The sequence below is a fragment of the Lutra lutra genome, chromosome 4 (assembly GCF_902655055.1).
Source record: "Lutra lutra chromosome 4, mLutLut1.2, whole genome shotgun sequence".
NCBI classification, from domain to species: domain Eukaryota; kingdom Metazoa; phylum Chordata; class Mammalia; order Carnivora; family Mustelidae; genus Lutra; species Lutra lutra.
The window spans coordinates 70,457,907-70,529,995 of record NC_062281.1 but is presented as its reverse complement, the minus strand read 5'-3'; the positions used below and the strand labels follow the sequence as shown (position 1 = coordinate 70,529,995).

At 38.1% G+C, this 72,089-nt stretch overlaps 1 long non-coding RNA gene across 1 annotated transcript; it reads left to right on the top strand.

Annotated features, from left to right (window-relative positions):
• Positions 1 to 19,402: 19,402 nt before the first annotated feature.
• LOC125099005 (uncharacterized) lies at positions 19,403 to 50,631 on the top strand. The gene is made up of 3 exons (XR_007127003.1): positions 19,403 to 19,823; positions 49,771 to 49,907; positions 50,513 to 50,631. It is a non-coding gene; the product is annotated as an uncharacterized LOC125099005 (long non-coding RNA).
• The last annotated feature ends 21,458 nt before the right edge of the window (positions 50,632 to 72,089 follow it).

The window sequence follows — 72,089 nt, the reverse complement described above, 5'->3', positions numbered from 1 at the left end:
CTGAATCCTACACCCTGAATGTTATACGTTAATTATACTTCAATTTTAAAGAGATTTTAAATAGTACCTCCTTTCAGCAGCATAAATATCTCTTTGGCTGGTAAATGATATGGTCATTCCAGACAGAATAAATAACTAAGTAGAGCAAGGGGAAGAGGAAATGCTGGTACAGGTCTGGGGGGTTGGTTACCATTTTTTTAATGGTTGGTCAGGGAGGTTCTCACAATTATGGTGTTCTTTGATCAGGGATCCGAAGGGAAGAAGTGCAGCATGTGCAAAGGGCAGCATATGAAATTTCCAGGAAGGCACAAAGACTCCGAGATGAAAGCATGCTTGGCAGGATTGAGGACTAGTAAGGAGGCTGACAAGGCTGAAGGTGAGTGAGGTCATTGAGGCCCAAACCACTATGTCCTTCGGGGCCACAGCAAATATAAAAAAGACTTTGGCTTTCATCTGAATGAATTGAAAGCCGATGCAAAATTTGACCAGAAGAATCACATGACCTAACACATCATTCAAGGGTCACCTGTGCTGCGTAGGATGGCAAAAGTGGAAGCAGAAACCTGAATTGGGACAATGTGGCGATACCTGAGGGAAGAGATGATGGTTGCTGGAAGCATGATGGTAGCAGTGGAAAGGGTTAAATATGCACATCTTTTGAGAATATACCTGGCAGAATTTGCTGTGGGTTGGTTGTAGGTGGAGAAGGGAGAAGACATAAACAAGATTCCATGATCTTGGGCCTGAACATCTGGAAGAATGGGGAGTTGCCATTTAAATGAAAGAAAGGCTACAAAAATACTGCTTCAAAGGGATACATGCACCCAGATGTTTATAGCAGTATTATCAACCATAGCCAAACTATGGAGAGAGCCCAAACCTCCATCTGCTGATGAATGGATAAAGAAGATGTGGACTATTACTCAGCCATCAAAAAGAATGAAATCTTGCCACTTGCAACAATCTGGATGGAGCTAGAGTGTACAATGCTAACAAAGTCAGTCAGTCAGGGAAAGACAAATAACACATGATTTCAGTCATATGAATTTAAGGGGAAAAAAAACCCAGATGAACATATGGGAAGGAAGAGAAATTAAAAAAAAAAAAAAAAAAAAAAGGAGAGGGAAGCAAACCATAAGAGACTTTTAACAATAGAAAACAAACTGAGGGTTGATGGAGGCAGGTGGGTGGAGGGTGCCCTGGATAGGTGATGGTGATTAAAGAGGGCACGTGTTGTGATGAGCACAGGGTATTGTATGTAAGTGATGTATCACTGAATTCTACTCCTGAAACCAATATTGCACTCTATGTTCACTATCTAGAATTTAAATAAAAACTTGAAAAAGAAAGAAACAAAAACAACAACCATAAAGGATGGCCAAGAACCAGGAGGGTAAAATTTAGTGATAGGAATGGAAACTGGGAGCTTGATTTTTTTTTTTTTTTAAGATTTTATTTATTTATTTGACAGAGAGAAATCACAAGTAAGCAGAGAGGCAGGCAGAGAGAGAGGAGGAAGCAGGCTCCCTGCTGAGCAGAAAGCCCGATGTGGGGCTCGAACCCAGGACCTGGGATCATGACCTGAGCCAAAGGCAGCGGCTTAACCCACTGAGCCACCCAGGCGCCCCATGGGAGCTTGATTTTATTAGATCTCTATTACAGGTCCAAGGGGAAGTAGAGAGTAGGCAGTTGGATTATAGGAGTTAGGAGTTCAGGAGAAGTCCAGCTGGAGATATAAATTTGGCAGTCTTCAAAATGGAAGTGGTATTTAAAGACACAGAGCTGGCTGAGAGCAGCTATGGGGTGGATAGTCAGAGAGGAGAAAGGGTCCAAGAACTGAGTCTGAGTCTATCCGCCTAAGAGGCTGGGCTGAAAAGGTGGAACCAGTAAGAAGAAGGACCAAGATGGCGGTATTCCGGGGCCAAGAGAGGGACACACACAGTGAAAAGCTGTATCCAATGTAGCGGATAAGGCAGGCGGGTGACAGAGTGGAGCTCACTCCCAGGATTGGTTTTGCTGTCATGAAATGAGTACCAAATATATGCTAAATGCCACATGCCTTCCGATATAATTTCTCATAGTATTTAATTTCCACAGCCCATTCTCATCTCCTAACCATTCCCCTAGAATTAGTGATCGGGGTCACTGGGCAGGTTCTTTCAGGCAGGTGTAATTTTAGACACCGGGAAGATAACGGCTTCTTTTTTTCTGAAGAGCTCCAGGAACACACTCTCTACACCCGCTGCCAGCCATTCCTGCGTTTGATCAATGTGAAGTTGAACACGTTTTTTTCTTTACGTTTAACTGGGCTCTATCTTTAGGCGTATTTTGCCCTGCCAGGTCCTCTGCCAATATGGAGAGCAATCAATCACCATCACTTTCATAAGAATGCCCTTTGTGTCCTTGGGATGAGTAATCAGGTCACCTCTTAACCTGCTCTTTTTTAACATGAGCAGGGCTGCTGCCTTTCATCTTTACTTAAAGGCCCTACTTTTACCCTCTTCACGTCTATGAAGATAGCATATGAAGTCACTAGGGGCTTCTCTAGGCCTTCTTGCCTCCTCGTCTTGCAGACATATATATATATATATGTATATATATATATATTTTTTTTTTTTGGATGTTTATCATCCACGGGCATACGTTGACCTCGAAGAAGCAAAAGAATGAGTTTCTCTGGATCTTAGATTCTATCATAGACCTGACCGTAGTGGTGTGTACACCCGAGAGAGAGAGAGAGAGAGAGAGTATGTGTGTGTGTGTGCGGGGTGCTAGCAGTGAAGAGAGAGGAAGGGAGGGGGTGGAAAAAGAAAAGGAGAGAGAGAGAGAGAGAGAGAGGATGAGAAAGCAAGAGAGCACCTGAATCACAGTTCAGCTCAAAGAGAATCACTTCACTTCTGGGGGCTGCTCGCCACTCAGTGTGGTTGGCTGGTTGCTGTCACTTATTAGCAAGATTTCGTATTTCAGTAGACCTGAATGCCCTTGAGATGTCTGAGGGATTTGTCTTGCTTCTAAAACAGATAACAAACTGGAGCTTTATCGGAGGAGCTCGGCTTCCTATAACTTCTATTCCATTTGTCCTACTTCCAAAACACCCTGTGTCCATTCCCCCCCCCCCCGCCCCCCCGTCTGAACCTTTGGGCCATCAGAATAGGGACAAGTGGGCAGAAACACTTAGAAACACTTAGAAGGAAAGTGCTCCAGATCTTCGGTGTTTCAGAAATCCAGGGGTCCTCAGTGGGGATATTACAACATCATGGCAGAACAGGGGTCTCTAGCTCCTCAACCTTCTGTTAGTCGCAGAGGGCTGTCCACTCAGTTGATATTTCACCAATTTTACATCTTTCGACATCAATTATACCCCATACATTTAACTCCATTTTGGCCACTCATCTTGGCTAGCCTGCTGATAGGTTAATCAACATCCAGGGTTTATAAACTATCTGACTTTAGTTTTTCCATATGTAACATGGAGCATCCCGTAACTGGGAACTGCAAATGCCCTTTGGTGAACGTTAAGAAAAATTAGGTCTGTATGACGAGATGCTTGATTTGTGAAGAGAATCCACACAGGATAGGAAACTAAGGCACCTTACAAAGAAGATTTATAATTGTTTGGCTGCACCCTAATTGTATGCCTTAATTGTATCTGTGTCTGCAATCACCAATGCACTGATCCAACTCGATATTCTGAAGCCTTGATTTTCTCAAAGGTTAAGGCTGAAAATAAAAGCAACACCGCTTTGTAATGTTTATTGATCCCGAGTTTATAATAATGTCTTTGGCATTGTGGGGGAATCATTGCTTATCCTGACAACCACAGTTTGCTTTCAGTTTTAGCTACTGAGGCTCTTAAGTGGGCAGGTGAATGTTCTCTGGAATGTTCTTCTTCCAAGTGATTCACATTTAACTACACAAAATATGTTAAAATGCTAGCGTTCCCTGTCAGAAATTCACAAAAGCAAGAGGGAGAGAATCCAACTCCTCTGTTCCTATCTCACTTAGGCCGACTGAAGAGGCCTCTGAGCAGTGGGGAGGCAGAAATGAAATTTATCACTAGATAAGCCTTCCGAGATAAGGGTGATGGTATATCTCGTAGATGGTATTTTCCAGAGGGCAGGGTGAGGCTCCCAGACCCTAGAATAACCACATTTCTCCCTTGCTGAGGTTGGAGCTGAAAAAATAGCAAAGCATGCAATGGTGCACAAATGTGCACTGAAATTTTTAAAAAATGTGCACTGACCTTTAGGGAGCTTTCATGCTTTTTAAGAATCTACTGACCTACAGGCAATTACTGTGCATAAATGCCTAACTTCTGCTGGGAATTCAACTTTGGGCTTTCGCCTGATGCTTCTTTCCTTTCCTGCTTTCGGCAAGCAACCCTGTTCTGCAGCAAGACCCCAAGGGTTTCAGCCGACAGGGAGAGAGCATGGGACTAGCCTCTCTGCCCGGGCTGGCTCCGTACTGCTGTTTGCTTGCAAACATTCAGTTACCAGCAAATGTGGAGTCAGCTCTGCTTCTGTTCCATTTAATTTTCTTCACCCCATGCAGTGGGCTTTTCTCTTCTGCTGCCCCAGCTGTTCTGGCTTTTCCCAGGATGGCAGAGTCCGCCCCAGCTGCAATCTGTGCTTCCTACAATGTTCCTTAGTCGCCTCCTTGACCTCAGCTTCCCTGCTTAGATTTTTCATTTCCTGAGCCTTCCAAACCAGCGCTGCAAACATAGTGCTGGCAGCTGGAGCAGCAGCAGCAAATGACAACAGCATCAGCGGAAACAATGGTGTGGTGTTGACTCAGGAGGCAGACCTGGGTTCAAATTCTACCTCTTACCGTTGCCTGAGGCAGGACGCTTAACCCCTGTGCTAGCCTTGGTTTCTTCAAAGGGAAGGTGATACCAGTCTGTCGTAAGGATGAATTATGATAACATGTGCAACTTCAGTCCATAATAAGCCCCTCCTAGCCTCAGTGTTCACCCCTGTTTCCCTTTCTCAAATCATACTCTGCTCAAGGTAACGTTCCGGGGTCAGTATGCAAATATACAAGAGAAACAGCTGCCCTGCTTCATGGAGCTTCTGAACTATTTGGGCGTTTGAGCCTAAGCGTGAGAAAAGTTAAGACCTAATCTAGGGTTTAAGTGAAGTTTGAAATGTAACAATGGGAGAAAAACCACAAGGTAGGGAGAACTGCTGAATTAAAGGGAAAGACAGTGCATTGTAAGAATTCACTCTTGAATAATCAAGTCAGATTTTGTGGGAATGATACAGTCTGATCTGGGTCTTCAAGATGAGTTGAGATCTAATAGGACGGAGGAGGGCATGATGGGCAGAAACAACACTGAACAAACAGCAGGGGGAAGTGCAGGTGTGTGGGGAACAGAGAGTTCCTATTTTGGTTGGAGCTTAGAGTTAGTTCGGCAACGGTGGGAAAATCAGCTGAGAAGAAGTGTTGGGATCATGGTCTGTGCCAGATTTAGCACATACAAATTTAGGATGCCCAGTTAAATGTGAATTTCAGATAGACAACAAATATTTTTTTTTAGTCTATGTCCCAAATACCACACACTTAAAAAAAATGTTTGTGGTTTATCTGAAATTCAAATTTATCTAGGCATCCCACATTTTATCTGGCAATCCAGTGTTAAACGCCAAACCAAGGATCCTGCCCTTGACCTCACGTCACTGAAGGTTTTAAAGAGAGAAGTGAATGGATACATAAAGCATTTTCACAGAGATAAAGCTGATAAAATGCCAGAATGGCTTGGGGAGAGAGGCAGGAAGATTGAACCTTGTGTATTCTTTCCCACCTTAAACCCTTGCTTTCGTGTACATACATTTAGTTCTCCTAATAGCTTAACAGCCAAAGGTGTCTTTGGTTTTTTCCTGAAATTTAGAAAATGACGGAATGTGAGGATGCTGGATCAAAGTTTAGTGCTTAACATGGAGATATTTCTAATTAACATCAATCCAGGCTCCAAGGACTATTAAATACAACCCACAGAGAGCTGGCATCAAGAGCCCCTCATATATCATCAGTGAAGGGGATCATCCCCAGCTCTTTCTAGAATTCTCTGTGACTGTTAGTGATGAGAATGTTTCCTGGAACACTACTGCTTTGTTTTGTTTTAGAGTCCACGAAGACAAGAAGGTAGTTTAAATTGTAATGCTCTCTTGGATATTTCTATAGACCAACTTAGAAAATACTAGCACATATTTTTTATTCATTTTTAGAGATTTATCTGGTTGCCATGTAAAATTAGTTTTCCATATTGAATGCCTTTTCACTCTCTCAGTAGAAGAAAACAAATTTTTAGGTGTTTTTTGTTTGTTTGTTTTGCTTTATTTTTGTTTTTGGATAAAGAAAATTCTAAAGTTATGATTTTAAGACAACTTTCAAAATTGGTTTTTGCTTTTGATCAAATTTATTAAATTTGATCTAATTTGCTGAAATTTAGCCTGTTGAAAATAATAGTATTATACATCTTGTTGATGGTTTGGTTATATGCTCAAGCAATTTTACTAAATTTTTTTACTAAATATTTTAGCAAATATTTTACTAAATATTTCAGCAATTTTACTGAAGAGAAGGGACTCAGGGAACTCTTCTAATCCTGAAACTGATTTTAGAAGATTCTGAAAATACATATGTGGACGAAAGTCTTTCTTTTTCCATTGACTAAGTAAGAAATTAAAATATGTATTTGCAGAATTCTATTAAGTATATAATCATCCAAGTTCTCACCTTTATCCCCTGGTGCAAAGACAGGTAAATATTCACATCAGATGTTCTGACCCTACGGCCAATTGAGATTTTATTCTCAAAACATTTTTTTTTTAAGATTTTACTTATTTATTTGACAGATATCACAAGTAGGCAGAGAAGCAGGCAGAGAGAGAAGAGGAAGCAGGCAACCTCTGAGCAGAAAGCCCAATGTGGGGCTCGATCCCAGGACTCGATCCCAGGACTCTGGGATCATGACCTGAGCTGAAGGCAGAGGCTTTAACCCACTGAGCCACCCAGGCACCCCTTCTCAAAACATTTTAACAAGCACACTAGGTACGCAGGCCTGGCAATCACTTTTTTTTTTTTTTTTAAGAAGTCCTGGTGACTCTTATTTTAGCCATCAATAAGCAGTCTTTGCTCCTCAGTATCAGAATTTTGGGGTGGTGTTAGGCAAATTAATTTTTAGCATGTGATGCTTTCTCACATAGAAACACTTAATGTGTGTCCCCCAAGAGATGAGACGTTATTCTTTAACTGCTTACTTTATCTTCCAAAGACAGTGTTGTTCCTTGAGGACATTCAGGTGCAAAGATGCAAATGACAGAAATGCGTGTCTGTTTGATTCTTAAGCTAAAAGTCAACCAAGGAAACCTAATCAGTCAAAAATGCATGCGGATCTTGTAGAGACTCATCCTACAGGAATAATCTAGGTCCATCAGTTCAGAATATGAGCTCTAGATCACGGTGATGGCCAAGTGTGGGAAGATGCTGATGCCGGTCTCATTGCTGCAGGGGCTTGCCTGTGCTGAATGCTGGCCATGGACATGCGCTTCTCTTCACCCAGGAGACAGCAGGGGTGAATCTGCTCACCAGGGAAACACACCTTTCCCAGTTGCTGTGCTCGGAGCTCAGGAATTTGAGACCAGGTGGCCAGAAGCATCTGATGGATGTAAACAAATCTTTGACTTTCATTTTGGTTGAAGATTTTGCTCCTTCATTTGGTTAGAAATTGTGAGTACCGTTCTCTGCCTAGCTGGAATCCTTATCTCGCAGTCACTAAAGACCATTCTTGAGAACCATGCAAATGAATTCGAGTTTGGAAAACTGGCCTTCCCTCCAAATCCCATTTCTAATTCTGTAGATTAGTTTTGGAAGTATTTTTGAAATGCTGTTCAACACTTTTGACCTTCTTCACCCCAATTTAATTGTCTCAAAACCGTGGATTGGTTTTACCCGTATTTACTGATGTTGAATCCTCTTATTCTCTTTCCCTCTACAGAATGAGATAATGTACATAAGTGCCTGTAGCAAATGCTCACGAGAGTTACTCCATGTAGATTCCCATGAAAGCTAAAGCAAGAAGGATAAGCAGAGCAGTGGTCTTGATTTTTTCCTAGCTCATTCCCGAATTCTTCCCAAATTTCAACTTACGGGCCATTGCTTACTTTCATGACCACCTAGGTTTTGTGCCCCTGGCTTGTGTTTCTTTTTTTACACCCTAAAATATATATATATAAAACAGATATGTATTATATAAACTTCCAACTTAGTTTTATTGCAGACTAGGTATGCTCAGAGAAGTATTAAAGAAAAGCTTCCGTTTGGCTTAGGGGTAAGAAGATCAGCATTTCCTTTCATGTAGAGAAGGTTTTTAAAGCCTACTTTCTGATACCTTCTTAAATAATTTGGGATAATTGAGTCTTTCAAAAAATAGACCTAGTGCCCTTTGCCTGGAGCTAGCAAAAAGCCTTTTTTGGAGATGAAGTAGTTTGCCTTTTTTTTTTTTTTTAAATCTATATTATATAAGCTAAGAGTCTTTGGGAGAAGACAGGCTGCTGTGCATGTAATTTTTTTTTTCCCCTTAAGATGGATGACTCACCAAAATTTGCCAAAAATATAATTAACATATGCATTTTCATAATATTGAGAATTCTATAAATTGTTGGGTAACCTTTTAGGTTCTTAGGTTCTTCAACTCTGGCCGTCTGCCACATGCACTGAGGGAAATTTCACAAAGACAATGCATTAAAAAATTAGTTACTCGATACCAACTGGGATGCTTCTTGACCCAGGCAAGAAGTCAGCCACGTTATCCATGAAAATCATTCCATTAACATGTAAAGCAACACTGATTTTTATAAGAGATGAAGTTAAATGTGTCATGCTCCCAATAGAGGAAGCAGGGCTGTCTTGGATTAGCAAGGATAGTTCTCAGGAGATGAGGATGATGTTCAGGGTAGCAATCAGAAGGATGGTGGAAAGTGATAAGAGACTGGCCACTATTGAAACCAAACGGGAGTCTGGATAAGTTGAAGAAACCTACAAGAGACCCAGAGGGAGGTTTGCCACACAGAGGATACCAGAGCTGTCCAGGACAGGTGGTGCCTGGTATGCCAACACCCTTCCTCAATTTAATAATCAAAATGTGCTGAACAAAAAGCCTCCTATTTAAAAAAATAATAATAATCCCTAAAAGTTCAGGAATCTTCTCTCTAGATTGCCTCCTTTTTAAATATAGGAAAATGTTGTTAAAAATGAATGCATAAATATTTCAATACTTTAAAAGCTCCTAGAACCTATTTAAATGATTACTTGTCAAATGGGTGTATCTTTTGTCTCTACATCAGTCTTACAGGCTAAACCAAAGGATGCCTGTATTAATTCCTTTTGATGAAAACAGCATCCAAGTGTTTTACTGGGTGATGACCGTAGTGCTATAGAATCCGCTAGTTTAACATCATTCCCCGAACTAATGCAGCCCAGATTGGAGTTTCCGGAGTAAAGGTATCTTGTGTTTATGTATTTTACTATTTTGGCAGAAAATCACTTTTGTTGTGATGGGAAGCCACACGTAAACTTGTGTCCTATGTCTTCTTAAAAAAAAATTGTTAGCATAAAATAAAAAAGGTTAGCATTCGAAACGTTTCCTGGGCTCCAAAGCAAAGCAACACCATGCAATCTGAAATCCTTCCAATAGAGGGCTCTATGGGTTTGATTTAGAGCAAGAAAGAAAGTGAGAGAAAACTACTTGGGTTTAGGTTGCTATAGTAAATTCTGTATTATCCTTAAAAATAGAACTGATAAAAATGGAGTCAGTTGAGTTGAAATGGAAGAATCATCCAAAGATTAAATGTAAGGTCTACTCTTACAAGGCAGAATTTCATAATTCTTCGAATCGATGTTCTTTTCAAAAGGCAAAATACATTTTACCATCTCTAAATAAGAAAGTAGGCAAATTAGAGATATTCCATGCTTGAAATACTATTAATATTACCTCATTCGGTTACATTTTAAAAGAAAAAAGGAGTTATTGCGTTCATTCTCTCTTTGGAGACATTTTATCTTTGCTGTTGTCAAATAATTTAGTGTTGGTGTAAGGAGATGTATTATGTACGTAAAATGCACTGTAAATATTTAATACACAAAATATGTGTTTGTATGCGCACAAAATGCAAAATGTTACTAAAATGTTTTATAAAAACAAGTGATACTGTTTGGAAAGGTGAAGAACAAAGGCATAAAAAAAGCTCTCGGGAAATATATTTCTTTACTTAGGCATACTAAGCAATCTACTTTTTCATGTTAGGCCTAGCTTTTTATTCTATTTTCAGGCCGGAGAAGCTTACAAGATATGCGTTAAAGTAAAGCAAAGAATAAACTAAAACAAATTACTTTTGGACGGCAGATCTTTGTCTTCTGATTTTATAGAATTTTTTATTTTTGTCTGATCTCCTTCAGTGTTCTTCAAAATTCATAGGCTCATTATGTTCTATGAGCAGACAGCTTTTAAAAATTTTAACTCATCCTATTATGTGTCTTTGATAATGTTCATTTCATTCGGTGTAGGGGTGCTTTGATGGTGAACTAATATTCAATTTAAATAAATAATTTTGAAGTTTGGATACATTTTTAAAAATATATTTACCTCAAATTCCCAAATTGCTGTTTTAAAATATTCTCTAAATGTCATTTAGAAATACTAGAATCTTAAGAAATGCCTATATTTACTACCAAAATATTTCTTTCTAAGAGTTGAATATACATGCAGATTATAATTTAATATTCTGGGTAAACCATTAGTATATTAACTATGTATAATGAATTTATTTTATATATATGTTCTTATATAATACTCTATTAATACATTCTTTGTGTATAAGCTACATTTCTTCAAAAGGCATATAGTTATTTTTACTATAATGGCTTTGACCTGCTAAGATTTTGTTATGTATGATACTTTGATCGGTTAACATTAATTTAAAAAAACCTTATTTATTTTGAATAACAGTCTGTTGTCAAGCAAATAAAATTTGGTTTGATTGTCTATAAAAACATTTCTCATGTTTTTTATTTATAAAACATTCATTAAATCAGAATAAATACAATTGCAACCTAATTGTTCATATAGAAGAGTTTGGTTAGCAATTATATTTCCATTTTTTTCCCCCTATGAATTGGGGAAGAGAGACTTCTAGTAAGATCCAAAGAAGACTCAACCCCAATTACTTATTGTTATTTCAAGCACTTTAAAAGTAATGATTATTTTTTTATATAGTTTTCACGATGGATAAATATGTTTTCTAATTTTTGCTTTGTTTTGTTTAAAATGAGTCTATCAGGAGCATGAGTGATCACTTTCAAGAGATTTCCTAATAAAGATTCGGTAGCAGCAAACAAGTTTGGCTTCATAAGGGTGCTATTTTAATATTGTAAGATTTTACCTGTATTTTCAGATTTCTTTCTAACATAAAAATTCTTCCAGAATATTTTCCTGTTCACATGTAAGGAAATTATTTGGTTTGGTTTATTTTTACTTGTAAAGAATCAACTTAACATCGTAGGCACTCTGCCCTGAAAGTGTAGAGGACTGGGTGAGCATGGAGTGAGCACATCTAGAATTTTTGCTAAAATAATTGTCCTTTTTTGTCATGGGGTCTCGGTATTTACATAACTTTTCCAAGTGGTGAGTAACTTTCACTATAATTTCAGTCTCTTGATTTAAAAGATGATCATCTCAAAATAGTTTTGAAATGCTGAGTAAGGGTAAGGTGGCCACATTTTAAGTTCAGTTTCAACTAAAGGTAACAACCACCTATATTTAAGCATATTTTATATGATGTCAGTAACATGTACATACAGGTAAAACTAAATAAGGAAGTAGTAAAGCTGTGTACCCCATCGTGTTTACAGCAAGGCATAAATCCGCATTATTTGCATCTGCGAGTATGGCTTTGTATGGTTACGTGAAGAAAAAATAACAAAAAACAATAATATTTTCTAAAACCTGAACGCACAACTAATGGTTTGCTTTGAGCACCTGCCGGTTTGGGTTGCTATGAAAGCCACCCTGGAAATTCTCCTTTCTTTGTGCAATATTTTATGCTTTTCTTTTCTTCAGGGCAGATTGGTTCTGCCTGCACTTTATTCCTGAACCCACGTTCATTCAGAATGGATTGGCAGACTTAAATGGTCTATCTAGTGCGGCTGCTGCTGACTAATAATGGCCCTCCCCCAACCCGGCTCCCACCCCATCATCCTCGGATGATTCTCTCTCCCTTCCCCTCATTCTCCCTCTCTCCCCCTTTCTCTCCCCCCTCCCCCGCTCTCTCTCCCTCTCTCTCTCTTCCTCTCTCTCTCACACAAGCACACACACACACTCACAGGCACCAGTGGCCCTATTGTCAACAAAGAATGCATAATGGTGAAGTACTCAGCAGTAATTTTGGTGATGTTTTGCCTTGCTTGTTTTGAAAGTATTTCTGAAGAGTATAAATAAATGTGCCCCAAACTCTCCCCCTTTCTCCTGTCGAGATTTGGAGCAAAGCACTCCTCCAAAGGGGCAGCCTCAGAACCACATTGGCCCGAATGCTTTCAGGGAACAAATGTGTGGCTCGATGGTTTCCTCCGTTTTCAATGATATTAGCGCCGTCTAGATTTAATAACGGGGTGATTGAAAACATTTCGATGATGGGGCAGTTTCTCTGATCTGCAGAGGAGAGCATCTGATTTGTTCGTGTACCAATTAATTATTGAAGCAACAGAAAGTACGGGCTACTATGTATGTTTCCCTCTTGCAAAGAGGCGGTAGCGTGTGTGCGTGTGTGTGAGCCCGCGCGCGTGCCTTCTTGGTCTCATGTTTATACATATGTATATATTACTTAGAAGAGAAACTTGGCCAGAAATTTCTGCATTTTGACCTTGAAAATTATTGGGAGATTTTTCTCTCTGTGCGTCTGATAGGGTAGTATTTTGATATAACAGGACACAGTCCTTTTTTTTTTTTTTTTTTCTTTTTTAATTTGTTCTTCTTCCACACCACATAAATGGGCCACAGCCAAACATCACCTTTAATTTTAATTTCTATTTCTAGCTTGTATTTTATTAGCACCTTTTCTGTTTTACAGTCTACTCACTGATATGGCACCAGATCTGTTGTGAGCAAACAATACGGTTTTGTTTCTTGTTCCAATAAATATTATTCTACTGTGTAGTGCACTCCTTGTACTTTGTACTTGTTTAGTTTGGGTAGGCCGGGGGTGGGGGTTGAATATTTCATAATACTCAGACTTGGTTCCTTTTTTTTTTCGAAGTCTAGGACTCCCTAAAGTTTTAAGGTAAAAGGAGAACATATTCTTGGGTTATTGTAAAATTTGTTGCTTTGTATTGTGACAATAGTATTCATATGCCTGACATCCTCATAATAATATTAAGCTCTATTTTTTAGTGTGATGTACTTTATACATTTGTATAAATGTCACAGCCTGTAATCACTTCCTTTGTCATCGACGATTAATCTAAAAAAATCGAATAATTCACTGCCCCTTGCCATTTACATATCGTCTGCTGCCATCTGCTCTTCTCAGCAGCAGTAAATGATGGGTAATTAACTCAGTGCCTTTGTCTTTCCCTTGCTGAATGTCTGACACATATAGATTTTCCTCTGTGTGCGTATGCATGCGCGTGTATGTGCAAGTTAGGGGAAGAGGGAGGGAATGAGAGAAGAAAAAGCAAAAAAAAAAAAAAAAGAAAGAATGAATGATAGTGCAAATATGGACGTCAGCACAAGATCATTTCAAGAGAAAAAACCAAACAAAGATATTGGGTCAAAGAAGGGGCCATATCTCATGACCTTAAGGCTTCTCAGGCTGAAAGGAAGAACTGCTGGAACAATGGCTGCCTTCCACAAACAAGAAGCATTTTTCTAAAACCTCAGTGGTCAAGGTCAATATGCAAAATCAAGTAAAGGCTCCATAAGCCATTCCCACCTCACAGAGTGCAAAGAGATCATGTAAATGAGACTAAGTGTAGGGTACCCACAACCCACATAAATGTTCTAATTGACTTCTGAACCAGGAACCAGAATCTGTGTTTTGAGAAATAGTTATAGAAAGAAAATCTGTTGACCTTGACTCACATATATATATGTATATGTGTATATATATATATATATATATATATATATACACACACACACACACACCTATATATACATATATAGGTGTATATATATACATATATATTTTTTAAAACTGAAAGTAAAACTTACAAGGGCTTATAAGACTGGGTGGGGGGTGGGGATACCGATATGCTTATTTTAAAGGGAAACAATATCTCTATCTTGGATTTACCCAAACTTCCTCTTAAATTATTCAGTTCCTTCTGGTACAGCCCAAGAACACTTTAGAAAGGAAGCCCATGCTACTCTGAAGACTTTATATATAATATTATTCTAATAATTCTTGTTGGGAACATAATATCTTTTTTTTTTAATATATTTTTTTTATTTATTTGACAGAGGGAAAGAGATCACAAGTAGGCAGAGAGGCAGGCAGAGAGAGGGGGAAACAGGTTCCCCACTGAGCAGAGAGCCCAATGTGGGGCTCCATCCCAGGACCCTGAGATCATGACCTGAGCTGAAGGCAGAGGCTTAACCCACTGAGCCTCCCAGGCGTTCCGGAAACATAATCTCTTATACTATGTGAAAATTATTGGAAAGGGGGCTAATTTTGATAATAAGGCAAAATAAATTAAACAAAAATAATTACAAGATAAAATCTAAGGGAAGTCAGACTCTTTCTTGCTCAACATAGTTTTCATGTTAAGTAAAGTCAGCCTGAGTACCTGTAAGTTTGCCAACATCATTTTCACATGGAGTTAGTAAAGCTTGCTCAATTAGAGATGATATATTTTTTGCTATCTGTAATTTAAAGGAAGATAAATACAGTTCTTGTTTTCAAGGAATTTGTCATTTATATGTTTGTGTGTGTGTGTGTGTACACATATATACTTGGATTATTCAAATCAATCAAAAGAATAGGTTGTAAAAGCTAATAAAATCCCAATAGTATATTCTTCAAGATTTTTGTCACTATGTGTTTCTCAAAGTTTGAGTAATCTTTAACCTTCTCACTGAAAGGGTGTGATCAAGACAGAGTCTAAAGAAATTCTTGGGGCCCATTTCAGTCTGTGTGAAACTGTCTGTGTGATATTTCCATCATGCCATCCTAGCTCTGTGCCTCTACCTTTCTGTCTGTACAACGGCTTTGGAAACGTTCTCCTTTTTTCCTAAAATAATAATTTAATGAAAAACAATTCTGTTACACATTTAGGCAAACTGTGTTCTTAATGAGACTGTAATGCATATGGTAGTGTTTATTTCTAATATCTCAATAAGACTATTTTTATTTCCATGAGTTGTGAATGTTTAAAAGCATCTATCTTTGGCCTAATTTTGGTATTTGTGATTAATCTTTGCTTCGGTATGTATCAGCACTGGACCGCTAAAGGTTAAGTGACTTGTTCGTAACCATAAAACAGTTGGACATCAATGGAAGACCATTGAATCCTCTAAATACATTTTCTATATTAGTTTCAAATGACTTGCAGAGACAACTTAATATATACATTATGTGATAAAATGGCTAAAAAATACATAATTACTCAGTCACTTAAATGTAAGAAAGGAACATTATAAATATATAAAAATGGACTCCATATCTCAGAGCTATTGTGTTAACTGTGTGAAGTACATGCACTTTATGAAACTACTTAAATTTCATAAAATTTTTATGACTTACAGGTAAATTTGTCAGCATCTAATTGAGTAAGAGATTCTTGAAAGCTTTCACTGTAATTGTTAATTCAGCATCATTGTTCTCTCAGGCTGTTACGTGACCCAACAGACTGGGAGAACAATATTGCTGAATATAATTGGCATATGTCAGCAAAATATAATTAGTAACAAGCCTCCTTCTGAAATGCTCTTTTTGTTGGTTTAAAAAAGTCGAATACTTCCACTTGGATTAAATTATAGCTTGGGTTTCTCTCTTATTTGATTTTGGTAGACCTTTAAAAAAAGGTGAATTAATTTAAATTTTGGTATGAAAAATATGTACTGATTTCCTGTGCTACGCAAACACTGTTAGATTTATCTTTCCTTCAGTGGGTTTTTACTTTAATTCTGGGTGAGAGCTTTGAATAGGAAATATGGGACAGTATATTATCAAGGGTTATTGTGAATCCCCTCCCCCCCCCGATTCTCTATTGACTCCTTTCCCACCCCCTGGAGATGACAGGTTATTTCTCTGGGATTATGGTTGGGTAGTTACTAACACTGAAGGCACAGAACTAAAAAAATTGTGAATTGGTTTTTTTGTGGGTTTTTTTATTTTGCACTTTTAATTTATTTTTTTTTTGTTTTCTGAATTGTTTATCTCAGCACCTCTTTATTGTTTAACTTTAGGGGTATTACCGCTAATATGGGTAATGGAGGAAAATCTATTATAATAATTGTCTATTACCTCATGGTATGAAAAGAAGATGGGTATTATTCACCATGGGTGATTTTTGGAAGGAAAAAATAATAAAGTCATATAACTTTTTTGATGGGAACAAAAATATTTCCCAAACTGTTCTTTTTGGATCAGGAAAAGAGGCTTGCAAAAGATCTTTAGAACCCAGGATGGGAATGAAGCATCATTTTAAAGAGAGGCTGCTTTAGTGTAATATCTAGAAATGTGATCATTTCACCTAAGAATATTGTGACCATAATCATAGCCAAGTCTGCGGGAATCGTCCTACCTGATTCAGCCCAGAGCTTCTTCAGGATGGCCCAGGAGAAGTAAGGGAGATGAGGACACAAATGCTTAGCCATTCATACTGAGCAAAACCTGCGCAGTTGACCCAGGGAATACTACGACATGGCAGAGATAGCTGGCAGTCACACCCTCATTGCCAAGGTCCTTCTCCCCATCATTAGCCTAATCTGGCCCCACACTTTGTAGTCTTCCTCTCTGCTCCTGGATCGAAGTTTCCTGGGCACCTTCCCTGCCTCCCAGGCAGTCTGCTCCTAACCTCCCTGGCCTTACCCCTGAGTCCTGTGTTTCTGAGAGCTAGTTTTCCATTCTTCAGTCCTCCAAATAAGCCGTGACTATCTGGCATTTGTGTTCTATATCTTTACAGTGCAAGAATCATTTTAAACATAGAAGAGCTCTGCATATGGGACACTTCGGTGGCTCAGCCGGTTAAGCATCTGCCTTCGGCTCAGGTCATATTCCCAGAGTCTGGGATCAAGTACAACATCCAGCTCCCTGCTCGGTAGGGAAGTCTGCTTCTCCCTTTGTGTGATGCTCTCCTGCTTGTGTGCTCTCTCTCTCTAACAAATAAATAAAATCTTAGGAAAAAAAAAAGAGCTCTGCATATTAAATGGATTGGGGGACAGAGGGAACAAGGCAGGAAATACATCTATCTTTCTACACAAACATAATCCACTCAAGGCTTATCAACAACTATATTTGAGTCAGACTTTTGGTCTAAAAGACATATACAATGGAATACAACCTATCAGGCAGAATTAGTTAATTTTACTTAAGGGTCTGGAAAGCTCTGAGAATAATCATAATTATAGATTTATCATGGTGACTATTTTGTAATATATACAAGTATTGTATCGTTATGTTGTACACCTGAAACTAATGTGATGTTATATGTCAGTTCCTCCTCAACAACAACAAAAATATCACAATTATTCAGAGGAGACTTAGAGGTAAAGGCCAATAACAAACTCTGCTTTTTCAGAGATACTTATCCATAAGAAATAATATAGACAGAGGCCAAATAAGCTCATTGCAAATAAGCAGGCTTTCACAGAGAGATATAATATATCAGCAAGCTCTAGGTAGATCAAGTGCTAATGAAATCTAGGACATGGGAAAATTTGATAAGTGCCAACCAAACTTCTCAAACAGATGAATCAAAAGGATGACTGGCTATTTGGCATTACTAAAGAATGATGCACTTTATTAAAGAGCTTTCAGCAGTTTCAACAGAAAAATTAGTGCCCCCTGCTTATGAACATATGATATGAGTTCTTCAAAATAAGAGTTTATATGTTATCTTTGAAAGAGGCTTGGGTTTTCTTGGGAAAAGAAAGTGGGAAGAGAGTGGGAAGTAGAGTGAGAAGAGAGAAGGACTTAGTTTCCTCATCTATAAAATGGGTCAGTGATTTGCAAGAAACATTCTGGCAATGTAGGGATGTCATGAAGAGACTGAGTGGCATGGCTGCTAGGTATTTACTCCCCTCCTTTAACTGGAATAAATTTGTGTTTTCTGATTTGTGACTTGCATGTGATACATTTTTTATTTCATCTTTTTAAAATTTTTTTTGTGTTATTTATTCTGTAAAACAAAGGCACAACAGCTGAAACAGCAAACAAACAAGCAAAGAACCCCTTGTTCTGATGAACTTCAGAAGTATAGTATGACTGATAAGGAAGATAAGCTTCAGAACAGGTAAACTTGGTTCGAATCCTAACTCTGGCTCTGAGAGAGTAAGGCGAGATAAGAAATGTACATACAGAGTAATATTTTAGAAACATGGTCTTTTTGAGCTATGAAGGATGGGTTTAAAGGAATAAAGTCTGGAAGCAAGGAAAACTTTAGGAGACTTTTGAAATGATCTGGATATGAAATAAGGAACCCAATTCAGGCAATGACAGTGGAAATTAAATTGGGAGTACATATTAAAAAAAAAACATTTGGAGAGTCAGAATCTATAGGAAAAGTATTGTTGAGGTTTGTGGGATGAAGAAGTAGTCAAGAATGACTGCCCATTTTCTGATGACATTGACTGAAGAGAAAATCCAGGGAGAGGAGCCCTTCTGGGGAAAGGTCTGATGACTTCCCACTGCACATATAGGATCTGAAAGCCAACTGCACATATTTACAGGGGTTCTACATTATAGAAACAAGATCTGGGTAATACAGGGAAAAACGAACATTTTCTTATGTCTGAAAACATAGAAGTCATTAGAAAGCATAGCAAAAAATTAAGACCTTTTTAAGGGGGAAGGGTCTGTGAGGTAATTAAGCCTGAATGCCCTTAAGGCATTCATTGTATGTAATGAATTAATTTTATTCCTCTTCATCTTGAATGGTATTAGTTATATAAAACCTGTATTAGTCAGGGTTCTTCAGAGAAACAGAACCAATAGGATATATCTACAGGAAGATATCTATTATAAGGAATTGGCTCACATCATTATGGAGTCAAAGAAGTCCCTGATCGGTCATCTGCCAGCGTACACCCAAGAAAGCCAGTGATGTAACTTAAACTGAGTCCCAGGACCTGAGAACTAGAAGTGTTCTCAGGAGAAGACTGATGTTCCAATGCAAGCAATCATACCGGAAGGGATGAATTTTCTTTGCCTTGTTGTTCCCTTCCGTCCCTCAACGGGTTGGATGATACCCACCCACACTGGGAAGAGAAAACTGCTTCACTTCATCCACCAATTCAAATGCTAATTTCATTCAAAAGCATCTTCACAGATAACACTCAGAAATGACGTTTAGCCAAATGTCTGAGCATCCCATAATCCAGTCGAGTTGACGTATAAAATTAACCATCACGCCAACTTTCAGTGAACTGAAAAAAGAGTCAACTCATTTTGTGTGTGGGTTTTGTGATTCATATAAAAAACCCTAGTTAAGAAGGGTGTGGAAGGAAAACCAGATTCAGAGCCCCGATGAGCATCAGTGATACTCTTGAAGAGCTCCCAGCGCTGTGTGTGATATGGACCTGCTAACCAATAAGGTTAACAACGTGATAGGTAAGTGTAACAGGGCTGCTGAGCAAGTCTAATCTTGGTCTCTGCTCCCGTGTCACTCACTATCTATTTCTCTCTGTCTCTGTCTCTGATCTTCCCCATGTCTTGGCTTCTTTATCCAGCTGGCACCTTCATAACATAGTTCTGGGCAGCTCCAGGGTATTCTCATCCTCAATTTAGCAATCCCATTGGAAAATGCACATCCCTCCCACCAGTTCTAATAAAATTTCCCGAAATAATCCACACTGGCCTGGTTTAGATCTTGTGCCCCTTTCTGAAACAGGGTCTGAAGCTATGAGGAGACCACACACCAACCAGCTGGGCCAGGGTCACAAAACGCTACAGGAACATGAGTTCAGCAGAACCACATGGACTGGGAACAGGGGGACCATGGTGTTCACCCAAGATGCTGACTCATAAGAAAGAAGCAGTGATACAAAGATGAGCACCTGAATAGCACAAGGAATCAGTAATCAGTGTTTCCTTAGAAGTCAAAGGGAACTTCATGGTGAGCTGGACAACAGAGGTTGAGCAGGATTTCACTAAGCTCATACAACAGTATTTAGAATTGTGAACACTCCTGGTGAGGGTGGTACAAGTGAACTATCAACGTATCATCCTGTGCTAAATATGGAAAAGAGAGAAGGCCAAACTTCAAATTGTAGCCATATGTATAAACGTAACAATAAAATAATTAACCACATTGATAATTAATCATACCTGTAACTACAAAAGTGTGATACCACATTTCCTTTTGAATCCTTCACCTCTGGGCTGTGAAACCTTGACAGTGTGAACTAAAAATGAGATGATTTTATGATTTTGGAAGAGGGTGAGTATGGAGAAGTGCACTGATTTTGGAAGAGCAAATCTAGGTAAGCTTTCACAGTTGGGAAACAGAGAAGGCAGTATCACCGTCTAGACAGATTTGTTCTTCTAGACAGATACGTTCTTTTCAGCTCATAAGCTGAGAAGGGTAGAGGGTAGAGGGATTAATAGTTTGCTGTAAATTTATAAGAGACTAGGAAAGAAAAATGAGAAAGTGGGCAGAAGGACCTACCAAAACAAACCTTTTTCAAAGGGCAGAGGGCATCCCGATGAACAAAATGGAAATTTTTACCTCAGAAAAAAATGGAATTATTAGGATGTGCTTAAAAGTATATACATATAATTGCAAAAGCAAAGTGGACCGTTTACATTTCCATTTTGAGTATGACCTAAAGTTTTGAGGAAAAAAAAAAAAGTAAGAGAGAATGCTCCTACTTAATTCATTATAAAAAACTTCAACTTGAAAAAAGAAATCAGAATTATTTCATACTTTTTTTTTAAAAAGATTTTACTTATTTATTTGACAGAGAGACAGAGATCACAAGCAGGCAGAGAGGCAGGCAAAGAGAGAGGAAGGGAAGCAGGCTCCTGGCTGAGCAGAGAGCCTGACGCGGGGCTCGATCCCAGGACCCTGAGATCATGACCTGAGCCAAAGGCAGAGGCTTAACCCACTGAGCCACCCAGGCGCCCCAGAATTATTTCATACTTAATAGGTCAAATGGTTTAGAGCAAAGGATACTGAGGAAATATTGCTTGATTTCAAAGTGAATTGTTGAAGTAACAGGGTGAGAACTGTGAACATGTTAATTTTGTATAACAATGGTTAATGATTTTATAGGGAACTTTAGAGAGTTGTAAAAACAATAAGCATAGGTTTGTGCATTTAAGCTGTTTAAAATAAAGGTAATTTCGTGGGGAGGAGTTGTCTTTGTACCACTGAGTCACGTGCTCACTGAGACAGTGGAGTTAGATAGTTTTTACATATATTAATTGAATCTGAAATCGCAAATTTGAAGATCATTCTTCATACCCTATAAATACCACAACAAATTTGTGCCACAAAATGTACTCCTCCATTTACTTATTAATCATCCGTTCAACAAATATTTCTAGTAAACCCTTTGTGCCAGGCACTTTTCAGAGTGCTGGGGAAAGAAGAGTCAATAAAATACAGCTCCTGATTTGAGGAACTCAGTCTGTTGAGAGTGGGAACATGTAAATACATAATTAAATCCTTCATTCATGCCCAAAGAGTTCAATTAACTTTGTTTCAAATGACAAACATTAGGATAATTTGGTCCTAACAAAATGTTACGTTTTATTTTAGAAGTCCTAAATTTCCCACCATTTAACTATTTTTGAAACGTTTTGTAATCTTTCTACAGTTAATCCTTTGCTTCTCTCTCTCTCTCTCTCTCTTTTCAAGGCTATTCAAGGCTACACTCTTCTGGAAAGGCATGGGCAGGCAATATGAAATTGGGTAGGAAGACAGTGAACCATCCATTTCCAAGTTTTGTTGAAACTCTGGGTCCCCTACTTTTAAGTAAATACTGGGGCTACTTCATGCATGGTGAACAAGGTCAAGTTTCTCTGGGCAAGTCCTAGAGAAGAGTCCTGAACAAACCTTGGGAATGGATTGCTCCCTCTCCTCCTGCCCAGTATTATGTCAATGCTGCCTTTCCAGAAGAGCATGGCCCTCAGTCTGTCTGACACAAGTAAAACAAGACAGTAGCTGCAGAAAAGGAAAATAAAGAAAGAGAGAAAAAGGAGACAGGACCAAAAGATTAACTGTAGAAAAAGACCCAGAATGTTTCAAAATAGTTAAAAGGCAATAATCTTAGTGTGCATGCACTATAGACCCAGAGGTAGAAATCACAAGAAGATGAAATTGTTAAGAAAAAAACTGAAGACTAACCACAAAAAAAAAAAGAAGAAGAAAAAAAGAAAAGAAAAAAAAAAGAAAAAAAAAGAAAAAGAAAAAAATTGTTTTTCATTTTTTGAGGGCAGAATGAAGACAAAGATTCCAACTGTAGGCAGCATTAATCGAAATACAATATTCAGGTCATGGGAAATAAAGTCATTTTCATTTCTGAACACCATTTTTTAACTGGGACATTGACAAATTCCACTGAATAGAAGAGAAGGCTAAGAATAAGGAAAACCTAAATTTCTTTCCAATTCTAACTGTTGGAATCTAAGTTAATTTAGGATTTATCATATATGTTAAATATAGTCCCTAAGTAAAGGAGAAGAAAACAAAAACAAAGAAGAAAACAAAGTTTGTGTGAAGGACGGATTCAATAACACCTTATTAAAAGAACTATCAAGGTCTGTCTACATGACTTTGTACCTAAGTGCTATCCTGCAAGAATCATTTCCATGTGAAGATTAAAGCCAACAGACACTGGAAGTTTGAAGATCTAGAATTGGAATAGAACAGGAAGGAGTTTGGAGGACTGTGAAGACAATCGCCTTTTTAAAAAATGCATATTTCTTCCAGCAAAAGTAAGCATTTTGCCTTAAACAGTGTGCATGATTTTAGGTAGGCCATTATACTTTTAGAATTGCAATACAAGGAAATCATTAAAGATTTACAGAGTTTTCAGTAAGTGCTCATCTCAGTGTTACTGATAACAATGAAAAAAATAGAAAACATGCCAAATGTTGGAGAACGGGTTAAACAAATCATTCACACAACGTAATGTGTAATGAACAGTTGAGATGGGAAGCTATTCACACTATGTTGTTAAGTGAAATAAATCAGATTAAAATTTGTGTGCATTTTATTTTTTGCATTATTTCATCCAAAAATATGGAAGGAAAGGATTGAAAGAATAATATGGTAATTGTGGCTCACTCTGGATGTGGAAATTATAGGTCTTTTATTTTAATTTTCTCCTTTTTTGCTTATTTTCTAATTTTTTCTCCATGAAATTGTGTTGTCTTTGTCATAATAAAAATATGTTTTAAATTTAAAATTATATATATTTTGGGTGCCTGGGTAGCTCAGTCAGTTAAGTGTCTGCCTTTGGCTCAGGTCATGATTCCATTGTCCTAGGATCAAGTCCCACATCGAGCTCCCTGCTCAATGGGGAGTCTGCTTCTCCCTCTGCCTCTATTGTACTATTTCTCTCTCTCTGTCAAATAAATAAATAGAATCTTTTATATATATATTTTTTCTTTTGTATTTAAGATAGAAAAGATATATTTCTATTGTGAGGTTTTATATATATAAATATATAAATTTAAAACTATATGTATTTTGTATTTAAGATGGAAAAGATACATATTTCTATTGGGGGTTTTATAAATATATATAAAGTATATAAATATAACATATATATATATAATATTTATATATATATAAGGGATATATAAGGATATCTGTGTGTGTGTATATATATATATATGGGATAAAAATCATATAAAGATATATACGTGCAAAAAAGACAGAGCCTCTATTTCCTTCAATCTAAAACCAGGTGTGGTCAGTCCTACATTCCAATCAAATACTCTGCCCTAAATGTTTTCCAACATCTCTGTGGCTGGATTCTTCTCATCTTTCAAGACTTGGCTCCAATGTCACATTCATAAAGAGAAACTCTCTAACCACCCTCCTTCAAGTGTCTTTGCCCAGTGCCTCCCTCTCTTGGTTCTGTTTATTTCCTTCAGAGCACTGATCACAGTCCCTTGTTTTCTTGCTTATTCATGTGTGCACTTGGTAAATGCCTAACTGCTTCCCTAGAATGTAAGCTTCATGAAGGCAGAAAACTTGTCCATGATTGTTGTACCTTTAAAACCTAGCAGAGGGCCTGACCTTTAGTGAATGTAGAGTGAATTACTCATGAACATTTCAGCAAGAATGACAGACATGAAGCCCTCGATCAAAAAAACTGAAGGACCAGTATTCAGTGTTAAGTGAAGAGGACTTAACTTTAAGATCTTACTAATTTAAATGCATTATCTAAACATAAATGTTTATATAACTACATATACATACTTATAAATTTATAAATGTATACACATACATATGCATTTATAATTTATACATATTTATACATACATACATTATACATATTAAATAAAAATTTCAAACCTATTCAAAGTAGAGAGAAGATTGTAATAAATCTCTTCCACGGGTCAATCAACTACCTTTAACAGTTATGAACTCATGATTAATCTCGTTTCATAAACAGAACCTCTCACCTTTCTCTCTGTCTGGATCATTTTAAAGCAAATTCCAGACATTATTTTTTCTATAATTTCAATGAGTACGCTAAAAAAATTTAAAAAACATAATTCCATTATTGCACTAAAAATTAACAATAATTCCTCCGGGGCGCCTGGGTGGCTCAGTGGGTTAGCCTCTGCCTTTGGCTCAGGTCATGGCCTCAGGGTCCTAGGATCAAACACTGCATCAGGGCTCTCTGCTCAGCAGGGAGCCTACTTCCCCCTCTCTCTCTGCCTGCCTCCTTCCTACTTGTGATCTCTCTCTCTCTCTGTCAAATAAATAAATAAAATCTTTAAACAATAATAATAATTCCTTCACATTTTAAATATCTGATGTTTTCAAAAATGTATATAAAATTTTTTTTTCATCGAAAACATTTGTTCTTGAACACTCTCTCACATCCCAGTTTTAAAAAAATTAACCTTTATATCTTAAGTTCCATGTAGTCAGAAATAGAGACTACTTTTTTCCCCCTCTCCTTGGATAATTTTTTAGCTTTCAAAAGTAAACTTTTTTCCAAGTTGCCTCAGGGATAAAATAGCCAGTTTTTTCTTACGCATTATCATTTGGGGGTGGTGGTGGGGGGTTCTCATGAATCTTGTTATCCTTCTCCGTCTTCTCATTTTGTTAATCTGCCATCAGATGATAAATTGCCTTCAAAGAGTAAATGATCCTGAAACTCTTTTCTAATGAGTAGTCTGAATTTATAGATAGTCAATAAATATTTGTTGATTTTGTTTTATTCTGATATCTGGTGATTGTGGATAGCATGGTTTCAATAGCCATTTATGAGTTGCTATACAAGAGTAATTTTGATTTAGTTATCGAAGAGTAACCTTGCCTTTCTTTTCCAACAAGCTGCTTGAATGTTTCAATTTTTTTTCTCTTTATAACCTTAAGCTGGTCCAATTTCTTAAAGCAGGTCTAGATAATGTTAAGCAATTGATTGTGCTATGAGTTGTTAATAGGGACAAGAAACACTTATTCTTCCCAGGGTTGTGATATCCTGACAGAAAGGCACAATATGATGGCAAGAGTCAGTTCTAGTGAGTTGCTGTAGATACGGCCTCTTTGTGCCAGGTTTCCCATTGTCAATAAGTTGCTTTGTTGGTCCTCAAGTCAAGACGCTCCGCTGAAACGTCAGTGTGAGAGCTCCCATCTGTGGTTCACTCATTCGGTGAGTAAGAGCGTGATAATGATCCCTTCCCAGCTGCAGCCAAAAATATATGATCAATATCAGCCAGTGGATCACCAAGCCTGGTCTCCCCCACCCCACTTCAAATATTGCATTCCATCCATCTAAACATGGTCACGTATTCATCAGCTAGCCTCAGACTAGAGGATAAAGGAGTGATGGAAACATCCCTGGAGACTTGGAGATTTGCCTCTGGTTTTGATGGGATATTATTCTGAGGATTCACACATTTGTTGACCTCAATGCTGGCGAGGTCAACAGGACAATGCGGTGTGTATTGATTTGTTTCAATTCAGAAATTGCTCACTTATCGTTTATATTTATGTAAATAAAGCACTCTCTTTCATCTTCCAATTATAACATGTTACTGAATTAATGTGATTAAAGATGAAGCTGGACTAATGTTAACAGGGTCTTTCTTTCTGTCATAAAGTACAAAGGAACAATCATGTAAAATTAATATATTTCTAAGGAGGTGACTATGAATCCCAGTGTCAGTGATTATAAACTCCCTCCTCTTTTTTCCCCCCTCCTGTTCAAGCCAGTTTCATGCTAAAATACCTTGACAATAGTTTCTTTTTATTCCAGGCTTTTCTTCCTGTTCTATGCCTGTATCTCCAAATTATATTATGTGGTAGATTTTTCTATAAATGGGAATATGATATCTTTGAGATGAACAAGGTTGGCAGGAATTTAGCATCCGAGGAGTTTTGAATAGGCATGTCTGTTATTTTTATTGAAATATTTTCAGCTATCTATTTTCTTAACACAATAATAAAAAAGACAGTGTCTGGAGTAGGAATTATCAGTTCATACATTTTGGCAACTGAGCTGCTTTTTCCCAGGTCACTGCTTTGTTGTCTAAGCTTGAAATCACATTTTAGAACCAATAATATGGGATACTCATAGCTATAACCCAAAAGATAAATCTTTCTTTTCTTTTCTTTTTTCTTTTTTTTCCTTTTTACTGGGGGAAAGGAAAATTCAGTTTAGGAATGAGAGGGATCGTATAGTTCTTGCTCTAATCTATGTAACAGAGCGGCTCTGGCCACTGAAGCATAAACAAATATGTACGCTATATTTATAATTGGTTTGATATCTTGAGTTTTAATATCGTTTGAGACTGAAATCATTTCCCTGAAACATTGCAGTAACAAAGGCCTTCCATATCTGTTTCACCTCATCCCTTATCCATTCAGTATAGAAATAAATTGAGAAGTGTATTCTGTAGGATGGAATTTATGGAAAATACAATATGGTTGATATTGTGGTCTATTTCTTAAACTTATCAAACTAGTCCACTACCGAAAGACATTTACAGTGGGGACAAGAGATTCATTCCTAAGCATTCCCTTTGGCTGCCAGGTAAGGGTTATCCAAGAACTGACATCCACATAGCATTTAAGGGCATCAGTCTGGTACAAAAAATGAATATAGAAGAGATGGAATCACTGGGTATTGAGCAGCGGGGAAGGAAATGATTTGTGCTTCCTGCTGATGTATAAAGGTATATTATGCACAATAAGAACAGCTTAGCTCCCTCGGCTCTGTGGCTTACCACACTCTAGAACTGAAGGTACATAACGTGCAGGATAAGTTTATCTTCAACATGGCCTGGGCAATTATTTGGTATTGATTTTCTGAAAGTTTGGTCTTGTATGTCAGCATTTTGTTGGCAAACTTTGCAACATAATCCAATCAAGTCAGTGCGGAGATGAATGTGGGCAGAGATAAACCCCCACGAGTGAGTCCTCTGCATAGTCGGGAGGTAGCCTCCTTACATTAAGGATTCTCTTGCAACTGCGCTCTCTCATCAGGGGAATTGTAATCTTGGGGAATCCCGGTGCCTGATTGCGGCTCTCCTCCCAATTGTGCACTTTTGACCTCTGTATTGATTCTGTCCTCTCATCAAAAGCGCTGATGTAATTCCATGTGCTAGGTTCACGCAGTGATTTGCATCTAGGGGCTGCGACTGTGGGCTGACCCCAGACCATTTCATCAGAGTGAAAGTAGCCCAAATGGCAGATGGGTTTCCCCATAATATTAAAGTCTATTGTGCCATTTGGTTGTTTTTTTTTTTTTTTAATCATATACCGAAAAAGGGCATACATCGCCTACTCCAGATTTTTATTTAATTCCAACCAGAAATAGAGAAATTCTTTAAATCATAACAGGGATCAAAGGGATTTTATTGATTTCCACATTCAGATCAATAAATAACATTCCTGTTTGTTAAGGTTTAAACAAAAATGCTGAAAGCATCTGAATATTATTTCAGCAATTCCAGCGCTTTAAAAAATTATTGTTTTTTTCCCCAGGGTTTTATTACTAACATACACCCATAATGAAGCCTATTCATTGACTATCTACTTAAATATATGAAATAGAAATGCCATTTCATAATATTCTGAGGAAAATCATAGATATTTCGTTAAAAAATCCAATGCAAAAAAAAATCCAATGCAATTTAAATATTGACCATTACATTATTTTGTTTCTCCTCCCCTTTCTCCCTCCCCTTTCTCCTCCTCTTTGTCTCCCTCCTTCAAGTAGGGTGGCAAATGGGGAGGAAATTACTTCTGAAGCATAGACACCTAAAGAAAACTTCATTAGAAATTGATGTAAATCTATTATTACTTGCAGTGTGTTCTGCTTTCCGCTCTCCTTTAGTTCCTATTTATTCTTCTGTATTAATTTTGATCAACAAATATTTACTGAAAACTTACGTATAGGTGCTAGATATTCAGTGATGAGAAAAACAGATAAGGTGCCTCATGGAGCTGATAGTTCAAATGGAGAGACAGTCAATGAATAATACAAATAATGCTGAATAGAAAAAGAAGGGAACAGTTTATGTTAATAGCTGAAATTAGAAATTATTCAGTGAATGGGATCCAATTATTTGGAAAAATACTGAAAGGAGCTTGGTGGGGAGGAGTGAGGATATTGAAGGTGCTAGGCATGGACACCAAGGGAGGGACTGACCAGTTGTCCTATATAGGAGAAGGAAGAAGACCCTTAGTGGGGGTAGAACCAGAAAAGGGAAGGAAAGCTGTGAGGTGTTCTGAAATCCTTTAAACTCAAAAAAAGCTCGATAAAGTGGGTTATCTGCGAGAACTATAAAAGAGCTTCCCTTTGTGCCCAGATCAGTGAGAGGTTAAATCAAAGTGGCCCAGGAGGACAGAAAGGCTGGGGCTTATTAATGTTCTGGGATTTGCAGCAAATTTGGGGACATTCTGCATTCCCACATGCTAGGAATGTGGAGGTTCAAGCCAACAGTCAATAATTTTCTTTCTTTTTGAAAAACATCCTCAGTAAGTGCTGTGAAGATAAATTTCGGAGAGTATGAATGAGTACAACAGGGGCTTTAGTTTAGATGGGAGCAGAGAGGGATGACCAAATAAGACCTCTTGTTTTTTTCAGATCTTGGGGACACTCGATTTCATTTCGAAAGAGTTGGATTGGGGCGCCTGGGTGGCTCAGTGGGTTAAGCCTCTGCCTTTGGCTCAGGTCATGATCTCAAGGTCTCGGGATCGAGCCCTGCATCAGGCTCTCTGCTCAGCGGGGAGCCTGCTTCCCCCTCTCTCTCTGCCTGCCTCTCTGCCTACTTGTGATCTCTGTCTGTCGAATAAATAAGTAAAATCTTAAAAAAAAAAAAAAAAGAGTTGGATCTCTGTGTGAGAAAATAATTGCCAAAATATCTGAATTTACAGAAATATTAAATTAGGAAATATTGATAATAATTTAGATTGCATAGCAAATTCATAGTTTAAAGTGTTTTCAATAAACCTATAAAGCAATCCTGTGGAAAAGGAGGGATGAGACCACTGACATTCAGACAGTGACTCACTAATTAAGTATAATAAGTAGCAAAAGTAGTAAGTGGCAAAGGCGGAACTCGAATCCGCGTCCCTGTAAACTCTGTGCTCTTTCCATTAATTTTGTAATATAGTCTTTGAAGTTGTAAAAGCATTCAATAGAGGTTTTTCTTTAAATTGTCATTGATCCCAATATGTACAAAAGTGTTCAATTTTTTTAAAATGAAATCAACCCATTTTTTTTTTAATTTCTAAGAATGTATATATTGCATATGTCACAATTTAATTCTAGAGACTGTCCCTGTGGCTGCTAGAGAATGGGAACCAGTTTCAGATGGGCTGTCCCATATCTCTCATAGGCTGGGAAGCAGCAAGTGATGGGATGGGTCTTTACTGGCACAGGAATCTCTAAATTTCCACCTCTAGAAGCCAGGCTAAAAATAGTAGCAGCATTATGGAGGAAAATCACAATAGCCTGCCCCAGAGGTAAGCTGCTACAGAGAGATACTACAGTGTCATTAAATAATCATGTTGTTGACTCTTGTCTTGGGGGAGGGTGGTTTAGAAAGCCTAAGACTAATCCTCTGTCTCTTCCGTCATATTTCTGTGATTAATATTTTATGACAGGGGCTCAGTTCTATGAATCACAATCAACAACATGATTGTACTTATTAATCATTATTTAAATCAATTATTAGATAACAAATAATCCAGTGGAGGACTGCCTTTTCTATAAGTAGAGGATGCTGGTTATCCAAGTTTATGACATGTGCATTGCTCATTTATTGTCATTGGTTATTTGTAGTTTAGTTAGGGCACAAATCACTGAACTTGGACTCTAAGCTCAAAGTTAAAAACCCAGCTTCACCACTTTATCAGGGGCCTGACACCATGTACGTTTCTTAAACTTTCTAGGCTTCAGTTTCTTCATCAATAAAATGGGGTTAGTGATGCTAATAAAATACTTTTCAGGATGAAATTAGGTTGCAAATATGAAATAAAGTAATGCAGATTTGTTTTTTTTTTCTTTCTTCCTTTTTATTTATAGGGGAGATGATCAGAGGTGATATCAGTGACCAAGGAATAATATGGATAAGGGTGGACCAAGAAAGAATGCTATCAGTTCCTTCAGTCAGCATCTAGATATTTGGACTCAGATCCCAGGATAACAGTCACATGCACACGGATGTCCTGATCTTCTCATCTGTGACCTTCCACATTGCCACTTGATTACATTCTCTTTTAGCAGGAGTTAAAAGTTTTGATCAGAAATGAAAGGTTGAACCTAAGATTTTAGGCCTGAGGCCTTCTTAATTTATCTTACTGCCTTGTGTCCCTAACCTTCTTGTCCATTAAATTCATCCAGAGTGTCCTTCAGAAAATCAAAGTCCATGAATGCAGCTTTGCATGTAAGCACAATGTAACTGCTTCATCATGGTAAGAAATACTTGCAAGAAAAAGTGGAGGTTTTTATTAAATAGCACAGATTTGAGGCACTTGGGTGGCTCAGTGTGTTAAGCCTCTGCCTTTGGCTCAGGTCATGATCTCAGGATCCTGGGATGGAGCCCCACATCAGGCTCTCTGCTCAGCGGGGAACCTGCTTCCCGCCCCCCTGCCTGCCTCTCATCCTACTTGTGATCTCTCTCTGTCAAATAAATAAATAAAATCTTTAAAAAAAAAAGAGCACAGATTTCCCCTCCTCTCCCTGGAAGGATGACTTGAAGCTACAGATAGACTTACTCATTTCCAACGATGATAACTTTGGGGAAAGTTAAATGGCATCCCACTTCATCTTATCTCATCTTAGATATTAACTGCAGCAGACAGCCATGGTGATGAGATATAAGAAGTTTGGGGATTGAAATCAAGGACATGTGGACTTTGTGAGTGTGCGTGACCACACTTTGCTGTCTTCTTATATCAGCTAATTTTGTTTTATTTTCAGTTTAGAGGTCTCTTACGTGTTGATTGTCATCTGTCTTTTTTTGATTCCTTTACCGAAAAGAGAAAATGTTCATAAAATTATTTCATACATTGAAAAACATTACTTTTGACAGCCAGGTGTCTTAGGAGTGCATTTTGATTTGCTGCTAAGAAGTGCGAGCTGTGGCTATGAAATTAGTTCATTCTGAGGCTGGATATATGTCAGCATTTCATGCATCGATTCCTACTAGGATGAAATACAAAAGATTAGGAGATGTACTAAAGACTGCAGCTTTTCTTCAAGATTAAAATCTTTCCGATAATTTTTTAATGAGAAAAAACATTAGGAGGGAAGTCTAGCATTTAAAAATAGCATGCAATTATTGCAACATGTGACCCGTATTTGTTTATGGTGTCAAAACCTTTGCCAGGGTTGTTGTTGTGTACCATGACCTTGTATATGTGTGAAGGGGCTATATGCTGTGATTAGCTTTGGAGACCAAAAATATAAGGATAGTGTAAGACGGGAATATATTTCTTGAACTTCAGTAACGATTCACTTTGCTTTTCATAACTTAAATTGTTACCATTTAGTATTTACAAAGCAGATTTGTTAAAAATTCCACAGGACTATCTGAAGCATCTCTTCGGTTAGAGTCATCAGAAGGAAAGCCGGTGAGACGTCACAGGGCTCTTCCCATGTCACAGGTGTGGGAGATGATGTCCACAGATGGTGAGAGAGAGATGTGCCCTGGGGGCCAAAAGGGTGACCAGCAAGGGCACTGGCCAATGGGAGTCTTAAAAGATTGTGGAGGAAGCCACACCTCCGGAGTGTGAAAATCTGTCTGCCCATCCCCCATCGTGCTCAGAGCCTTTTGCAAAGGTTTCAGTTTAGCCTCTGGAACCGTGAACATCTGGCTCTTTTTTCCCACCCTCCTGAAACAGCTCCAGTCCATGTTCACCTGAGAGGAGGTTAGCGGCACTAATCCAGCTGCATTCCTCCTTTCCATTTCTCAAGCGAATCGATAGAAAGAATATATGAAATAAAAACACGCTGACCACTCGTGAATGGTTACCAATGAGTATTTTCTCTCCGGGCTGTCTAATCAAGTTCGCCGAGTCTTTAAGCCTGTCCTAGGTTGCATTTTGGGTACATTCACAAATGGTGGTTTTTTGTTTGTTTGTTTGTTTTTTGTTTTTCCCTAGGGGCTGGTTTCTGCTACCTCAGTGTGCAGAGAAACTGAACACTTCAGCCCTTCCGCAGTGACAGGTGACAGGCGTGATTGTTTGCTGATGGTGATTTGGAATATTGATGCTTTAGAGAAAGAACTACATCGAACAGACAATCTGCACAGCTCACAAACTACACAAAGAGCACTGGAGATAAATAAAGTGTCAACCCTGCACTGCAGCTTTGTGGAGAATCATTTTCAAATTTTCCTTTTTGAATTATTAAATAGACCATGTCAGAACAACTCTGATTATTATCCAATCCATAGGCTTCAACACCAAGCTTTTATGTAATATCAAGTGACTGCAGTGATCAATTCGACCAATCATAAATGTGCCCTCGTTCTGGAAAGGATTCAACTCTCCGCTGCACCGCAGCGTCTTATGCAGATAGGGAAACACCTGCTGCATTGCTTAGAGAGGGGGCCACGGCAGGGTCTGCCTTGAGGAATGTGCGGAGGCTGTGAAAATATATTTAGTTTCTTATCGAGAACTTTAAGCCTAAGTCCATCTTTTTGCTATTTGAGGACTGTTTACGTAGGTTAGCTGGAGCCCAATTATCTGGCTATGCATCTCTACGGCAGAATTATCTACATAACCTATATTGTAAATAAAATGTCTAAAAGCTGTAGCAGAAAAAAAAAATCAAGCATTGTTTGTGGTTTCTTGAGGAAATACAGTATCTGCTGGAAGCAGAGACTGAGCTATGCAGGCATGTAGCCACGTGTCATTTATAAAATGTGATAAAATGATAATCTCTCACCTACACTAATACGCAGTTTATCTAGATAAATAACTCTTCGAATGAATACTGTGGATGCCTTTAGGGTCTTAGGCATTTAATTAAAACGGAACAAAAATATTAGCTGTCAGCTTTGGGATTTTTGGCATCTTCTCTTGAAAAGGATATTCTTTAGTCTGAGAACAGATTTGTGACATTCACTGGGAATAGACGTGAGGTGGTATTTTTCTAATCCTCGGGAAGAAAGAGGCTCAAAATGCAAGGTATAGAAATCTGAAGATGAAACGGTTTCCTGAGGATGCCTCTGTTTCCCACCGCAGCTCCCTCCCAGGGCCTGGGACAGAGGGAGGAATTCAGGGAGCCTCCGATAATTGCCAGTGATTGGAGGCAGCCCTGTGGCTCGGGCACTTTCTCGCCATCGTGCTGGTGCGTTGCCAGCACTCACGATGACTGCAGAAGCAGAGGGCTTTCTTCCTATTGCCTGTGTGTGATTTTGACGTTGGACACAGGGAGGCAGGGCAAAGCAGTGGCAGAGACCAAGCATAGGGAAGAGCCCAGTGGAGGCCCTGGAGCAAACTGCCTTCCAGAATTCAGAGATTAGAGGAGGCTCCCCTGCTACCCGCTTAACCCTAAAAATACATCTTAAGCTGCAATGCAAAAGACTCATCCAGAAATGACTCCTTTTAATTGTTCCATTGTCTACTGAACATTGATTTGGGTTTTCTTTGAGTCAAGTTTTCTGGGAAAACACTGGCTACCTTTATGTGATGAAAACTCTGTCTCTTGAAATAGATTGTACACTGTGTATATATATCATATGTATTTCTTTTGTCTATTTTTACCCTATCTTGTAGGGTTTGGAGTGCATAGAAAGAAAAGAAAAACCTTCTATTGTAATGCACTGGGGTCCTATTGTTGAACAAATTAATCTGGATATTTGTCCGCAATTTTGATAATAGATGACATGCTGACAAAGCATGAAATTATTACTATAAATGAATGTGGTGTAAGATTTCTATTTTTTTTCACAGAGTAGATTCAGTGTTTAGGTAACATGGTTTAGTAGCTTCTCAGCACCCTTGAGAGAGATAAGAAATGGTCTAAACACTTGAGAAAAATGTAGTTTGAGTTAGGAGTTAGATTTTTTAAATCTCTTTTAGTTCTTGCTTGGAATATTCACTTTTCGTTGTGGTTTAAATTTTGGATCTGGAAAGTGGACTATATCCTAATAAAATAATGACTGTTACGGGACTTACTATGAAATAATTTCATGGATCTGGAGCAAAAATGCTGTTCAAATGGGCAAACATGTGATATGTTGATAATAGGTAACAGACTAAAGGTAGTAGGTCAGAGAGGTGTGTGTGTGTGTGTGTGTGTGTGTGTGTGTATGTGTGTGTGCACGCTCCCTGTCTCATCATACCTGGAGACTCATACAATAGTTATAATCAAAATAAAAATAGAACCTTTATAATTCAAGCGGAAGAGAAATTTAGGCAGTCAGTTGTTAATAATACAAATCAATAAGCACATTGTTTTTTTTTTTTCTCCAGGTATGTTCTAGCCATCAGTGTTGAAAACACTAGCCCAAAAAGGTATATTTCAACATTTTAAAATCATTTTGGGGGGGAAATGGGGGAGGGGATTCTATTCTATATATTTTCCTCATGGGCAGTGGAAATAAGCTTTTATGATTCCATACTCTTTTAGCCTTCCTCCCCTCCCCCCTTCATTTGATCGCATTATTCACACAAAGAACCAATGAGCCGTATGCCATTACCTTAAAATCCTATATTAATGAGACAGCTACAGTTTTTAATCATTTGAGTTAAGCCTTGAATATTCTGTTTGTTAATATAGTGCATCCATTTAAAATGAGGACAGGCATTTTATTGTAATATTTTATTTGCAAATAATGAATAAAATACTGATTTTTCTCTTTGTAAAGTTGTCAAACATTCTGAAGAAAGCGTTTTATTTTTGAGGAGTTAATTTTATCTCTAAAAGCATGGGTAAAAAAAAAAAAAGATGTTTCTTACAGAGTCAGTTAAAGAGATAAGGACCCTGGTACCTCGTTTTTCTGGCAAAATTTTGGGGTGGAAATAAATACATATACACAAAATGTATAGTAAGCCAACCTTGATTACTTAACAAAAATTGAGAGCATTTGAGATTACACTTAAATGAAACCTAAACATCTTATCCTTAGTATCTTCTGGAGATATAATTGTGCGAACAAAAGGAGGAATTTTTTTTGTTTTTTGCTTAATCTTATCTTACTTTGCTTTTGTTTATGAAAATGGCTCAGAAAAGCACTTGAGATAAAGTTCATATAGCACCATATTTTTTTTCTTCTTTTTAGGTAATAACTGCTCTCTGACTTAAGATACGACATCCAGGCCACCTTGATTTCACGAATGTCAACGTCATATGAATTAGACAATGGTCTCACCTTTTATAATTCCTGTATAAAAAGGCAGCAGCATATTTAACCTCTTCAAAGTTGCCAACCCACTTATCTGTGGGCTATTTATTATTTTTTTTCTTTTATAATGTTTTTCTTATTTGATGAAAAATCTAATACATGTTGGGATGCTAGTCAAAAAAGAGGCTAAGCTATTGAATTTTGAATGTTTCTTACTTAAGAAGTACAGTGAGTTGTAAAATACTATTTTAAAGTAGGAGAAAAGTGCTTTAAAAATGCAATTTGTTACTGTTTCCTTAATACAGATGATATTCACAAATCAAAATCACGAGCAAAATTCAGGAAAAATTAAAAGGAATTTTCCTAAGTGGAGTTTTCATTGCTAATAAAAAATACCAGAGAATTTCATGAAGGTATTGCATCCATATCAGTGAACTTATACTTTAAAAACAAACATAAGACACCGAAGGATGTTTCCTTGGCTTCTGTTTCTCGCATCTCAGCAGCTACTCAATCTACGATTTTTTCAGTGTTCACGTAGGAGCCACTGCCCTGGCATTTTTAAGAAGTTTTGGGTCTGCGTAAAGCTAAGTCACAGTATCTGGGTGGATGGCAATGTTACTTCATTTTGCATGGAAAGAAAGTCATTTTTAATCCCCCTGAGATCATAGACAACATCGAACGGAGAAGCTGTTTGGGAACACTAGGCTCCCACTGTAGCTCTTCACTTGAAAAATTCAGCTGACCTCCCCAGTTTATTTTAACTGGAATATACACAGTTAACCCCACTCCCCCACTCTTGTCTTGACCTCCCCTCTTAGCCACATACAGATGCCCCTCTTACTTGGAAACTTTGAGTTGACGTCTTTTTTCTTATCATAATGATGATTTCTGCATAAACAATCAGTCAACCAAGCATTTGATCCTATTAACTGGCCAGGGTTGCCCAAACCACACAATTTTTGCTAAGCTCTATCTGATGCACTCTTCTGTAGAAGCAAATACATTTTTCCTCAAGTAGTTTATTAGATACTTTATTTTAGATACTGCCTTTTTTTTTTTTTTTTTTTTTTTTTAGCAACAGAATCTAAGCAGCCTGATTGGAATTTCAAATGATCGTCACAGTGAATTTGAAAGTCTGTCTTACTCAGAATGTAACACTTTTCTTATATTTTAACCAAATAGACGCAAGAAAGTCCTTTTTATCTTTTTCTAGCCAAACGTAAGTTCAATATTATTAATTCAAATAGAGAAAAGATCATGCCACATCTTTGACTATTTAATAAGATTTTTCAGTCTTTAGCTAGGTTATCAATTGCTTCCTCTCTTGTGTTCGGTACACCAATTTTCCTCACTTCCTGATCTGGTTTGTTCTTAAGGGATACAAAAATCCGTGTTGTCACTTGCCGGAGTATGCAAAAGCCAGTTTGTTAGAAAACAAGGTGTTGCACTGTTTGTTTGTTTGTTTCTTTGTTTGTATGCCAGAAAATGAGTCTGAGTTACACTGCGTGGTTCCTGTTGCCTATTTGCTTACACTTAGTTTTCCTCTCTTTACACACGAAGAAGCAAACACCGTCCCTGTCAAAGGATAAATGAGGCAGAATTGGTGACGTGTGTGTTTGTCAACATAAGCAAGATCAAATGATTGCTCAGCAGGAAGAAGCCACGGGAAAGCCAATGATTTTTGACTAATTAGCAAAATAATAATAATGTCTCCCTAATGATTACCTTGTACTGGCTTGTGGCCTTTATCAGACAGAGCTATTCCATCAGTGCAAACTGGTGTTTTGAAGACAAATTAGCAATTTTATTTGAAATCATGGATGTGCAGCATTTCAGAGAAATCTTTGGAAACATCCCATCCTTCTATATTATTGAGCAACAGAGACTGAGGACGGAGCCCCAGTTTTTTTGTTTCCCATTGTCCTATCACCAATGAGCACTTCAGCTAATACTTTATAAGAAGCAGCAAGTTGTGTTTTTCAGGATCACTTAAAGCTCATTCTATCCTTCCAGGGAATTTTGCCAGAGGCGTCCATGAGGAGTAACTTGGTTGAAAATAACAATGTTGACAAGAATTTTTTTTTTCCTGTTACCACACGCTAGCCAAAGTTAGAGAGGGTCCATTACCATGTGCAATCTTATATTAAGTAATCTTTTATGAAACTTCAAGAAGAAATTAAGGTAGACCTAAATTGTCAGTCCTGTAAAATGTCACTGAAGCTGCCATTTTCTGTGAAGTTCGGTAGGCAACCACTATTTATAGGAAATGGCGAAGACAGGAGCATGTCTCAGGTCGCAGGGCGTGTGCTAAGCTCTGTGGATTATCTTGCCTGAGACATATTCACAGGATTCCTGGCTCAGGACAAAGCTACATATTTCTCACTTTCCTGGGTGCCAGATTTACACCTTAAAAATAGAGATCAAGGATGAGTGAGCTTGGAATCAAGGGAATATTGTCTAGGAGAACTTAGTTTGTCATATGGTGTCTAGGTTGGGAAATGCTATGTGGACCTTGCTGATTTGGGCATTAAAACTGCCTGAATTGTATTAGATTTTCCCAAGAGAGCTGATTAAACTTTCAAATGATCATGAGCAAAAGTACCTCAACAAAATAAAAACCAGACACGATGATAAACTTATGGGTTTTTTTTTAGACTAGCAAGCTACTTGTTTGTTTGCTTTTAAAAATTTTTACCCTTTAAAATAATATAAATTGTCATCTTTCAGTTTTTTCCTACTGTGATCATTTAACTGACATATAGATTTAAATAAAAAAGCAACCCTCCCACCCCATTTTCTTTCTATCCCAATCATCAAGTAAGTTTTATTGTGGGGTAAGTGTTGTTTGTCTTCACAGCCGCTAATACAGGGCCCATGGTTACCTTTCCTTTATTTTTATTTTTCGGACCTTAAGCCTGCTTAGGACATCCTTCTAGCATCCCTCTCTCCACCAAGACCCCTCCCAGCCCCTTCCCCAGAAGCAGTGATTTCTATGATAACAACTGAAAAAAGCAAGAGTAGTATTTTTCTTTTGTCTAACCCAGTACAGAAGACTAATAGGGAGAGACAGGGAATGAGGAGGTGACAGCGGTGATGGGGGACGTGGTAATGAGGGGGAGGGCAGGGGAGTGGGCTAGCAAAAGACAAGAGCCGTGTTGATAATATGCTGGGGTGGGGTTGGGGGTCAGAGGAGAGACCATTTTAATGAATCTCATGGCTGCCACCACCAAGCAGATGCTCAGAGATTCTCTTAAGTCTCCATCAACCTCGATGAATACTTCTATGGCTTTCCAGGGCTGCGCTGTCCAGTAGAGTAGCCACTGACCACATGCGGCTAGGGAGCACCTGAAATGTGCCCAGTCAAAATCTCATGCCTCAAGTATAGCGGACATGATGGATTTCAAGATTTAATATGAAAAACATAAAATATTAACAAATTGTGTATCAGTTCCACGTTGAAATGATAGTATTTAAGATACTTTCAAGATACGTTTTTGGCTTTTTTTTTTTTTTTTTCCTCTTTAAAAATGGGTGGCTCATGGGGCTCCTGGGTGGCTCAGTGGGTTAAAGTCTCTGCCTTCGGCTCAGGTCATGATCCCAGGGACTTCCTGCTTCCCCCTCCCTGCCTCTCTGCCTACTTGTGATCTCGGTCTGTCAAATAAATAAATAAAAGCTTAAAAAAATAAAAACAAAAATGGGTGACTCAGTTAGGTAAGCATCTGCCTTTGGCTCAGGTCATGATCTCAGGGTACTGGGGTCAAGTCCCACATGAGGCTCTCTGCTCAGTGGGGATCCTGCTTCTCCCTCTGCCTGCTGCTCCCCCTGCTTGTGCTCTCTCCATCTCTGAGAAACAAATAAATAAAATCTTTAAAAAAAATGGCTACTAGGAAATTTAAAATTACATCGATGGCTCTTTTTAATAATCACATTTTCTAGTTTCTGTATTTGATGCTTGGTATCTGTGCCTTGCTGACTCTAAGGAGACCGCCTCTTCTAGGACTAGGCAATTTCTAGAGATAGCAAAGGACTTGCGTATGAGAGCACCTTTTACAAGCAAAACAACCAATTCAGAGTCCATAACCCCAGCCACCTTTTTTATCGGGCTTGCATACTCCAAACCACTATTCAGCTGCCCTAATCACCCCAGGGCCAGGTACCAGACAACTAGGGAGAGACCCTATGTCCCAGAGCCCATGGAAATGGTTCAAATTAGCCAAGTTTAAGACTGCCTACTCTGCCACCTGCCTACCCTGCTACTCTGCCTACCCTAATCACCATAAAGGCTCTTGCCCATGTTCTGCCCCCTTCTCTGGGCCTCCTGACTACCCTTGGTCTTTCCCTATATGGCCCCTGCCCATGGAATGGCATGCCCCATCTTCTTGGGATCTGTGACTATAACAAACTACCTTTTCAGTGGCGGTAATTTTCAGATTTGTTGGCCTTGCCATACTTGAATAATAAAACCTACATGTAAAAACACTTGCATACTATTTCTGTGGGATAGCACTGCCAGAGCTCTGTTTTCTCCAAGTGTGATCCACTGATCACTTAATAATGTGGAGAATCACTTACAAAATTAAACTCCCAGATTCCTGGGACCCCTTCGAACTAGCTCAGCTTCTGAAGCATAGTATTAGTTCAATAAATCTCAGCTATTATTACTTTAACACCATAATAACAATAACACTAATAAATGATAATAAAGTGGTTTATTTCTGGTTTGAGATGATTATTTCTTCTCACTTTATGGTTAGTTTTGTTACTACTGTGCAATATAATAAAATATATATCTCTATATGCAATGCAAGCTAGCATTTATTATTTATTATTGGCCAAGCTCATGTTAAGTGTTTTATACATTATTTCACTGAATCCTTATGACAACCAATTGAATGACAAAGTAATTTGCCCAGAGTCACACAGCTTGCTAGTGTTGGAGCATATATTTATTTTTGAATGATACATAATTTGTGTATTTACTTAACACTATCATGTCCGATACTCATTCAGAAGGATAATAGAATGTATATGCACAATTTAAGAATTATCATGAAACAGGTCACCTGGGTGGCTCAGTGGGTTAAGCCTCTGCCTTTGAGCTCAGGTCATGATCTCAGGGTCCTGGGATCGAGCCCCGCATCGGGCTCTCTGCTCAGCAGGGAGCCTGCTTCCTCCTCTCTCTCTGCCTGCCTCTCTGCCTACTTGTGATCTCTGTCTGTCAAATAAATAAATAAAACCTTTAAAAAAAAAAGGAATTATCATGAAACAAACACACGTGTGTACACAATCAGGCAGAGGACATGGCCCCTCTCTGATCGTGTTTCCTCTTTCTTCTTCAGAGGCAGCATACCCTGACTTTTTTGGTCATCATCTAGTGGCCATTAAGACAAAGTCACTGGGAATACTCTATTTTTTTTCTTGTCCCCAAACATCTTCGATGATGTGTATTCTTTCTTAAAAACAAAACAAAACAAAAAACTCAACATTCACTAGTATTAGCTAGCTAATGTTAACTAATATTTAAGTAACATTTTTAATAAGTGTTAGGCTTAAAGAGGAGTTGCAAAAATCCTAGCGTTCCCACAGACCTCACATCTTGCCTCTCCTGGCATTAGCATCTTACTTTCCCGTACAACAACTATCAACCAGGAAATTAACAGGGGTAAGTTATTATTAACTAATCTGTGGACGTTTTTGACTTTCATCTGTTTCTCCACTGATGTCCATTTTCTTTTTCTGTTCCAGGATCTTATCCAGGATCCCACAATGCACTTAGTTTCTATGTGGGGGGATGTATTTTGAACCCATTTCTGTCTCAATGCAGAATTCACAAGAGCAGTGTTTCAGGGAGATTAATTTTAAGGCAGCGTGTGAAATAGATTTTAGGGCAGAGAGCTAAAAGCAGGAATGTCAGGAGACTCTTGCTATATTACGATAGCTTAAGGCAGAGAAGGGCTATGGCTGTGAAGGGCCATCTCTATGTCTATTCCTTTATATAGCACACACTGCTTTGGAATAATGCATTCATCTCCCTCCCCTAGAAGCCCACAAGTTCCTTGAGGGCAGGGAGCACTACTGCTAATTCATCTCAGTATCTCCTTCAGGTACTAAGGAGAGTGCCTGGCAATAGGAGCGATCTGGTGAAGGTTTGTCAAATAAATTAGTATGAATGAGAAATGCGAGCTGAGGGGGAAGCTAGGACCCACAAGAGGGATAAGCAAAGGGGAAGGGAGAAGAGGGAGAGCAAAAATAGAAGAGAGAGACCTGATCAGCCAGGGGCTTGGGGGAGACACACAGAAGGTAAGGCATTGACAGCGGAAGACAAAGAAAGGTAGAAGCCAAGGGAGAGGAAGAGAGGAGGTTTGAGGGAGAAGCAGCTAAGGCAGCAGGACTGTCTTCCCATCGTGTTGCTCACTTAGATTCTGTACATTATCATCCATCATTTAACGTCAAAACCTCGCCTCCTTTATTTATTGCTGTTCACAGCTCTCAGACCTTTATCGTTTCCTCCCTCATCGCCCTCCTCCTTCACAAGATGCTGCTGAGAAGAGTCTCCAGCCACAGCCAGGGAATGTCACGTGATGCCTATGCTTCATTGTCACCGGGCCACTTCTGGCGCTCAGCTCTCTACACCCGCTTCCTGCCTCAAGGCCTTTGCACTCGCTGAGCCCCTCTTCCTAAGAGTCTCAGCTCCCAGCTTCTCATGAGGTTGGCTTCTCCTTGAAGTTTTAACCCCACTTGCTTACCCTCTATCTTATTATGTTGTTTTATTGTCTTCAAAGTGCTTAAGGCTCTGGGAGTTCTCTTGTTTGTTTATTTGCTCACTTTGTTTTCATTTGTCTTCACCCACTAGAATACTAGCTCCAGAATAGAAGGGGGCTTGCCAGTATCATTTACCAGGAAACTTCCAGCGTGGGGAAGAGGGTGAGAAGACTGAAGTGACAGACACATTGTTTTGCAATTGGACTCAATTTAGTCACTGGGTGGGGGTATAGGGGTAGGGAGTGGGGGTGGGGAAGCTGGTGGGGTCCACACCCCTTAAAATGTCATCGCTCCAAGCTACTCAAGAACTCTCAACACAGGGGCGCCTGGGTGGCTCAGTGGGTTAAGCCTCTGCCTTCAACTGAGGTCATGATCTCAGGGTCCTGGGATCAAGCCCCACATCGGGCTCTCTTCTCAGTGGGGAGCCTGCTTCCCCCTTTCTCTCTGCCTGCTGCTCTGCTTACTTGTGATCTCTCTCTGTCAAATAAATAAATAAAATCTTTAAGAAAAAAAAAAAGAACTCTCAACACGTGTTGCTTATGCTTTGCTTTGTTTTTCAACGGGGCATGTATTCTAGGATGAAGGAGAGTAATTGTTATGGTCCCCAGGTAAAATTAATTTAAAAATAATTCACTGAATGGGGACCCAGGTGAGGGAAGAGCAGCTTCCGAACTAAGATAAAATTTCAAGTAAATTTGATATCTCTCACACAATTCAATGTTTCAATCTAACACTTTTTGAATGCCTGTTAAGTGCCAGGTAGTGTAGCAGAAATGGCAAATACTGTAAACAACAAATTTCTGTCCTCTAGGACAGAATGGAACTGCTTCTCAAATGGAACTGTTTGATAAGCTAATAACTGGTTACAAAACAATTTTGATTTCAAAGAGCTATAGAGAGGACTATGGAGGAGCAGAAGACAGACCTTAAAGGCAACTTAATATTCACTTTACATATGCAAATTAACATTCTTAGATAAGGCTTTGAATGATGATAACAGGTGTTACTGGGGGGCTCAAGTGAATGTGGCAAAACTGGGTTAACATTAACCAGTCGTCTCTAATGAAGGACTTAACAGAGTCTTTAACTTACTAATATGTACTGCGAATTTATGTGGGGGTGGGGACCTTGGTAAGCTTCATTGCCTAATCTTGACCACAGTGCCTTTTTCAAAGAGATAAATAAAACTGGTTTCCACTGAACAAAATTTGAAATTTCTTCACAATATATTTAGCTTAAGAGTTCTAAAAAGTAATTTCTTGATGTTCAGGGTTGAGGATTTCCCACTTGAAAATTTTAGGAACAGAACTGAGAAAGCTCTTCATTCCTTTCTTTTCTCCATTATCATCCTGGACTCCTTCAAGACCTGATGAAAATCCCACATGCATGAGAAAGAGTTCATGGTCTAACTAGTGGAAGATGCCTAAGAGTTTAAAAAAATATATTTTTAGAAATTCTACCTGAAGGAATGATTAAAGATTAAACAAAAAAGCCTATCATACTAGCGTCCTGTGCCTTGTATTATTCCTTATGAAAAGGAATTAAGATTCCTTGAAGAAATGGTTGATTTCACAGCTGAGGCGCAGTAGTTACAGGATGGATATCTTGTTAGCTAGAAAATAAGAAAGTGCCCACCTTCTGCTCCAAATAAAGAAACTGGTGGGGCATATTACAAGGACATGCGGACAGCTCTAAGTGACCCCTACTAGCCACATCTAAGACAATCTGAGCATGAAAACAATTAGTACAGTAATAAACTATTGGAAAATGAAAAAAAAAATTGTAAGTCCGTGTCAAAGATAAAGATAAATTTAAAAATAATGGAGGAAAAGGCAGGGTTCATACTTACAGTAGAATCTCAAGTGCCTACTCATAAAAATGGAGGAAGTGTTGGAGTTAGAAAATCACTATTTTGCAACCATCTTGCTAAAGATTGGATCATGCAAGAGTCATTGATCCAGAGGGAAATTTTGAAGAAGCAAGATATTTGTATGGTATTAAATGTCTGCACAGATTGCTTGTAGTTGTAAGGGGAAAAACAGTACCAACATAATACTAACTATATTATAGCTATATATGGAGTATTATTTATATATCTATATTTATCACAATTTAATTTCTATATAAGTAACTGCATAGTAGTAATATATAATGATGTAATCAGACAAACCTTGACTGGGTGATCCAAATTAACATCAGGGATGGGCAGATGGACATGATGTGCCTCCAAATGTGATAACTTGAGGAGGACCCAATATCACTTATGTATTATTCCAGCCTGGAATGCATTTGCTGAATTTAATCATTAGGAAACATCACATAAACCCAAAATGAGGAATATCTCAATGTAAAAAAAAAAAGAAAGCACAGTTTCCTTCAAACCTGTCAATGTCATAAAAGACAAAGAAAGGTTGTAGAAATGTTTTAGATTAAAGTAGGCTAAAGAGACATAATAATAAAATGCATTACTTGACTCTAGAGTGAACCTGGCACTGGAGGGAGAAAATGCTGTGAAGGACGTTATTGGGTCACTTGACAAAATTGGAGTGCAGACAGCAGATTAGAAAATAGTATCCTATCAATGTTAATTTTCCTGAGGTTCATAACTGTCCTGTAGGTTATGTGAGAAAATATCCTCTTCTTAAGAATTAGACACTGAAGTATATGGGGATAATGGGCCTTAATGTATGCTGCTTATCCTCTAGAGTCAGGAAAAAAGAAAATGATAGATATCTGTATCTATAAATTTATACCCATCCATCCACCCGCCCATCTACCCATCTACCTACTTACCCATCTTTCTACCTATCGTATCTATTTTGGTCACTCTATGGATCAATGGATCTACTGATCTATCGATATGTCATCTATTGATCTATCATCTATCATCTTTCTTTCTTTCTTTCTTTTTTCTTCCTTTCTCTACCTGTTGGGCAAATGACAAAAAAATTGAGTAAAATTTTAATACATGAACCATATACACGGTATAATGGCATTCTTTGTACTATTCATATTCTTTCGAGTTTTCGAGTAAGCTTAACGTTATGCCAAAATATTGAATTTTTACAAATTAACATAGCACCAGGTACAGTTTCTCTATGGCTTGGGATTAGCCTCATGTGTTCTGGAGGCTTCGAAGCATACCTGGTTCTAAGCTTGGCCTGACTACTTATGACTTCTGTGTTCTTGGATAGTCCCTTAACCTACTTTATGCTACAGTTTTTTTATTGGTGAAATGGTAATAATAAAAGCACCCTTCCTAAGGTTATTAGACTTAATGAGATAATCCAAACGAAGTTTAGCACTGTACATGACCCGTAACATTGTTTGGTAAGTGTTACTGTTATATGATGAGTATTCAGTTGACTCTAGTTGATCGAAAGGATTCACGGTTGAGCCAGCTCAAATACATTTAGAGAAAAGACACAGGGTTGGATTAAACATGTTTCTGAAATCTCTTCAATTATTGTAATCCCTGACTTCTTTAGATAACTCCTTGTATCTGATTTAGAAACAAAGTTTGAATTTTTTAATGATCTTTAGAGCAGTCTGTATTTATTTAAAAAAAAAAAAAAAGGTAATCTGACCCTATGGTCTAACTGAAGAGTCGAATTGATTTTTAGAAGAGCCTTCAAATGAAATAAAACTGAATATATCATGTGCTCCTTCCGACCAAATCAGACATGATTTATTTCTGTCCAAATTCAGCCAATAGTTCCTATAAAACAGTGAAACTAGGGTCGCTGGGGTGGCTCAGTGGGTTAAGCTTCTGCCTTCAGCTCGGGTCATGATATCAGGGTCCTGGGATCAAGCCCCACATCGGGCTCTCTGCTCAGTGGGGAGCCTGCTTCCCCCTCCCTCTACCTGCCTCTCTGCCTGCTTGTGATCTCTCTCTCTCTCAGTCAAATAAATTAATTAAAATATATGTGTGTGTATATATATTAAAAAGAGTGAAGCCATTCTGCTGCTCTAACAGTGATACTTTCTAAGTTCATACGTGTAGTTACATTGGCAAAAAACTGAGTTGTGTAGCATCTGCTTTACTATTTTACTTGGTTTTCTCATTTGAGGAATGGAGTCTTGGGTCAATCGAATGAAGATGGTCAATGTCACCCACTTGGAAGTGATGGAATTCAGACTCTCTCCTGGGTCGAGCGAGTTGCCTTCATGTCAGTGCTTCCTTCCTCCTTGGCTCCTGAGCACCTTCAGCAAACTGCCAAAATCAATTTCAGTTTTTTCCTACCAAGATCTTCCCAATCCTCCAATTCTTTTTGGCTCCAACCTTCTGCTTTGGCAACTTTGAAAATATTCTTCAGGATATGGAATGGAGAGATATCATTTCGGAGTTTTGGAGTCAGGCAGAGTTGGATACAAAATCTGAGCTGTACCACATTCTTACTGCATGCCCTCAGCAGGCAAGGCAGAGGAATATTCACATTGAAAGTGTTTCTCTGGGGGCGCCTGGGTGGCTCAGTGGGTTAAAGCTTCTGCCTTCGGTCATGCTTGGGTCATGATCCCAGGGCCCTGGGTTCGAGCCCCGCATCGGGCTCTCTCCTCCGCAGCAAGCCTGCTTCCCCCGCTCTCTCTCTGCCTGCCTCTCTGCCTACTTGTGATCTCTCTCTGTCAAATAAATAAATAAAATCTTAAAAAAACAAAACAAAACAAACAAACAAACAAACAAAAAAACCTGGAGTAAATCTTTAAAAAAAAAAAAAGTGTTTCTCTGGGGTCTGGGTTGGGGATGGCACCTGGGTGGCAGAGTCAGTTAAGCAGCAGACTCTTGGTTTTGGTTCAGGTCATAATCTCAGTGTCGTGAGATCGAGCCCCATGTGGGGCTCAGCACTCAGCAAGGAGTCTGCTTAAGATTCTCTCTTCCCTCTGCTTCTGCCCCTCCCATTGCGCATACTCTGTTTCTCTCTCTCTAAAATAAATGAATAAATCTTCAAAAGCAAAGTATATCTCTGGGGTCAGTCTTCTAGGGTTAGAATCCTATTAGTGGGACCCCCTTTATTGGTCAAGTAATTTTACTTCTTTCTGTATCAGTTTTCTTATCTTTAAATGGGGATAATAGAGCTCATCCCATAGGATTGCAACAAAGTTTAAACAGTATAATTATGTGAAATGCTTATAACAGTACACATAGCACATGACAAGTACCTTTCTGAGTTTCAGTTTTCTTATCAGAAATTGAGGGTAAGCTCCTTTCATATGTTTAACATAAAGATTAAATGAACTATTACAAGTAAAAAAAAAAAAGAACTCAACTCTGTACCTAGTTCATTAGTGACCATTCATTCATTCATTGAATATGTGTTAAGGCTGGACATTCAGAGAAGACTCAGATATACGAGACTGTGGTCTCCTGATCTGTGGGGGTTGGGGGGGAGGCAGGAAAAGTGAGTTGTTGTTATAAAAGATAAGGATTGAGTATAGGCCTGATCTCTAAATCTTAGTAAAAGCATGTTTTGTTTTTTCTTATCTTCCATCCCCACTTTTAAGGCTATCTAATTTCCCTTTGATTTAGAGTTTAGAATCTCATTTTCTTTTCCACAAACAGTATTTAAATGTATCTAAGTTGGCATTTAGCTAATAAGGAAAATGAACATTTTGGGGGCATTTTGAAGTTTGCAAAGGGCTTTCATGTTCGGCTCCTCCTTTGGTCCTCCTCCGACACTGTGAGGGACAGATGCAGGCCCATTATCTTCATGAAAGCTCCCACGGAAACATGTCTGCCACACATTCTTAGTGATTAGCAAAATAAAAGATTTTAAAGTAAAAATATTCCTGTCTCTTTTCTTCAAAAAGCAAACAGATTCTAGAGGAGGCAAGGACAAGAGCTGGAGGAGGAAAATTGGCAATTTTTTCTTTGCATAATTTTTCTGACAAAACAAAAGGATTTCTACATCATTTTGATGACAAACTGTACCCATATCTTTGGAATTTTTGCAAATTTAGCATCAATCATGTACATTTTCCAGTAATTTTCATTGAAATTTCATTCTATTTATCTTGTTGGCAAAGTGAAAGGCAATTTTTGTTTGCTAACGTTGCCTTTTCCCTTGCTACATAAAAAAAATGGCAATGCTGACAAGAGGGAGGTTTTTCTTTTCTCCTGCAGGGAAGCCCCCAGTGTGCTCATTTGTATGTACAGTCTATCATTACTATTTTAGCATATTTTCCTTTTATTTATAGGTTTGAATCATTTATTATTCACTTGCAAACAGTTTGCCAAGGACTCTTAATTGGTATGTATGGCAATTAAAACTTTATTACTTAAATAGTTTTGGGACCAGGAAAGAAAAGGTACCAAAATCAGCATAATCAATTTAGCTATAAAACACTACGTCTGACTTTTTATTTTATTTATGACAAGGATTTGGTTCTAATGCTTTGTAAGTAGCATGGCTGCTCTCTCTAGTTCTACATAAATGAGATTCATGCCTAATGTGCCTCCAATTTTCACAAACAATCCCTCAAATACAGTTTTAACTTCCATTAAGGCTGTGTCTACCCATCATAAAATGAATCTCGGGGACGGAATTACTGGTGCGTGCAGGGTGTTAGTTTTTTAACAGGAGAGTCGGTTTGGGCCCTGTTAGCCTCTTCATCAAAACTTTCCTTTAGAAAAGTAACTTTTGCCATTTCTAAAGAGTATTTTCAGACAAAAGTCACATCAAGTCCATTCGCCATTGATGGAACTTAAGCAGTCTTTGCTGTAGACAAAATTTTATAGATAGATGAGAAAGGATTTTTCATATAAATGTAATGGTTTGGAAATGTTTATTCCATACAGGCAGAGCATCTGTTAGTACCTTCTATCCCTCGGGAAGATTTCTGAAAGACTACAATGAATAAAGTGGAGAAAATTGGAAATTTATGGAAACCCCAAAACTATTCCAAGAATGATGAAAATTACTTTGTAAAGCTCGGGTGAGTAAGTAGTTAGAAAGTACATATGCATACACAAACACACACACACAAACACACACACAAACACTCACGCAAACACACACACACAATGACTATGTCTGTAGGACTGAAAATGAGTCCGGCATTGTACTAGGCCCTTTCACCTACGGTATCTTATTTAATCCCTACATAATTTCATTGAAAAAGGTATTACTATTATTGTCCTATTTTTATAGTTGAGAGGGAAGAGAACATACATGAAATAATTATAAAACTGATGAGTTAGATTGAATATGAAATAAACTGAGGGAAAGAAAGGAGTTCGAGAAGGGAAGAACAACTTCTTTAATGAGGTTTGAAGATGTTGGGAAAGAGATTGTAAGCAAGCCTTGACAGACAACTGTTACTCTAGAACCTACTCACTGTTCTAGAGGAGCTCAGTTCTCCCTCATTCCTGGAAACCTAGATATCTGTCTTTATCAGCCTCCACACTCCAGCCCCTGTGAATTGTAGTCTGTTTTCTACTCCCCAGGACTGACTGAAAGATTTTCTGTGTGCACATAAGAACAAGATTGAAAACCCATACTGAATCTTAAGTTTTTTTTTTTTTTTTCCTTCTTCCTTAGTACTGGATTGGATCTCATAATAGGCTTCATTTTAAGGGAGAGAGAGAAAAGAAGGACATCAAGATGTGTCCTCTACATTTGTCTACATAGCCCATCCCATGCTTGTGGCTGCTGATGACCCAGGAATGGGTATGCTCGTGCATGGATGAGGAAAATGAGGTCTAAAGAAAATAGGCAACTTACTTAAGCTCAGGAGGCAAGTAAGAGAAAAACTTGCATGCAGACTCAGGTTTGTCTTACGCCAATGTCTGTGAGCTTTTCATTAAGCTATGTAAAAAACCATTGATGAGGGTCTGGGAACCATACAATGAACCAAACTGCTTGCTCCTTACTGCCTGAGAGAGCAAATGTGGAGAAAATGGATGGGAAAACATAGATGGGCCCATGCAAGCCCCTTTCCCAATGATGGTAGAGAAATAAAAAATTTTATTTGTACTTCAATTAAGCTCTACTGTCATATAGCATCAGCTCTAATGATAGAGATTAAGGACCCTGTGGAAATCAGTAGGAAGTATGCTTCTTTCCATAACAAGATGATGAGATTGACTGTTGCAATGTGACAAGCACTTTGAGTTTGAAGACTGAAGCTCACATAGCAGGTGGCATATTTTGGCAATAATATGTGTTTGTGGATGTGGAAAGGGCAATGTTATCACCTGCTTAACATCCATTTTCCTTTCTTCCTTCCCTCCGCATTTGTTCAGAATGGTGATGTATTTTGCCTCCCTGGATCTGATGTAGACTGAAATTGGTCAGAGACAATCACAACCGTCATCTTCCTTGCTTTCCCAGTGTCCACGGCATAAGGGGCAGCCAATGTCAGTTGGATCCATGAGTCAGTTCTGCCAATGGAATCTAAGAAGTCTGTTCAGATTGTTCCTGGGAAGGTTTTCCTTTTCTCACAAAAAAGAACAGACAGAGTTGGCACCGCTTTTCACCTCTATTCCTGTTTTGAATGCAGATGTGCCACCATCTTAACTGTAAAAGGACAGAAATGTCCGGCTGCCATCATGGAGCTGTTGGACACACATTAAAACAGCTTGCCTTTTGGATTTTTGTTGTTGTTGTTATTTTGTTTTGAGAAAAACTCAACACTATTTTGTTAAGATACCACATTTCAATTCTTTGTTACTTGCAGCTAAGTATATTCCTAACTGGTAGAAGAGAGATTATACCTATAATATCAACTACAGTCATTTAAATGAACAAGTGATTAAAAATATTCCATTAGGGAAATAATATTTGCGCTAATCAAAATGATCAGCTCATATATCCCCAAACCCAAATTTGTTTAATATGGGCCACACAGTAATAAAAATACGATAACTAAGTAGAAGTCAGTAGATGCCACATAGGTGAGAGAAAGCTACTTACAATTCTTGGGGAATTTATTTTAAATTTATTCTTTTCTAGTTTTGAAATAAAACATGCTCCAGTTGACACTATTCCTTCTCTCTTCTTTTATCATGGCATTTCATATATATGAAAAATTTTTCACGCTAATTATCTGCAAACAAGAAAGGCACATCATCACAGTGAAATCAATCCTTTCTTGATCCTGCTCAAATTTAAATGTAGCCCAAATGACACCTGACAGAAACATGCAGAGGTCATGCAGTTCTTGCTTATGAGAGACATTAATCAAACAAATGGCATTTGTCTAATTCAGCAATTTTATATCAGAAAATTTATCTTTTAAACCTTATGAAAAAAGAAGATTAAGTGAAAATAGATATAATGCATTTAGCGTTAAAAAAGCAAAACTCTAGAGATCAGGGTTACTAAGTTATTATTTCAAAAAAATCTTGCTCTAAGATTGACAGGTCATTTTGAGTTTCCTGCTTTTCTTCCACTTATATCTTTAGAAAAAGTCTCTCCTTAGTTGTTTCTACTTCACTTTTTAAGATATCATTACTAATAGGTTAGTAGTTATAGTTTTTCCTACCAAGTATGGTTTGATACTTCTGAGAACATGAAATCACTTTGATAATTCTAAGAAGACAAATCATTTTGCAGCTTTCAGGGGAAAATGTCTCCAATTTGTTTTTGTTTTTCACTCAGAGAATGAAAAGTTAGTGGCTGTGAAAGGCTGCTTTCCCCAACCACCACTGTTGAGGGAATGATTTGTTATGTTCCCTCTTCAGTAATTTTTATTTTTATCTGTTTCTTTTTTCCCTTTAAATATCTAAATGAAGAAAATAAATGATGTTTATGAGTAAGAAAAAAAGTGATTTTTGTGGAATCCAAAAGGCAGCCCACGTGGCTAGACAAGTAGCCCAAATGTTTTCATACAATTTGAGTTCAGGGCATCAGTGAAATCACCCACTTCTCCAAAGAAAAGCTTTCACCTGGGATAAAATTTGTTACTCAGACTGTGGATAACTTATTAAAAAGCCACATTTTTATTTTGTGAGTCCCCTCTTCATGCTAAGTCTTTTGTTGGCCACTATTTTAAAAGGAGAAATAAGTGGATACCATCTAAAATTTTTCCCTTAGAATATTTATTTTTTCAGGAATCAGATTGGAGTTCAACAAATTAATAGGCAGAAAAAATTTCCCTAGTTATCCATTCGTACACAGCAGCAGGTGGGTGGGTTCAAGTGCACATCAAACTTGCAGAGAAATCAAGTCAGAAAAGCTCCCTTATTTGGTTAAGTGAATTATCCCTAGGTTCATACGTTAAAACGACACAGAGAAGCACTCCTATCTTTGCTAGCCTCAAAAGAGTAAAAAATAGTTTTCCTTATAAAACACGTTTGACACTTCCCACAAAGTCTTCGAGTCCCCACAGTGAGGTACTCACAGGGGGTTCACGGAGAATGAGATAACATAATTAAGTCTTAGGGAAGTGGGGTCATTTAAAACTCATATAGGATGAACAAATAGAGGTTGGGGTTCGAGTCAAAGGAAAACTTTGATTCTTTTCATTTAACTCCTTATTAAACCACAAAGGACTTTAATTCTCACTTTTGTGTATCCTGTAGCCTAAACAAAGAGATGGTAGCAGTTCTCAGAAAGATAAAAGTGTGTGTGTGTGTGTGTGTGTGTGTGTGTGTTTGTTCATATGTGTGTGCACATCCAGATATATGCACGTGTGTCTGTGTGTAGTGGTGAGGGCTGCTATCATTGTCCACTCACTCCAGACTAAGATCTTTTTCTCTATCTAAATGTGCTGGAGGTTAAATGCATGGTTTAATAATATGAAAGCCATTTCTATACTAAAAATCTCCCTGGATTGGTTCTGACAGTCAAATATGAAAATTATTAAATAGGCAAATAGACTACAGACCTTTTTAAAAAATACATATCTATTTAATACATAATATATATATTAAATTTTATTTTTTATATACTTATATATAATAAATAAAATTAAGAATGTCCTAATTACCCAAAGAACCAGTTGGGGGGGGTTAAAAAAAAAGGAGTCTTGAATATGGTCCTGAACTGAAGTGTTTGACAACTCATTTTAACTATCTTTCAGATAAAGAATAAATTCAAAGATTCAGTCACTTGTGCTTACGGAAGAACATATGGCATGTTCAGTTGGAGGACAGAGTAACCCTCAACATCCCAGCCAAATTTTAGTTAGAGTTATTATAGCCTCTTTATCTTACGGCTCCCTGTAGTCTTCACTTCCCAAGCGACAGGGCCGGATGAAGAGATGATTGTGCGTGAAGTGGTTTGTGATCTTCCTAAGGGAAAGACTTGATAAAACGTGGGCTCTTCTTAGGATCCAGCAGATGTGCAGACTCCAGCGAAAGCCCTGCTCGCTCGAACGCAGACAGCCATGAATCATGCACTGTCATTGCAGCGCGGCGGCTGGCCAGCAGGGCTGGGCTCTCAGGAAGAAGGCAGTAGCTGGAGGGGCTCACCATCCCTCCAGTCTCTCCAGGCCTTTTTTTTTTTTTCCTCTCTCCTTTTTTTCCCCCCTTAAGTCAGGCATGGAGGTTAGTTCTGCAATGAGCTTGGCGTTGGAGCTGGAGCTGAGGGGGAATTGTCCTAATCCAGGTGTCTCTACTTCTTCTTACTCACCCCAAATGTAAATACTAGGTTTGAGAGGAAAAAGCGCAACCCTGATTTTGACTTGGGAAGCAGCATCTCCCTCACTTGTTGGCTGAGACGCAGGGAAGTGACTCAGACCATGGCTGAGAGTCATCCTTAGGAGCAAAGGAACTCCAGCCCGGAAACAAAGACCAGCAACAGGACAGCCTCTCACTGAGGGCTGTGCTGAGAAACCACTTCATAGAAAAGGGGAAAGAAGAGGCATGTCATCCGCCTCAGGGGCACATTGGGCTTTTCTTCCCTTCCAGGTAGAAGGAAGTCAGCTGTCCTCCATGATATGGCTTCCTTTAGGAATGAGAGCTACCTGCCAGATTCAGGAAGTGACTCAGCTTTTAGAAGGCTTCTTTGAGGTTATTCTCTGTGTGTGTATGTCCACACCCCGCATGGAAATGTCAAGCCCCTGCCCTGGGCCAGACTCTGTGCTAGAGGTGAGAGGCACACACCGAGCTCCCCTCATGGAGCTTCCAACCCTGGCTGAGTAAGCAGAGGCACAGGGAGGACAAGACCAGTGGAAGTCCCACGTGGGGTGCAGAAATAAAAGCTATACTTGAAGGGTTCTCCAAGGAGGGTGTCTCACGGACCCTCACAGCACTGTGTAAACATCATTTTTGTCCCTTGCAGAGTCCTAGGCTTGGTGTCGGTGTTTCTGAGAGCTAGCTGGAGCTTGGCTACAACTGGCACATCTGCTGCATTGCAGGAAGAGCTTGAGATTTTTTAAAGCTGTTTTTTTAGGAAGATCACAGTCCTTGACTTCTGATTTCCACATAGGCTTTCAGTGCTGGCAGCAAAATCCTCCCTATGCGTCAGCAAGCAGCCAGGAAATGAGATGCCCCACTCCTCCCCGGCATAGGAGCAATAATGCATTGCGAGTTTCGGTTATAAAAAATAAAAGGAAGAAATCAAGATGATGCCGTAGATAATGTGATGTTCCACCATTTGAATGAGATTTGAAATATTCTTTGGGCCTAACTACAGAGTAGTGTGACTCCCTAAAAGCTCAGATTCACACAACCCACGATGGGAACACAGAGTCATGAAATTCCAGTGGTTTTTTGTTTTTTTTGGTTTTTTTTTTAATGTAATGAAATTTTATTAACATTTGTCAGAGTCTTTAGTTTTATTGATGTTTGGGATTGAATTCTGGAGAAAGTTCTCATATTGGAGGTTGCCGTTACGGCTTTATCAGCTAATACTGCATGTGTATGTGTGCGCGCTCATGTTTTAATATATGTGATAGCAGTAATGAAAAAGAGGAATGGAATGTTAATACACACCAGCTCCCAAGAGAGCAAGGAAGCACGGCAAATATACACAGTGGCATCAAAGCAACATTTCTTTTGAACTAAATAATGCAAATTAGGTTTACCTCTATCCATCTCCCTTTTCATTGGAATATATTTTCAAAGAAATGAAATACGGGTTGTCCTTCTTTTCTTAGTAAAAACTAGGTCTCACTAAACAAAACCAAGTTTTTGAGGCTGTCAACACTTCTTACAAACAATGACATTTTTTGTAAGCATGTTAAATTAGAATGGAGAAGATCCTGGCTAATTTGGATAGCCCGAGCTTCTGAGGGCTAGCATTGCGTCCTTTCTTCGCTGTGGAAGCAAATTCGTATTGATTGTCTTTCCCCCTTTCTCATTCAGTTTTCATCATCACATCAGCTGTGGGCCCCCACACTCACCCTCACATTCGCTTCGTTGTGTTGTTTCCTGCAGGTTTGGCTTATTTTCCCTCCCCTTCTCTTGTCTTCCTGTACGTATGCTCCGCGAGTTTATTTTCCATTTGGAATCTATTTTATCCCTGCTATGGGAGTATCGATCCTCTGTCATATAGACCACCTGCTTCCTGGTGTCCCCTCTTGACTGTCACACGGGTTATTATTGCATGTAGGTCACTTTTGATTATTCCAATGTTGGCTGTGGTTTTCCCAGCTGATGCCATATAGCCTTCCCATATATCATCAAGAGCATCCAGAAGGTCCCCTGGCCTTTTGCTTTGGCCAGATAATTCACTCAGAGACAGGGATGGAAAAACAAAAAGCAGCCACATTTTCTTATTCATGGAAACATCACTTTTTGGTTGAGGATGAGGAATAGAAAAGAGCATAACAAGTAAACATAGCTCTTGAGCATTACCAAAGAGAGCGCAAAAGCCTATATATTTCAGGCTTTGACATCCATACAGCCATTTGTGTGGACATGCCCATAGCGAGGGATTTGATGGATAGCTTTCCACTCCCCCACTCCCTTGCACGCCGTTGAAGAACTGGGCTGCGATCGTTCTTCTCTCAGGTCAAGAGGCCAGGCAACCACAAGCATCATTAAAAATGTAGGGTTATTTCAAGAAGGTGTAAAGTATGCTAAATCTGATGAAATATATTTTTAGACAGATCTAATCTGGAGAATGATGTCTTTGATTAAGGAAACTTGGTAAAAATCATCTTGCTACTCAGAAAAATCATTTTAGGTAAAATAAATCAAGAGCACAGATATTTAATGGGTTTAATTAGTCACTTTGAAGTCGTGGGAGCAGCTATACCAGTGTACCTTCCCGAGTATAGAGGGGGTGAGACATTCTGTCCTTCTTCATGTCCACTTTCTTTTCAAGGAAGCTAGTATCTATGCTTGTGTGCCAGTCAGCTCCTGACGTAATAAGGGAGGATGAGCAAGAGATGTATACTTGTCCGTTCCTCGTTGGGTTCCTTGGACCAAGTTTCCTCTTCTCTAAAGGCAGAGTGAATGTATCTTTGTATCACAAAACATCCCTCCCACTCCTGCCCAAGAGCTCATCATATATTACAGAGAGCAGTGACCTTATCTCTGCAGAGATACCCTGTGTCTCCTCCCACGCTATAACCTTGAGAGACAAGGAGTTGGGCAGAGCGTGTTTTATGCTTTCCTATTATCTGCCTCTTGTTCTCTCACATATGATCAAATGGTGTTGAGCTGCCAACCCACAAAACTTTGACCATTCCCTGGCCACGGAAGTGTGTAATATGAAAGATGAAAGCTGATAAGAAGAAGGGTAGGGAAACAAGGAACATCTTTCCTTCAGCTATCCTGGGCAGAGCATCACATGCTGATCTGAAGTTCAACACACAATTTCTTATTTGTTTGTTTGTTTGTTTGTTTATTTAGAGGGCAGAGGGAGAGAAAATCTCAAGTAGACTCTGTGCTCAGTGTGGAGCCCTTTATGAGGCTCGATCTCACAAGCCTGAGATCATGACCCCAGCCGAAATCAAGTCGAACATTTAAACGACTGAACCACCCAGGTTTCCCTCAAGATGCCTATTTCTTGCTTTATGGCTGCCTGTTCAGGGAGAACCATAACATCGGCTTCTTCATTTCAGGCTTTCTGGAAGGTGAGAGATGTGAGAATTATATACTTTAATGTGTGTGTGTTTTAATGGTTAGGAGGTTTGGGGACAATGCAGGTAGAATAAATCTTTCTTGAAAAAATTAATGATAGCAACAAAAGTTTCGAGTAGGAATAGATCAGATACTGTGCCTTTAAGAGTCTCACAAATGTTTATATTGAAAATAAAAGCCTTTGAAACCATAGGTTTTATTCGAGTTTATGGAAAGTGTTGATCCAAACTGGTATCTTCTTGATAATTCTCAGACATGAAAAATCGTTTTAAAGCTCAAGTTAAATGGTTTGTATATAATACACTATCCCTTGAATAACTCTGCTTGAATTAATTTCAACCAAGAACATTGCCTGTTATAAACAGAACTGATGTTTTCAATACCAAAATTCTCTCAGAAATATAGGTCTTTTGATAAAGCAAGAAATGACATGTCATTTCCTCTTTTAAAGGCTTACATAAATCCCACTTTGTTATTCTGTGGATTTTCTCTTTGTCTAACACACTTGTAGAAGCTTAGGCAATACCTACAGCCATGGAGCATAATGATTGCAGTCAAGTGTCTAATAGATGTTTTCCTTTGTTCTGGTTTCAAACTAAGTCTCTGCCGTGGTCCATGTCTTGTATTTAAATCACCGACTTAGTAGCCGCCATTGGGGAGAAGCAAAAGACAAAACACTGTGAAACTTGAAGCTGAAGAGATAAAGTCTTAGTGGGAAGTCTTTGACATGTCTTAAGTGGAGAAGTGATGTGAACAGATGTGATTTGGGGGAAGATAAGATTAGTTGCAGAATAGAGATTTCAGCTGGAGGGGTGGGGACCAGCTTAGGGTCTGAAGAAGTGGCTAGGAAAACCTTGGAGAGCCTGACTGGAGAAGGAGTAAGAGAAATGTCAGATGTAGCCGGGGGGTGGGGGGGTGGGGGGTGGGGGAGTGGCCAGGTTGAGAAATTAAGGACTCGAGTAGAACTTGCTAACTGATTGGGGGTAGGAAAGGAAAGATAGGATTCAAAGATAAGGTCCATGTTCTTGCATATGTAACAGATGGTCATTTATTGGGAAAAGCCAACAGAAGATGACACATTTAGGTTGAGATAATGTGGACCTCAAAATAAGGTTGGGACAACTAAATTTATTAAGACGTTTGGGGTGCAGATAATAGAATAGAACAGAATCAGCACTTGGAAACTTAAAGTATTTGTGGGCATAAAGAAGGGTGAGGACTTTCATGGAGGGTCCATATTAAAGTGAGACGAGAAGATGGCCCAGGATAAAATGAGAGGAACACCCGCACTGAGAAGACGGGATCAAGGGGAACAGAACTCCAGAGATGAGGATGTTTTATGAAGGAGGAAGTAGTTGATAGTAAATTCTATGGGGAAGATAAAGATGGAATGGAATCCATTTGATTTCTTTGTGAGAGAAAATAGGTTCAGTGCAAGCGGGGAGGTTGGGGGGTAGGAAGATGAAAATCACCTTGGCACTGGGTAGAAGGTGAGGAGCATAGACAAATTTTTCATAATTTTGACAGCTGAATCAAAGGCAGTGAATTCCTTAAGCAAGAATTTTAACCCTGCCACATATGAAAACTTCATTTAGGTACAGTGATCCTAACAAGTTTTATTTGTAACGTTGACTTGACTTTATTACTATGGTAGAAGGCCCTGCTCGAAGAAATAAAACCCGTTGTACAAGTAGTGTCAGAAAAGAAGGGCCAAGTCAGGTGAAACCGCTATCGTATGACTGTGAGTATTTGCCTTTGTCTCCGTATGTGTTTTGGTTTGCGGCCATTAATAGCTTAGATTCCATGAAGCAGTGGCAAAGGGGAGTGTGTCAGAGCAGCAGGCCAAAATTAAATTACAGCAACCTCGCACTTTGCATTAAAACCTTCACTCGGAGATGGAGGCTGGTAATCACATCCAGATTTTCCTTAAAGACAATGGCCCTCCATGCAACTGGCCACAATCAGTTAATTCATGCTGTCAGCTGCCTTTATTGGCTGTGGGGAATGCAGTATTGATTCTTGAACTCAGCAGCAGCACAAAGAGCCACTAGTGCATGGTCAAAATGCTGCAATAAAGGGCTGGCAGCTTGAGAAAAGCAGCCATTCCATTGCACAAACAAGGTCAATTAGAGGACAGTGCAGTGTAATATAAATAGCATTAGCATCCCTCTTCAACTCTGATGATATCACGCTGGCAGAATGACAGTAAGGAAAATAAGGTTTAATGCCGAATAAATATAAAGGCATTTAGTGTAATTTAATTTCAAGCTCTCTATCATTTTAAAAGTGCTATGAGTAGCAAAATATTTAGTTTCATCATGGGTAGGAATTTATGTCTACGACACCGATTTTTTGATAAAACTTTGTGTGGACTAGCCACTTAGTCATGTACAGTAAAACTGATGTTATTAATGCTATTGGGAAGTAAACTATTTCTCAGGCCCAGTTTCAATGCAGCGTGCCTACCTGTTATTTATTATCTTTTTTAGTATTAGAATTTCAAAATCTCTAGAGTATCATGAAGAAGGAACATAAGACATCTTGGTATTTTAGTATAAAAGATATAGCAAATTGCTTTTTTTTCTTTTCTTTTTTTTTTTTTTAAGTTGCTGGAAATTACTAGGACCTTTTGTTTAAATACTTGCATTCATTACTTTTATTTATGGGAGAATTTTTCCTACCTTCTTTGTCAGTTCAAAATTAATTACAAATGTAAAACGCATCATGCTGTTAACACATACTCTATGCGGGAAACAAATTATACTCTCAAAATAGATAATGGACAGCTTGGAGAGGTAATTGATAAACCTACACTGCCTACAATAACTGAATAGATTTTAGAAAAATATATAATTGTAAGGAATGGAAAGACTGTGTTTGAATTCTCCTAGTAATGAGTGTGCCCAGGGTTGACTAGCAGCAACTCATTAAAGTGAATAAAAGAGTTTAAAGAAAGTTTGAAACCATGGGGCCTTTGAAACGTCCATTAACCTCCGAGAGCATATATAGTCTCTCCGGCTGATGTTGTCCAGTACTTTGGTCAAAACTAGTTTCTAAAAGATGAATGTACCAAGTAGTCTAATGTATTTCCAACAAACCAGCTGTGTTCATTGTGAGTTGGACACAAGAGTCCCACGTTGCTTTCATTAACTCCCTTGAGTAAATTAGTTAATATATCCCCCATTTTTTTTCATCCCATAGGTCCTCCTCCATCAGCTTAAAGAAATATGTATTACCTCCTAAAAGAGATGCTGGGAGACCAAATACCCACATTTCTACAGATCTTAGTCTGGAATGATTACCCAATCTTCAAGACCATTGGCTATTAGAATTTTAGGTCTGGGAAAGATGTTAGGAGGTGATTAAATCCTACTTCCTGCTGTTTATCTGGGAAAAGACAGAAGCCAAATAAGTTAAGCCATATGCACAATGTCATAGAGCGAGTCAATGGCAAAACTAGAACTTTCCTCTATTTTCTGATTGTTAATTGTCCATGATTCTTTTCATTACAATGTGATATTTGAAAAGAAACATATCTACTGTACAATCTCAATAACTAAGGTAATAATATTTGAGGGAAAGTTTTTAAAAATAGATATTGATTTTTGTGGAAAGTAAAAGTCCTCCATTTTCCTCTCTCTCAAAAACCATTTATATTTTCCCCACTTTCTCCTATGTATATTATTCTTATCTCTCTATCTATACACTTGTATAGCAACTTGACTTTTTTTTTTAAAATGATATGCTATAGACAACTTTCTGGACAGTACTTATAAATCTAGTAACCATCCTTTCTGATGGACGGATGACATTCCATCTTATACTTATAGCCTGACTTAATTATTAAATCTCCTTTTGTGCAACATTTGGGTTTTTTCCAATTACAATTAATATGTGATGAATATCCTTATAAACATTGTTTCCTGTACTTGTTAAGTAGGATACTTATTCTGTAGGATACATTTCTCAAAACTGGAATTAACCAGCAGGCTAAATGAATTTTTTAAACAAACCCTTTATTTTGAAGTTGTTTTAGAGTTACAGACAAGTTGAAAAGTTAATACATCCCTCACCCAGTTTCCTCTAAAATTAATACCTTATATTATCATGATAACATCATAAACTGTGTTTAGGTATGAAAACTGAGAAACCAATATTGGCACATTACTATTCACTGGACTCCAGATTTCAGTAGGATATTTTCACTAACGCATTTCACTGGATTGTTCCAGAATCCAATCCAGAGTAATCGCACTCAGTCAGCATGGTTCTTCTTTCTTCAGGGCTGTGAGTATTTTCACTCCTCACTTGTTTCCATCACCGTGGCAGTTCTGAAGAGTACTGGCCAGGTATTTTGTAGGAGGGATTGATTGATGTTTGCACTTAAAATTTAATAGCTATTGACAATTAACCTCCAGAATGTTTTAATAGGTGGCTAGGAAGCGCCTGGATGGCTCAGTGGGTTAAGCTTCTGCCTTCGGCTCAGGTCATGATCCCAGGGTCCTGGGATCGAGCCCTGCATCCGGCTTCCTGCTCAGCAGAGAACCTGCTTCCTCCTCTCCCTCTGCCTGCCTCTCTGCCTACTTGTGATCTCTCTCCCTCTGTCAAATAAATAAATAAAATCTTTTAAAAAAAGAATGTTTTAATAGTCTATAATACTAGTGAATGTTAGTGACTATTTTTTCTAATAACCTTGACATTAGAAGATATTTAGTGCTTGTTAAACTTTGCCTACCTGGCTGAGGATAAATGGAATTGTTTCATGGATTTAACTGATGTGTGTATGGAGAAGACTTTTGGAGACTTCTTATTTGTTTCTCATTTCTTGGAGTTAATCGCTCATGTCCGTTGTCCATTTTTCTACTAAGATGTTGGACTTTTCTGATAAATTTGTTGAATTTTTCGCATAGCACAGATCTTAGCCTTATGATTGTTTTAATAAATCTTTTCTAAAAATTTTTTAAAGATTTATTTATTTATTTTTTGACGGAGAGAAAGAGATGCAGCAAAGGGAAAGGGAGAAGCAGACTCTCCACTAAGCAAGGAGCCGGATGTGGGGGTTCGATTGATCTCAGAACGCTGGGGTCATGACCTGAGCAGAAGGCAGCTGCTTAACTGACTGAGCCACCTATGGGCCCTGAATTGCTCCAATAAATCTTGACAAATACTTACAGTTTGTTTTTGTTTTGTTTTGTTTTTTAGTCTTTAAAATTTTTTTTCTATAGAGAAGTTGTAAATTATTTTCTCTATAGTTCTGAATATTTTGTCATGTCTAAATATATTTTTTTTCCCCTAGATTACATAATGTTTATGAATTTGTTTCTTGTATATTTTGGCCCCATATTTTACATATCTATCTTTGACACATCTGGATTTATTCTGATCTGAGGAGTGATGTAGGGATCCAGTTGAACTGTGTTTGCTCTTATGCCTTTTATTGATTTGGCGAAATGGAACTGACAACATCTGAGAGAGAAGTAGTCCTCATTCTTACTTCCAAACACAGTAAAACTTCATCTGAAGAAGAGTACAAGAAATGATATTTCACTGTACACCTACCTGCTACCTTAAAAATTCTTTATTGTCTTTATTTTGCTTGATCTCTCAACTGTATCTAACACTTGCTCACTTCTTGTTTGGACTTTCTATTTTTCTATAGATTTTTAGAAAATTTATTTATTTGACAGAGAGAGAGAGAGTGCACACAAGGAGGGGAATGGCAGGCAGAGGAAGAGAGAGAAGCAGGCTCTCCCCTGAGCAGGAAGCCCAGTGTGGGTCTCAATCCCAGGACCCTGGGATCAATGACTTGAGCCAAAGGCAGATGCTTAACTGACTGAGCCACCCAGGTGCACCTTGTTTGGGCTTTCTGATGCCACACTATGTCTCTTTCTTTTCTCCTTCTTGATCTACCTCATGCTTCACTTACGCTCTATTTCTTGAGTGTCGGTGTTCCTGTCGTTTGTGTTCTGTACTACTCATCATCATATGTATATACACCTTGAGTATATATGTGTGTGTGTGTTTCTATGTACACATATACATATATATATATACACACACATGTATATAGTTATCTCTTGCCATAACCCAGAAACTATTCTAAGCAATTAAATATAATCACTTACATCATCCTCATAATACTCCTATGACATTGTTACTATCATTATCATCTTTTTTCTATATGTGAGAAAACTAGAAAGATTCATACACTTTCTCAAGTTAATCTAAATTCTTAAAAATGGAAATAGAGCTCAAAAGCTCATGCTACTCATCAATGTGCTGAAGGGCCCCTCAGCACTATGTGGCTGCTATTGGTTAAGAGAATTATCTTCTACTCCCATCATGTTTGGTGGTGTCCTTATTCACTCAAGTGAAGAACCTGATTCATTCTCTACCTTACCTTCCAGGTATAATGTAGAACCCAGTATTGTAGATTTTACTTCCTGTATGTTTTTAACCCAACTTCTCTCCTCCAAGCCTACAGCTGCTATCCTAGATTTAGTCTTCATTATCCTTTGTGTGGGCCACTGCATTAACCTCCTAACTGTACTGCCAAATCTGTTTAGATGGATTACCAGTCATTTATCAAAAAGACAACTTAAACTGTGACATTCCTCTGAATGAGCTTCTCAGCAGCCCTCTGCCTATTCTGGTGTGAGTTCAAAACAAGGTTCTCCGTGCCCTGACACTCTCTCCCTGACCCTGTTGATTTCTAATCTCTGCCCCACTCTCACTCCAGACTGTTCTACTTGGCTTGCGGTCCTCACTGTCTAAGTCTCTCCTCATATGTTACCTCCTACAGGCAGTCATTGCTCTAGCCTTTTGCTTCTAGGATGGCTGGAGCAGGTAAACTTTATTATAACACTTGATTTCTCATGGTACTGAAGTCATCTGCCTATCTGTCTGTCTCACTGAGCTCACAGGGTTGAGTCTTTCTTGTCTTTACTTTTTTAACACCCAGGTACCTGATACAGTATAGGACACTCATTAAATGTTAGCTAACCTCAATTCTGGAGGCAATTTTAGAATATTCTAAGTACTACGCCTGCCTTATAGTCACATCAGAGAGAATCTTTTGAGCTCTTGAACTACTTTAAGCAGACATTCAAGTCACTGAAGGAATAATTGTACACAAGTCAACTATGGAAATCATTGCTTTCAAACAGCAAGTAAAGAAATGTTTCCTGGATGGATAGATGCTATGTTATTATGGTGTTTGGTACATGTAATTAGCGAACTACTCTTATAGACATTCCTTGACTTGCTATTAAATTTGTGTTCTGAATCTCCATTTCTATTAAAATGTAACTGCAGCTGATCTACATCTCACACCCACAACATTAAGGGCAACGTAGAAACCACTATCTCTAAAGACCCAGTGTTGGGTCATTCTGACATGGGCTTGCAATGATAACAGGAATTTGGGGGGTGGGGTCTTAAGGCAGCATGTAAGGAGAAGTCAGGATGATGGAGAGTAGACATTAATAGAAGAACAAAAACCATTTATTTAGCATCCTTTATGTGCCAGGCACTATATTATCTCATTTAAAATTTAGAAGAATGTGGTTAATGCTCCTCCCCAAATCATCTTCTTAATTTATAGATATGACATTTGCCTTGAAATTCTGTTTCCTGATAAGGAGAACAGCATAAAAAAGGAATTCAAACATCTTCCATACCTTCCGTACCTAAGTAGTTAACCCCAGCTTTTCCTTTTTGGGTATGGACTATATTCATTGAAACTTAGAAAAACCTCCCCTCCCCTTAACACAACAGTCTCAGGAGACTTAGAGACCTCAGGAGTAGAAACTCCTTCCATAAGCCTTGGGAGTTCAAATCTTTCAAGAACACAAACATCTCAAGGGCCAATTGGGCCATTTGAAATTTCTTCACATCTACAAATTTTTTTTTTTTTTTTTTTTTTGTAAGGAGTTAAGGTAGAGGAACAGAGTGTTCTAAGACATGCAGGGATATCTGTGATTATCCCTGCCACTATTTCTACCTTCTTTGGATTTTTCCTATCAGTTATGTTTAGTGTTTATTTTGCTCCCCTCAGTCTTCTTATAGAACACCAATGTGTTGATTTTTGATGATTCTTAGGATTCTTCTCTGAGGAAGCTGGGTGAATAAAGTAGGGCATGTGCTCTTTCTACTTCCTAGAGGATTGTAAAGTCTAACTCTTGGTGTTGAGTCAAGTATCACAGGCTTTCTGTCTGACTTTTCTTCCCTTCAAGGTTGTCCCACACCAGCATTCCAAGATTTTGAGCAGAGTTATACAAAATGCATAAAACTAGCTCATTGCAGAGCATAGATGGAAGATTCAAGATATTTTAGATATGTATAGGGCAAGAAGAAGGGAGTGATCTGAAGCAAGTCCTTGAAAACAGGGAGAGTCCAGGCAAAAGGATAGCAATGCTGAACCGAAGAATCTTCCCAGAAGATTGACATTCAAGACTCTGCAATGGATTGCATGGAGACTAGTTTAAGCAAGGCAAACCTTATGGAGAGCCCATATTTTAGGATCTCCTTCCTTATTTCCACCATGAAAATGTTATTTTGTTAAATGTCTGCTATTTAGTATTAAAATTCCCCTTTAAAATAGATGCCCCTGAAAGTGTGTGTGTGTGTGTGTGTGTGTGTGTTTATTGCTTGCATGTTCATTTGATCTTCTTTGTCTTTCTTTCCTTTTTTGTTGTTGTTGCTCTTGGTTATTTTAAATGTTGTCATTAGCTCTATATTTTATTTTACGCCTACCTTAAGGCCCTTAAATAAAGGTATCTTTTATTAAGCTATAAAAGTCATTTTAATTATGCACACTTCTCTTAATTATGTCTGTATAGGTAGACACATGTTTGTATCTTAAAAAAAATAAAACCAAAAACCCTTAACTGTTTTCTCAGGAGCAATCAAACATAAAAAATTAATGAGAGTACATGTTGGTTTATTCTAGAGGTTTTTGGAATTTGGAATTTGCTTGAAAATGGGAATGAAATGCCATGTTTCTATATGCATTGACTCTCAGTGTATTTTGCTTAAATATTAGTGGCAATGTGTCTGTGACAATTAATTATCAACAGTCTCATCATATAGTGGAATCTTCTGTGTCCACTAAATGAATTTCCATATCTCTTCCATCTCTATTTAAATGTGATTTCATTTCATTTCCTTAGCTAGAAACACTGACAAAGGTTAAAAAAAAAAAAAGAGGAAGGGAAGAAAGAAGGACAGGAAGACAAGGCTGTGTACATCTTAAGCCAAAATATTCTCTGGTTCTTTTGATTACTCTATATAATTAGACAATACCAATAAGTTAAAATAGAAATAAGTTCATTGTAGTTAAATTATTTTTCATCATAGAAGTGCTAGCTAAAAGGATATCTGGGACACAGAAAACTGAAAGTATTGTTTGACATGTATTGAGGTCTTATCATGTATCAGTCATTGTCAAATATTGAGTATACAAAGGTGATAGGGACTTTGTCCTTGAAGAATGCCCATTTACTAGGGAGAACAGAGGAACACAACACTGAAACAAAGTAATTCCTGTAACTGAAGCTTCAAAAAAGTTGCCTGAGAAACGAATGATTGATACACTGTTGGGGGCTTGTATAATGAATAAGGAGCAGAATTTGGAAGGTTAAGAGGAAAACTGGTGCATTTCCTAGTGAAGACTAGAAAGCTGCTTGGGGGGACAAGTGTGACTGTTACAGATGTCATATGAGTTGTATCATAAAATAGGTAGTCTATTGTGTATGAATTTTCCACTTGGAATAATGCTTCCAATATTTATATTGTTACATGTAACACTAATTCCTTTTTTGTTTATTATTTATATAGTTGGGGACTAATCCATTGTATGGATATACCAGAATTGCAAGTGCATTCACTAGGTAATGGAAAACTGTCAAGTCCTTTTGTGGATATATGTTTTTATTTTTCTTCTTTAAATTTCTAGCAGTGGAGTTTCTGAGTTAAATGCTAAATGTAGGTTTAACTGTAAAAAAATTGCCAAACATATTTCTAAAGAAGCTATGGCATTTTTCATTTCCACCAACAACATATGAGACTTTTAGTTGTTCCATGTGATATTTAATTTTATGTGTTAACTTGACCGGGCTAAGGGATGTCCAGATAGCTGGTAAACTATTTATGTATGTCTATGAGAGTGTTTCTGGAAGTGAATCAGTAGACTGAGTAAAGAAAATCACCCTCGTCAAGGCTGGTGATTATTATCCATTGAGGACCTGAATAGAGAAAGGAAGGAAAGGGCAAATTTACTCTCTATTTGAGTTGGGACACCCACTTTCTTCTGCCCTCATATTTCAATGCTCTTGGTTCTTAGGCCTTCAGAGTTGGACCAGAACTACACCATGGCTTTGCTGGGCCTCCAGCTTGCAGATAGCAGATTGTGGAATTTATCCTGCATAATTTAGAGGACCAAAGACAAATAATGTCTCTTCCTATATATCTACATGTAACTTGTTGTTTATTTTTCTCTGGAGAATTCTGATATATTCCTCATCCTTTCCAATACTTGGTATTGTCAATCTTAAATTTTAGCTTTTAAAGAGAGTATGCAGTGGTATCTCATTATGGGCTTGAATTTGCACTTCTCTAATTACTAAGAATGTTACATATCTTTGCTATGTCCTTATTTGCTATTCATATACCATTTTTAGTGAAGTATCTGCTTGACTGTTTTGCTCATCTTCAACAACTGATCTGTGTCTGTAAATATTCCTTACATATATTCTCAGATATTTTTTGTATTCTGGTTGCAAGTTCCTTATCAGATATATGTTTTCAAATATTTTCTTCCAGTCTATGGCTTGCCTTTTATTTTTTTAATATTTATTTGAAGAGCAAACATTTTTTTAATTTGGGCAAATTCATCAATTTTAATGATTTGAGTTTTTGTGATTTTGTTCCAAAGTTACAGAGATTTTTCCTTTTTTTTTTTTTTTGCATTTTGATTTATAATCTATTGGAGATAACTTCTAGATTTTATGTTAAATAAGAATCAAGGTTAACTTTTTCCTGAGTACATATGAAATTGTTCTAATACTACTTAAATGATTATTTTATCCTCTTTGGATTACCTTGGCACATTGTAAAAAGTCATTTTGTTATGTATGGTTCCAAGTCTAAACTTTATTCTACTTCATTGATCCATATGCTTCTCCTTTTGCCAACACCTCCTTATCTTTATTAGAATAGCTTTATTATCAATCTTACAGTCAGGTAGTATAAGTCATCCAACTTTGTTCTTCAAAAATGCTTCTTCAGTAGTCTAAACTTCATGATTTAACAAATTTTAGAATCACTTTATGAACCTCTATTCCAAAAGTCTGCTGGGACTTTGATTTAGATTTTGTGGAATCACAATATAAATTTGAATATTTTGACAGCATAGAATCCTCCAATCTATGAATTTGCCACTTTTGCCCATTTATTCAGCCATTCTTTAATTTTTCTCAGCAATGATTTGTAGGGTTTTTTTTTTTAAGATTTTATTTATTTATTTGATGGACAGAGATCACAAGTAGGCAGAGAGGCAGACAGAGAGAGAGAGGAGGAAGCAGGCTCCCTGCTGAGCAGAGAGCCCTAAGTGGGGCTCGATTCCAGGACTCAGGGATCATGACCTGAGCCTAAGGCGGAGGCGTTAACCCACTGAGCCACCCAGGAGCCCTGATTTGTGGTTTTCAGTACAAATTTTGCACATCCTTTGTTAAATTTGTCCCTGAGTATTTGCTGTCTTTAAATGATATTCTTATTTATACTTCAATTTTTATTGTTTGTGCTAGCAGATAGAAAGAGGTGATTTTTGTACACTAACCTTTATCTATGTAACTTCTATAAATCTCTCTATATATTCTATTAGTTATGTTCCTCTGGAGAACTCTAATACATTCCTTATTATTGTTATTCCTCATCCACTTATTAGTCTACTTGCTTTTTTGTAGAATCTTTAGGATTTCTTGCTTAGATGGCCATGTCACATGCACATAAAGACATGTGTATTGCTTCCTATCTCTCTCTAGGCCATTTATTTATTTATTTTTCTTTATTGCACTGTCTAGGACCTCCAGGATAATGATTAATAGAGATGGTAAAAATAAACATTTTGCCTTGTTCCCAGTCTTAGGAAATATTTCAGGTTTTCACCATTAAATTTGTTGATTGGCAATAGGTTGTTGGTTTTTGGTTTTTGTTTTTTTTTTTTATAAATACCTTTGTCAGTTTGAGGAATCTCTTTTCTATTCCTGCTTTGCTGTGAGTTTTTACAGTGAATGGTTGCTGATTTTTTTTCAAATGCTCTCCAAGCACATATTGAGATGACTCTATGATTTGTCTTGTTTTAGTATACTAATATAATGAGTTACATTGAGTTTGGGATGTAAAACCAACTTTGCATTCCTTGGATAAAACCAGATAGGTCATAATATTTTATGCTTTATATATCTATATTGCTAGATGCAATTTTTATTATTTTTGTTAAGGGTTTTTATATATATAATCGGAGGATATGGGTCTATAGTTTTGTTTTGTTTTGTTTTTTAATGACTTTGATTTTTTTTTTAAGATTTTATTTATTCATTTGACAGAGAGAGATCACAAGCAGAGAGGCATGCCGAGAGAGAAGGAGAAGCAGGCTCCCTGCTGAGCAGAGAGCCCGATGCGGGGCTCAATCCCAGGACCCTGAGACCATGACCTAAGCCGAAGGCAGAGGCTTAACCCACTGAGCCACCCAGGCACCCCTAATGTCTTTGGTTTTTGATCATGGAGATATTGACCTCATAAGATGAGTTGGGATGTGTCTCTTTCTTTTCTATATTTTGGAGTACAGGTGTAGAATTAGTATTATTTTTTCGTTTAATATTTGGTAGACTTCAGTAGTAAATTCTGAGTATGGAGATTTTACTGTGGAAAAGGATTTCTTTTACCTGCAAATTCAATTTCCTTAAAAGATAAAAGGCTATTCAGATGATCTATTATTTCTTGAGTTAGCTTCTGTAATTTACATCTTTGAAAAAGTTTGTCCTTTTCACCCAAATGGCCAAATCTATTGCCATATAGTTATTCATAGTATATCCTTATTATCTCTTTAATGTAAGACTGATCCTGTAGTGATATATCTTCCTTCATTCCTGAAATTACCAATTTGCATTTTCTTTTCTCTTGGTAAGTTTCATCAGAGTTTTATTTTTATATTTTTATAATTTAGTGAAAAAAAAGAAGAAAGTTGAACACAGACATTTAGGGCATCTTGACAAAGTCAATACAATTTTAAGGACAAGCAGCATTAAATACAGGCATGTTTTATATATGGATTCCTAGATTTTCTAATGATGTCCAAAGGCCACGGGGAATGGGCAGACCCGGGATCTAGCTACCAGAGACTGTTAATAATAATGACATCTGCCTCATAAGCCAGTAACCTGCATTTTCTGCTTAGAAATCACCTTAGCAGATGAATAGTCAAGATCATTGGATTTTACTCTTTCATCACATCTTTTCTGTCTTACCCCCTCCCATCTCCCTTCCTTTCCTTCCTCTCCTCTCTGTTCCTTCTTTTTTTTCTCTTTTCTGTTTTCTATAAATGGCTTAGCTCATTAGAGAGAAGATACCAGGTATTTCTGAGGTATTACTGCAGAGAGGAAGGAAAACGAGAACGGGAGAATGGGGAGAGATATAGCCTGCATTTCTGCAGTGGTAGGGGTGGAGGGTGGGAGAAAGGAATAAATAAATAAATAAAGTTATTTATTTATTTATTTATTTATTTATTTATGAGATGGGGAAGGGTGGAAGGGACAGAGGAAAGAGAGAGAGAATCTCAATCAGGCTCCACACCCAGTGTGGAACCCAAGAAGAGCTCTATTCCAGGACCCTGAGATCATGATCTAAGCAAAAATCAACAGTAAGATGCTTAAACAACTGAGCCACCCAAGTGTCCCCCTCTTTTTTCAACAATAGTGTTGAAATAAACATAGGGGTGCATATGTCTTTTTGAATTAGAATTTTCTTTTTTTTTCTTTTTTTTTTAAATAAAGACTCACAAATGCTGGATCATATAGAGGTTCTATTTTTAATTTTTTGAGGAGCCTCCATGTTGTTTTCCCTAGTGACAGCACCAATTTACA